General features: G+C 36.1%; 6 protein-coding genes, 1 long non-coding RNA gene and 1 other non-coding gene across 13 annotated transcripts in view; 3 read left to right on the forward strand and 5 right to left on the reverse strand.

Annotated features, from left to right (window-relative positions):
- LOC119981279 (pentatricopeptide repeat-containing protein At1g74850, chloroplastic) overlaps positions 1 to 985 on the reverse strand; it is a 5,131-nt gene extending 4,146 nt beyond the window's left edge. Inside the window, exon 1 of the mRNA XM_038824339.1 lies at positions 1 to 985. This exon is cut by the window's left edge and continues 1,045 nt beyond it. Coding sequence (XP_038680267.1) covers positions 1 to 802 — 802 coding nt within the window. The 5' untranslated portion in view covers positions 803 to 985.
- A 20,318-nt stretch (positions 986 to 21,303) lies between these two features.
- Positions 21,304 to 24,978, forward strand: LOC119980624. Its single transcript, XR_005463921.1, has 2 exons — positions 21,304 to 21,486; positions 24,640 to 24,978. It is a non-coding gene; the product is annotated as an uncharacterized LOC119980624 (long non-coding RNA).
- A 3,879-nt stretch (positions 24,979 to 28,857) lies between these two features.
- LOC119981587 lies at positions 28,858 to 28,963 on the forward strand. The gene has a single exon (XR_005464193.1). It is a non-coding gene; the product is annotated as a small nucleolar RNA R71 (small nucleolar RNA).
- A 2,767-nt stretch (positions 28,964 to 31,730) lies between these two features.
- Positions 31,731 to 36,352, reverse strand: LOC119980309 (TORTIFOLIA1-like protein 3). 2 transcript variants are annotated; one of them, XM_038822962.1, is made up of 5 exons: positions 35,388 to 36,352; positions 35,180 to 35,288; positions 34,373 to 34,935; positions 33,127 to 33,572; positions 31,731 to 32,191 (listed from the first exon to the last, which is right to left on the reverse strand). In XM_038822962.1, the coding sequence occupies exons 1-4, from the start codon at positions 36,168 to 36,170 to the stop codon at positions 33,168 to 33,170; spliced, it is 1,860 nt and encodes a 619-aa protein (XP_038678890.1). In that variant the 5' UTR covers positions 36,171 to 36,352; the 3' UTR covers positions 31,731 to 32,191; positions 33,127 to 33,167. The 2 variants fall into 2 exon arrangements, with proteins under 2 accessions (XP_038678890.1, XP_038678889.1); XM_038822961.1 differs by having other exon boundaries at positions 31,731 to 32,178; positions 35,388 to 36,348.
- Positions 36,353 to 45,703: 9,351 nt separating this feature from the next.
- On the forward strand, positions 45,704 to 46,439 carry LOC119981519 (ubiquitin-NEDD8-like protein RUB2). The gene has a single exon (XM_038824673.1). The coding sequence runs from the start codon at positions 45,743 to 45,745 to the stop codon at positions 46,244 to 46,246; it is 504 nt and encodes a 167-aa protein (XP_038680601.1). The 5' UTR covers positions 45,704 to 45,742; the 3' UTR covers positions 46,247 to 46,439.
- A 350-nt stretch (positions 46,440 to 46,789) lies between these two features.
- Positions 46,790 to 50,303, reverse strand: LOC119981289 (E2F transcription factor-like E2FE). Of its 3 annotated transcripts, none has more exons than XM_038824350.1 (11): positions 50,090 to 50,303; positions 49,887 to 49,954; positions 49,748 to 49,800; positions 49,521 to 49,598; positions 49,297 to 49,353; positions 49,093 to 49,207; positions 48,733 to 48,800; positions 48,573 to 48,645; positions 48,414 to 48,475; positions 47,844 to 48,128; positions 46,790 to 47,205 (listed from the first exon to the last, which is right to left on the reverse strand). In XM_038824350.1, the coding sequence occupies exons 1-11, from the start codon at positions 50,188 to 50,190 to the stop codon at positions 47,200 to 47,202; spliced, it is 966 nt and encodes a 321-aa protein (XP_038680278.1). In that variant the 5' UTR covers positions 50,191 to 50,303; the 3' UTR covers positions 46,790 to 47,199. The 3 variants fall into 3 exon arrangements, with proteins under 3 accessions (XP_038680278.1, XP_038680276.1, XP_038680277.1); XM_038824348.1 differs by having other exon boundaries at positions 47,020 to 47,205; positions 47,744 to 48,128; XM_038824349.1 differs by lacking the exon at positions 49,297 to 49,353 and having other exon boundaries at positions 47,020 to 47,205; positions 47,744 to 48,128.
- A 7,487-nt stretch (positions 50,304 to 57,790) lies between these two features.
- On the reverse strand, positions 57,791 to 59,541 carry LOC119981472 (pentatricopeptide repeat-containing protein At1g74900, mitochondrial). 2 transcript variants are annotated; one of them, XM_038824604.1, is made up of 2 exons: positions 58,996 to 59,541; positions 57,791 to 58,845 (listed from the first exon to the last, which is right to left on the reverse strand). In XM_038824604.1, exons 1-2 carry the CDS (start codon positions 59,400 to 59,402, stop codon positions 57,954 to 57,956), a joined length of 1,299 nt encoding a protein of 432 aa, XP_038680532.1. In that variant the 5' UTR covers positions 59,403 to 59,541; the 3' UTR covers positions 57,791 to 57,953. The 2 variants fall into 2 exon arrangements, with proteins under 2 accessions (XP_038680532.1, XP_038680531.1); XM_038824603.1 differs by having other exon boundaries at positions 57,791 to 59,541.
- A 4,623-nt stretch (positions 59,542 to 64,164) lies between these two features.
- LOC119980396 lies at positions 64,165 to 65,966 on the reverse strand. 2 transcript variants are annotated; one of them, XM_038823077.1, is made up of 3 exons: positions 65,714 to 65,966; positions 65,474 to 65,540; positions 64,165 to 65,384 (listed from the first exon to the last, which is right to left on the reverse strand). In XM_038823077.1, the coding sequence occupies exons 1-3, from the start codon at positions 65,783 to 65,785 to the stop codon at positions 64,498 to 64,500; spliced, it is 1,026 nt and encodes a 341-aa protein (XP_038679005.1). In that variant the 5' UTR covers positions 65,786 to 65,966; the 3' UTR covers positions 64,165 to 64,497. The 2 variants fall into 2 exon arrangements, with proteins under 2 accessions (XP_038679005.1, XP_038679006.1); XM_038823078.1 differs by having other exon boundaries at positions 64,165 to 65,372; positions 65,714 to 65,965.
- Between the last annotated feature and the right edge of the window lie 5,612 nt (positions 65,967 to 71,578).

A 71,578-nucleotide genomic window follows, 5' to 3' on the forward strand; every position in this document is an offset into this window, starting at 1 on the left:
CACCTAAACCCCGAGCAGCACAAGCACTAAGCAGAGTATTGTAAGTCATAATATCAGGCTGTATTCCTTCATGCCTCATATCCGCAAACAAATCCAACAATCCCTCCCAACTTAACCCACCCCTAGCACAAGCATTTATCACAGTGTTATAAGTCAAGTTATTGGGAAAGACTCTCTCTCTTTTCATTCTCTCAAGAAGCTCAAGAGAAGTTTGGTACTGACCGTTACGCCCGTATGCATTAATCAAAGCCGTATAGGAGAATACGCTGCGGGGCACACCCTGGTTAGGCATTTCATCGAAAATCTCAGCGCACTTGTCCAGCAAATTCTCGCGGCCCAACAAGCTGATCATGATTGTGTAGATTTGCTCGTTCGGCTTGCACCACATCTGCCGTTGCATATACTTGAACAGCCTGAGTGACCGCTGCCAGTCGCCGCGTTGCGCGAACTCCTTGAATACCAAAGCGAAGTCGTTGAGTGAGAGCTTGTTCTTGTAGGTGTCGAGGCACCGGGCGATGCTGCCACGAGGAGGGAGGCTGCTGAGCTTGTTGGTTAGGGTTTCAACATCGTAGCTGTACTTTCCTTTCTGGACGGTGACAGAGGGGGAGCCAAAGACAAGCTCCTTCGGCTTGGCTCTGGCCTTGCCAGCGCCAGAGTAGGACCTACGGTCGTCGGAAAGGAAGGTCTGGTTGAAAGGGAATTTGGGAAGCCTAACGGGGAAGGAGAAACTGTGAGGATTAGAGTTGAGCTTAATGCGTGAAGGAGGAGAGTTGGGGATGAAGAGAGAAGGAGAGAGGGTCATTTTGGTAATTCGAATACCATTAGCTTCGTTTCGATGGATTGGAGCGGGACGGGATGTCGTCCGGCAGTCGTATTGGACGGAAAATGGGTCTTAATCAAGAACCGGGACGCCCAATCGTCGCAGAGGCGGGGAAGAAGTTGATGCCGGAGAGGGTGAGAGTTTAAAGTTAGACTTAGAACTATCTTGAAGAAAGGACACGTGGGAGCTTCTGTGGATAAGGAGGACATTGGGCTTGGAGCCCCAGCGCCATTGTTATGGACTTTGCCCGAATTAGTAACCGGTTTATAGTCTATAGCGGGTGGTGAACCGGACCACCAATTTTTTAATTTGTTAATATATAATCATAAATTTGAAAGCAATTTAAAAAGGATAAAATCATAAGGGCACTCAAAAAATTAGATATATTCTCATATTCCTATTGGACGTCTTCTGTGCACTGGACAAGAGATATTCTGATTATAACCTTGGGGAATAAGTGTTTAGGTTTGTGATGTGCAGGGGCAGAGTCACAATGAGGCCTGGGGGCCTAGACCATTGACTTTTTAAAAAAAAAAATTATGACCCAATTTGGGGCTAGTTTGGTAGAGCATTTGCAAAGTAGCAGATATGCTAACAAAAATGGTGGTAGCAGAAATGCTGGACAATTTTAGTAGCAGAAATGCTGGCTGAATGCTGAGTAGGTGTTTGGTTGTACTTTTGTTGTTAACATTTGAGCTGTGTAGCATTTTCTGATAAATTACGTGCGGGGGTATTATGCATATTTGTTGTATACGCTGTATCCGAACAAACAATATAATTATTAAAAATAATATGATGACTTTTAAATTAATTAAAGATAATAATAACATATAAATTACATAATTATCAATTTGTTAGCATTTAATTTATTTATTATTTTAATTATTTAATGAGAATGATTTTAATATCCTGTTCGTGCATTCTATCCCAATAAATCAGGGGTAATGGTGGAATAACATTAACTTACCAGGATAAAAATGAGAACAAATTACAAATGCTCCAAAAAAGCTCCTCTAAAGTAGCATGTGAGAGTTCAACGAAAATGCTGGTTAAAAATCTCTCGTTTTTTGTGCTTTTCAATTGTTGTTTGGTTGAAACTAGCTTTTCTACTCAAAAGTAGTAGAAATGCTCCTCCAAATTGTGTACCAAACGGGGCCTTGGTAAGGGTTTTTTACAAATATTTATACTACTTGTTAGTAAAAATGCTAATAGCCATCTTAACAACAATTCTCGTGCACGTAATTCGAGAGATTTTGACGAGCATTTTATATTAGTTTTGAAATGCTACAAATTTCAAGCATTTCACTAACATTTTCCTAATAATTATCTCTTTTGTCCTCATTAATTGTTCTTATTTCTATTATACCCTGACTATTGTTAAAGGAACAACAACAATCTTTTAGGGTTGAAGCTACGCCATACTGGTATGTGAAGGTCATTGATGTGTGAAGCCCATCAAGACAATCGACAAAGCGATAACCACCGCAACCGACCAAAAGAACTCCATTTCGACAAACAAAGTTAATGTCCGACCATCTCTCCTATTCAGTTTTCCCTTCTTCTCTTTAAAAGTTCAATAAGCTTTTGTTTTCCAATTAGATTTTTTGTTATGCCATTGTTGTTTTTGGTCCCTTCCTTTGGGTTTTCCTATTGAGGAAATTTACTTTAGTGACTTACTTTGGACAGGAAATTTGCTTATTTTTTTTGTTAGTTGTATTTTTTTATTGATTTAATTTAGTTGATGTTTCTAGTTACTTATTTTGGAGATAAACCAAGAAAGTTTAATCAATCTTGGTATGCTAAACCAAACTCATATTGATTAGAGTATAGTGAATGAAAAGATGCGGTGTATTGTCTTGCTATCTTTTCAGGCCAACTTATGGGAAACAAGTTGGTGGTGATTCTTTTGTTGATGAAGGCTTTAGAAATTGGAAGAATAAAGATAGGCTAGCTGAACATATGGGGTGTGTCAATAGTGCTCATTATCAAGCTTGGAGGAAGTGTAAAGATCTAAGACAATATCAACATATCGAAACTATATTGTTTAAACAATCAACGCAAGCTCGTTCTGAATATGGAACATGCTTGACTACATCAATAGATTGCATCCGTTTTTTGCTTCGTCAAGGCCTTCCATTTTGTGGTCATGAAAATGTGATGATTAGAAAATCGAGGAAACTTTCTGGAACTCCTTCATTTTCTTGTCGATCATAATAAGAAAGTTAATGTCATGGTTCTGAAATACGCTCCTAAAAATTTCAAATTGACATCTCCTGACATTCAGAAAGACATTGTGAATGTCATAGCAGTTGAAACTTTAAATGCAATTGTTAGGAATATCGGGGATCATTGTTTCTCTATTCTTGTTGACGAATCTCGTGATGTATCAACAAAGGAATAGATGACAATTGCATTGTGGTATGTGAATGAAAAAGGCAATATGGTGGAGTCTTTTCTAAAAGTTGAGCATGTAACAAGTACCACTCCTAGCTCACTTAAAGACAAGATTGATGCTATGTTATCTACATATGGATTGAGTATTTCCCAGTGTTGTGGACAAGTTTATTATAGGGTTAGTAATATGAATGGAGAGTTTAATGGATTGAAGACATTAATCTTAAGAGAGAATGAATCGGATTATTATGTTCATTGCTTTGCTCATCAACTCCAATTGGCTCTAGTGGCTGTGGCAAGAAAACACTAAGATATTTCGTGATTTTTCAACTATATAGCTAATATATTGAATATTGCTGGAGGATCTTGCAAATGACATTATGCTCTTCTTGAGGTTCAACCTATAAATGTTTTTAAATCAATAAGTGGTGAACTTTTGACTGGGCGAGGCTTAAATCAGAAAGTATTCTAGCTTGTGCTTCTGATACACGTTAGGGTTCACATTATGTCACTTTGATGAGCTTGATCAATATGGTTGCAATAGTGATTAGTGTGCTTAAACAGGTTTGTGATGATGGCAAGGGAGATCAAAAGGGTGTAGCACGTGGTTTGTTGCTTTTGATAAAATAAATTAATTTAGTATTCAATCTACACTTAATAAGGAAGGTTCTGTCAATGGCAAGTGATTTGTCACAATGATTACAAAGAAAAGATCAAGATATTGTGAATGTTGTGATGCTCGTTCAACATTCCAAGAGACGATTACAAATGCTTAGGGAGAATGGATGGGATAGTTTTTTGGAGGAAGTTGCATCATTTTGTAACAGTAATGAAGTTGTTGTTCCAGCAATGGATGAGTTATATCTAGCCGCAGGTCGATCAAAGCATAAAAATGAATTTATCAACTTCCATCACTATTGAGTTGAGTTGTTCAACAATGTGATTGATATGCAACTTCAAGAGTTGAATGAGCGTTTTATTGAAGCAACTACCGAGTTACTAGTTTGTGTTGCAAGTTTGAGTCCAATTGATTTATTTTCTACTTTCAATAAGCAGAAGCTAAGTCATCTTGCTTCTTTCTACCCAAATGATTTTTCTTTGATAGAGTGCATTGCTCTTAGTGATGAGCTTGATGTATATATATATATATTCACAACAATAATGAATTTTCAGGGTTAAGAAGTCTCGGTGAGTTGACTCAGAATTTGGTTTGCAATAAGAGAAGTGGAGTATATCCTTGTCTTTATCGACTTCTCAAATTTGCATTACTTCTACGGGTTTTCACAACTATTGTAGAGAGAGCATTTTCAGCTCTGAAGATCGTGAAGAATCGTCTGCGCAATCAAATTGGAGTTCAACTTTTAAATGATAGTTTGATTGTGTATATTGAGAGAAAAACTAAATGATTTTAGTAATAAATCTATTATTTAACGTTTTTAGAAAATGAAAAAATATCGTGAGCAATTATAAAATAAAATGTAATGAATCATCAATCAAATTTTAGACTTTTATTAATTTTTTCGCTGTTATTATAATTTTTTGTTGTTATTATGACTTGTTTACGATCACTTTCTAGTAAATGCCCTAAAAAAAATTCAGAGGCATTGCCCCTTAATCCCCGCCAAAACTTTGGCCCCCCGGGAAAATTCCTAGCTCCGCCCCTGGTGATGTAATGATGTGTGTTTTGAGGGTGCCATGACTTGGTGTTGGTCGAAAAAATTTTATATGGGATTTGCACACAAAACTACTGGTTCGAGGGTTGTCTTCCTGAAAAGAACTTAAAATTTATCTAATGTCAAGTGAGAAAAGTATGAGATAGAAAGACTAATACCCGAGGAATGAGAGTACTTCTGTTAAACAAAATTAAAACAACACATCGCTGAAATGCATTAGGATTTTCATTGGGAATGCATCATAGAATGTATGAAAGAACGTGTTTTACAAGCTTAAACAAACATGATAGCTGCGGAGACTTCAACCACTGAGGCTTGAAAAGAAAATAACTAAGCTAAATTAATTGATTGGAGTCATGCTAAATGTAAATGATAAAAGTTTAGAGACATGAAATTTGTGTTTGACGCGAGGTACTTACAATTCTTGCTGCTTCTTCTCTTTATAGTCTTCTTGGTTTTCATGGTGGTCATCATCTCCCTTTTTCTGGACGTGAACTTGGCACATCTTAGCGTAGTAGATCATAAGAAACTATCTACTTGCATGCTACTTAGGTTATTGGAACATATTCACCTGTAACCGCCATATCTTCAAATTGTGTGGATTATGGTCTGGACCTAGGTCATGGTCCTTATTCATGGAGGTTGTTGGAGCACTAAGCACATGTATCTCGTTCCACTCCGTTGGAATGTAGGCTTCATACTTGCTGTTAATGGAAAGAGGTTGACAGTTATCATTCTTGGTTACTTTTGGCTGATGGACGTGGGAAGGTGTCTTGACTCTCAAAGTGCAAGAAGAAGTCAGGTTTGGACTCTATTCGTCGTGCAATTATTGAAGATATGTCTGATATAATTTATGACCGTGTGGGCTGCAAACTCTGAAATTTTTTGAGTCTCTTCTAAGCTTATCAAGCAAAAATCTCGGCCATTAGCTAATGAACCTCTTTTAAATAGAATAAAATAGTTTCAACAATAAATCCCTAGATTTTAACCTTTCGGACAAAGCTCCTTCAGACAATCATAATTTCTAACAATTGATTCCTGAATTTCAATTCACATAAAATCAAAAGCCCTACAAAACAATCAAACAAACAATTAGTGCAAAACTTCCTTAGTTCTCCATGTGTCAACTAACGATTGGATAAGAGTGTTCAAAGATAGACCCCATCATGCTGAAAGAATCTAGGTAACACAAGAGGGGGGGTGAATTGTTTTACCGTTAAAAATATGTCAAATTTGAGTTTAAACTTACTGATTTCAGATTACTTTAAATCTTATAGAAACTTGATATTAGTGAATATAAGCTTGAGGTCTAGGTTAGTTCAAGTAGGAATCAAGTACTAGAATTAAATACAACAAGCACACACACAAATAAACAAGTAAAGAGTAGGGTAAGAGAGTGCAAACAGATTTATAGTGGTTCGGCTACGTATAGTCCTACATCCACTCCTCAAGGCTCCTCCTTGAGAGTTTGAATCCACTATGATTTGCTTGTTGAAGAGCCAAGCCTCTCCCTTTACACCAGCTGTTGTTTAAAGTGCCAACTTCACTTTACAATGGCTGTTTTGGCTTACCAAGTGCCAGCCTCACTTTCTTGTGATTTTGTAAGCTAACCACCAGCACTTAGACTCTTAATTGTGTGTACAAAGTGACTCTATAATGATCAAGGAGTGTACAATGAAGCTTGAGTATTTTCTGAGTAAGAATGAAGGCTTGAATGCTTGTAAAACTCTCAGAGAATTGGAATCAAGTTCTGTGTGGTTCTATGGAGTATATAGAAGCATTTATATGCACTAGAATTCCTAAACATGACCGTTGCATGGAGCTAGACCTTTTTGACTTTTAAGGCTTTGTGATCTTGAAAGATTTCAGCTCCCATTTGCAGCTATATTTCACTTCTTGTCTTCTCCATTTATTTCTTCATCTCTTCAATAATTCCAACTTCTTTTACAGCCAACTTTGACTTCTTATCTCTTTCACCTACTTCATTGCTTTTCTTTTCAACAATTGCAGCCATCTTTAACTTTTTGCAGTAACTTGAACATGTGATGTTTGTAGGTGCTAGGAAAGTCTTCATAATTTAATTTTCAGCATGCTTTGCTAGCTGCCATTTCAAATCAGTTGCTAATCTTTCTTTTCTGCACTCATTCATTGAATTTCAGCAAGCTTTGACTTTATAGGATGACAGTTTGTGATATGCTAACTTGTGTAAGAGTAGCAAAGGCCAAAACAACAAGACAATTCATAGTGAAATCTGGAACCTGAAACTTAGTGACTTGTAAGCTTGATTAAAAGCTTCATGTGTTGATCTTTGTTAGCCTTGCAAATTAAAGCATTAAAGGATAGAAACAAGTTCAGAATATAATTAAGAATGCATAGCAAACATGGAACACATATTTTGATCAACATATAGAATGCACACTTCATCATTAAAACTCATATCATAACATTCTCCCCCTTTTTGATGATGCCAAAATATGTATGACTTAAATCAGATTTAAGTCTTGATGTTTGTCAATGTTTCTCCCCCTTTTTGGAATAATCAAAAAGAATAATATTGAATGCTCCCCCTGAAATGATGCATGGTAGAAACTAAGATGTTTGAGTTAATCCTAGTTCATGTCTTAAGAATTTAAATCTCTCAGAATTCAAGGGCTTTGTAAAAATGTCAGCAAGTTGGTGAGTAGTGTCAATGTATTCTATGCTAACATTACCCTTTATGACATGGTCCCTAATAAAATGGTGCCTAACATCTATGTGTTTGGCTTTGGAATGATGCACAGGGTTGTTTGATAGATTGATTGAACTTGTGTTATCACACATAATTGGGATTTTTGAATATGTGAGTCCAAAATCACTTAGTTGTTGTCTTATCCATAATAGTTGACTACAACAGCCCGCTAAAGCTACATATTCTGCCTCTGTGGTTGATAGAGCCACACTATATTGCTTTTTAGAATACCAGGAAACTAACATTCTTCCTAGAAATTGACATGTGCCAGAGGTACTTTTCCTATCAATTATGCTGCCTGCATAATCAGCATCAGAGAAACCAAACAAATCAAAGTTTGATTCTCTAGAATACCATAGTCCTAAAGTAGGGGTACCATTTAAGTATCTAAAAATTCTTTTGACAGCTTTTAGATGTGATTCCTTAGGATTTGATTGAAATCTAGCACACAAACATACACTAAACATGATATCTGGTCTACTAGCAGTTAAATATAGCAAAGATCCAATCATGGATCTATAGAGTTTTGAATTTACCTCATTGCCTTCTAAGTCTATGTCAAGTTTAGTTGTAGTTGCCATAGGAGTTGGAGAAGGTTTAGCTTTGTCCATTCCAAATTTGATCTGAAGATCCTTTATGTATTTGGTTTGATTGATGTGTGTTCCCTTAGGCGTTTGTTTCACTTGTAAGCCAAGAAAATAAGTAAGTTCACCCATCATGCTCATCTCAAACTCCCCCTGCATTCTTGCAGCAAATTCCTTGCACATACACTCATTAGTAGCTCCAAAAATCACATCATCAACATATATTTGTACTAGTAGTATATCTTGATCTTTAATCTTAATAAACAAAGTGTTATCAATTTTCCCACGGCTAAAACCACATTGAATTAAGAAGCTGGACAGCTTCTCATACCAGGCTCTAGGAGCTTGTTTTAATCCATAAAGAGCTTTATTTAATTTGAAAACATAATATGGATGTTTCAAGTCTTCAAACCCTGGTGGTTGTTTAACATACACTTCTTCATTAATTTTTCCATTCAAGAAAGCACTTTTAACATCCATTTGAAATAATTTTATTCCTTTATAACATGCAAATGCAATTAATAGTCTTATGGCTTCCATTCTAGCTACGGGTGCATAAGTTTCACCAAAATCAATGCCTTCTTGTTGATTATAACCTTGTGCAACTAACCTGGCTTTATTCCTTGTAACTACACCACTTTCATCCATTTTATTTCTATAAATCCATCTAGTACCTATGATTGATTTATTTTCTGGTTTTGGAACTAGTTCCCATACATTACATTTTTGAAATTGATCTAATTCTTCCTGCATGGCAATAACCCAATCATTGTCATCCATAGCTTCACTTATATTCCTAGGTTCAATCTTAGAAATGAGTGCAACAAAATTGAAAACATTAAGAGATGATAATCTGGAATTTCTGGTCTGAATTCCTTCATGTACATCACCAATTATTTCTTTTGGTGAATGATATGTTGTGTACCTTGGTTTCTTTGGATCCACTACTACGGTTGGTATTGAAGTTGTGCTTTCGTGAGTTTCATACTCATTTTTCTCTTCTTGTTTCTTTGTTCCAAAAATGTCAACTTCCTCTTCAGAGTCATCTTCCTTCTCTGGAGAAATTGTACCAGCTTTTTCCTTGTTTGTTAATTCTGCAATTTCTGTTACTATATCCACATTTTTCTCACAAGAAGGTGTTAGAGTAGATAATTCATCAAATTTAACATGTATTGCTTCTTCAACACATTTAGTTCTTTTATTAAACACCCTATAGGCTTTACTAACCAGTGAGTAGCCTAGAAAGATACCTAAATCAGATTTGGAATCAAATTTGTCTAGATTATCCTTGGTATTTAGAATAAAACATTTACATCCAAAAACTTTAAAATAATCAACTCTAGGAGGTCTTCCATTCCACAACTCATAAGGGGTTTTCTTAAGAATAGGTCTTATTGTTAACCTATTTGAGACATAACAAGCTGTATTTATTGCTTCAGCCCAAAAATACTTAGGTGAATTGTTTTCAAGCATCATAGTTCTTCCAATTTCTTGTAAAGTTCTATTTTTCCTTTCCACCACACCATTTTGCTGTGGTGTTCTAGAAACTGAAAAATTATGTGAAATACCTTGTTCATCACAATATTTTACAAATTCATTGTTCTCAAACTCACCTCCATGGTCACTTCTTATTCTAGATATGCAACAACTCTTTTCATTTTGCAATTTCTTTACTAGTTTTGAAAATTCAGTTAAGGCCTCATTTTTATGTGCTAAAAATAGAACCCATGTAAATCTTGTATAGTCATCAACTAGAACAAAAGCATAAGATTTTCCACCAAGACTTTTTACTCTACTAGGACCAAAAAGGTCCAAATGCAATAGTTGTAATGGCCTTGAAGTAGAAACTACATCTTTAGGTTTAAAAGAGCTTTTCACTTGCTTGCCTCTTGTGCAAGTATCACAGACACCATTATTGACAAAATTCAGATTTGGAACTCCTTTAACTAGCCCTCTTTTAGTCAATTTAGCTAAGGTGCTCATACCTATATGTCCAAGTCTTCTATGCCAATTTTCAATTACTAATTCAGATGCAACTAAGCATTTTACAGAACTTGCATGTAACATTTCCAAGTCAATTTTATAAACGTTACCTTTTCTGAAACCAGTTAAAGCTATGACATTTTCAGCACTTGTTATAAGACATTTTTTCTTAGAAAAACACACATTAAGATCTCTATCTGTTAATTGACTAATACTTAATAGATTGTAAGATAAACCATCTACCAAGAGCACATTTTCAATGCAAAAAGAAGAGAGATTACCTATAGACCCTATACCTAGGATCTTACCCTTTGCATTGTCTCCAAAAGTTACATATCCTCCATCTTCTTTCTTTGTGAAGGACGAAAACAATTTTGGATTTCCAGTCATATGTCTAGAACACCCGCTGTCCAGAAACCATTCACAAGCTTTAAGGCTTGATTTTAGACAAATCTGCAGAAAATTTGTGTTTATTTAGGTACCCACACTTTGTGGGGTCCTTGGTGGTTAGTATCAACAACATATGTTCCTTTAGGAACCCAAATTTGGACAATTTTTTTATTTGTAGTTCTTGACCTGAATCTGGAATTTTTAATTACTGAGCTGGTAGAGGCATTAAAATCAAATTTGCTTCTTTCTAATAATGTTTCCTTCAATTTAGTAGGATTGTATCCTATCCCTGTTTTATCTAGATATGGTTTTTGCATAGATAGGATGTTATCAAGCTTGTCTGAACTAGCATAAAATTTTTTAAAAGACTCTTCTAAGCATTTGTTCTTTTCTTTTAGACATCTAAGTTCTTCTAGCAAATCTGAATTATCAGGCATAGTAATGTCCTTAAAATTTTTCAGCTCCTCTAGTTCTATGTTTAAGTTGTTAAGCTTGCTTTGTAATTTACTTATTTCTTCTAGACATGCTTTCTCTTTATCTTTCAAGCTAGTATTTTCCTTTTTCAAGTTCTTGTTTTCAAAGATAAGTTTTTCATTTTGATTGCACATTTCCTGGAAAGATTTAAATAATTCATCAATAGAAATATCTTCATAATCAGAGTCCAAATCAGATTCACTAACCTCTGCAGAAGAATGAGCTTCTTCCTTAGCAACTAGGCAAAAGTTTGCCCTGATATCTTCATTATCAGATTGGTCCGACTCTGAAGAATCTAGATCCCAAGTAGATTTAAGTGCTTTCTTATCTTCTTTCTTCTTATCTATGTAGTGTGCTCTTTTCCTCCTTGGACATTCATTTTTAACATGTCCTGTTTTGCCACAATTAAAGCAAACAACTTCATCAATTGTTTTACCTTTTTCATTTCTTTTGCTTCTGTTAGGAAACTTCTTCCTGTACTTCATAAATTTTTTGAAATTTTTAACCAGCAAAGCTGTATCAACATCACTATCATCTTCACTATCTTCATGGGAACTATGTACAGCAAGTGCAGTAGTTCTTTTCTTGCTGTCCTCTTCTTCCTCTACTTCTCTATCCTTCAATTTTAGCTCATGAGTCATTAGAGAACCAATGAGTTCCTCAAGAGGTAATGTCTTCAAGTTCTTTGATTCTTGAATTGCTGTCACCTTGGCATCCCACTTTTTAGGTAGAGATCTTAGGATCTTTTGAACTTGATCTGCATCTGAAAACACTTTACCAAGAGCAGTTAAATCATTTACTAAACCAGTAAGCCTTCCATACATATCAGATATTGACTCATGAGGTTCCATTTTGAATAACTCATACTTATGAACAAGAATATTTATTTTAGAGTCTTTAACTTGACTTGTCCCTTCATGCTTAACTTCTAATTTCTTCCATATATCTCTAGCTGTTACACATGTAGAAATATGATTATATTCTTGTCTACTTAGTCCACAGTGTAATATGTTTTTAGCTTTTGCATTATAGGACACTAACTTCTTGTCATTTTCACTCCATTCACTTCTAGGTTTATCAATCTTTGATTCTTCTTCACCTTTCTTGATCTGTTTTGTTGGTTTATATGGTCCATTTGCTACAATTTCCCATAACTCAATGTCATTTGATTGTAGAAAAATCTCCATTCTATTTTTCCAAAAAGCATAGTCTTTTCCTTTAAAGAACGGTGGTTTATTAATTGACATTCCAAACTCTTCAGCCATCTAATTCTCTAGAATGTTAGTTCTTATGAGAATTTAAAACCTTGCTTCGATACCAATTGAAAGAATCTAGGTAACACAAGAGGGGGGGTGAATTGTTTTACCGTTAAAAATATGTCAAATTTGAGTTTAAACTTACTGATTTCAGATTACTTTAAATCTTATAGAAACTTGATATTAGTGAATATAAGCTTGAGGTCTAGGTTAGTTCAAGTAGGAATCAAGTACTAGAATTAAATACAACAAGCACACACACAAATAAACAAGTAAAGAGTAGGGTAAGAGAGTGCAAACAGATTTATAGTGGTTCGGCTACGTATAGTCCTACATCCACTCCTCAAGGCTCCTCCTTGAGAGTTTGAATCCACTATGATTTGCTTGTTGAAGAGCCAAGCCTCTCCCTTTACACCAGCTGTTGTTTAAAGTGCCAACTTCACTTTACAATGGCTGTTTTGGCTTACCAAGTGCCAGCCTCACTTTCTTGTGATTTTGTAAGCTAACCACCAGCACTTAGACTCTTAATTGTGTGTACAAAGTGACTCTATAATGATCAAGGAGTGTACAATGAAGCTTGAGTATTTTCTGAGTAAGAATGAAGGCTTGAATGCTTGTAAAACTCTCAGAGAATTGGAATCAAGTTCTGTGTGGTTCTATGGAGTATATAGAAGCATTTATATGCACTAGAATTCCTAAACATGACCGTTGCATGGAGCTAGACCTTTTTGACTTTTAAGGCTTTGTGATCTTGAAAGATTTCAGCTCCCATTTGCAGCTATATTTCACTTCTTGTCTTCTCCATTTATTTCTTCATCTCTTCAATAATTCCAACTTCTTTTACAGCCAACTTTGACTTCTTATCTCTTTCACCTACTTCATTGCTTTTCTTTTCAACAATTGCAGCCATCTTTAACTTTTTGCAGTAACTTGAACATGTGATGTTTGTAGGTGCTAGGAAAGTCTTCATAATTTAATTTTCAGCATGCTTTGCTAGCTGCCATTTCAAATCAGTTGCTAATCTTTCTTTTCTGCACTCATTCATTGAATTTCAGCAAGCTTTGACTTTATAGGATGACAGTTTGTGATATGCTAACTTGTGTAAGAGTAGCAAAGGCCAAAACAACAAGACAATTCATAGTGAAATCTGGAACCTGAAACTTAGTGACTTGTAAGCTTGATTAAAAGCTTCATGTGTTGATCTTTGTTAGCCTTGCAAATTAAAGCATTAAAGGATAGAAACAAGTTCAGAATATAATTAAGAATGCATAGCAAACATGGAACACATATTTTGATCAACATATAGAATGCACACTTCATCATTAAAACTCATATCATAACACATGCCACGTGCCAATTAGTGATTAGAGGTCACTTTTGGTACAAACAATTACAAAAAAAATTATATATATAATTTAATAATTTAATGACACGATTAGGTTTAGACTTTAGATTTGAGAACAATTAATAAACCATAATATTCTTACATGTTTATGAACACTTTCTAAACCCTAAAATCTAAAACCACTACCTTATAAAATTCTAAATCCTAAATTTCTAAGACTCTAAACCCTAAACCTAAACAATGTGTTATAAAATCCTAAACTCTAATTTTTAAATCATAAACTATAAATCCTAAATTCTAAAATTCTAGATATTATACTCTAAAAATTCTTAACACCGTGTTCTAATTTCTTTTGATTGACACTATACAAACTTGTCATTTGAACATTCGATATAGACTTAAACTCGGGCTGTCAAACTCGCGTGCACATAAGTTTCCTACTTGACAACACTATACAAACTTGTCTTTTAGACATCTGATATAAACTTAAACTCGGGTCGTCAAACTCGTGCACACATACCTGACGACAGTATACAAACTTATCCTTTGGACATCTGATATAGAGTTAAACTCGGGCCGTCAGACTCATGCACACATAAGTTTTTCACCCGATAAGATGATATGTTTGGGCCAAAACCCACGCGTGGCCACAAAAATATTGCTCATAGTCGGAATCGAACTTAGGACCTTTTGAATTTATATGGTTTATCCTAGAGAGATTCACAACTAAGCTATCGCCCAAGTGATTACTAAATTCTAAACTCCTAAACTTTTTCAACCAGTAACAACACGATACAAACTTGCCCTTTGGATCTAAACCCTAAAGTCTAGATTTTAAATTTTAAATCTCAAATCATATATTATAAATCATGGATAAATTGTTATTTATAAAAAAGACAAAAAAAAATATACTCAGCAAACAATATGGGATAGGAGAGCTCCAATTTTTGCTACAATTATAGTTACAATTTTCCCTCAAAACTATCTTAAATCATGAATTAAAATGTGTTTTTGAGTATTTTTGGTGTTCATAATATTGGAATATAATCAATATCTTAAATTATAAACCCTAAATTCTAAATTTTGAACACTAATTCATAACTTCTAAAACTCTAATATGTTATTTTCAAACAAACATAACCATGAATTAACATGATTTAAGAATGATGTGTTTTTCGGTGTTCAGTTTTTGGTTTGGTCCCAAAAAAATTAATTCGATTTCAAACCGAAAAACCAAAAATGATTATTTGTATTATTTTATTACTTAGATATAGTAGTATCTATTTGTTAGTGTTGTAACTAAAGTTATACTAGTATAGTGATTTAGCGAGTGTTATAGGCTATCATATCTGTTTGTCTTTTATTCTTTTAGTTTTTAGGTTTTACATAACATTTATCCTTAGTTTATTATAGGCTGTTGGTATGCATCTCACTGCCGTTGAGCCGCAAGCCCCAAGAGACAGCTCACTGCCGCACCTTCTAGTGTTATCCTTCTTCTTTTCGTAATCGTCATGCTTGCTTTACGTCCCTGCGCCGCCAAACGATTTAGCTCTTCAATTGATTTGTATGAATTAATTTCTTTTGGGATTGAATTTTTCCTTTGGGATTTGGGACTGGTGGTTGAGTACAACTATAGGTAAGAACACAAAACTGGGAAACCTATTATTTTTGTCAAAATTATTTCAACCCCTAGTGCTAGATTAAGTTGTTCCTCCAATCCTCTCTACCTCTTGCCTTCTGTTGGAATATACATAGTTGAATCTGCCATTTTTGTTTTACTAATGGCTTATTTTGATGGCTCAATTTGGTTTAAACCAAAAAAACCAAACCGAAACCGAACATTTAGATTTGGTTTATTTCGATTTTCACTTGTAAAACGGTATAGTCCGGTTTACTTAAATATGAAACCGAAAATATTCGGTTTGGCTAAATGACAGCAACAGTTGAGAAGTAAATATTTTTAAATTGTTAATTTATTATTGTTTTAGGAAACAATATTGTTTTGATCATGTAGAGAATTACAAATATATTATTTTCTTAAAATTTACAATTCAACCATTGAAGGACTTTTCTTAAAACACTATCCCTACAATTTTTGTCCATAAGTATGCATAATAGTCACATGTTAATGCCATCTAGGAATGTGGTAATAAAATATTGAAAAATGTTAAACATCCATATAATTTTTCTTCATAAATATCCATAGTCCAGGTTTAAGGAAATGTCACTGACTTTATTTTGAAATGACACAAATACTCATATCTTCACCCATCCTCTCATTCTCTCTCCACATCTCCCCTCATCATTTCTCTCTCCACCCACCCTTTCCACATCTCTCCCTCCTCGATGGGGTTGTCTCCGACGCCGTCGCAGCTACTGCTTGTGCAGTTGCTAACGCTATTGGTCAAAGTATGGCATTTGCATGTCAAAGCCTGAATATCGTGTGCTTTTCATTCTCTCTCATCTTGCTTCTCAGGTGCTTTTGGAAAACTCCTCCTAAGCTTCACTCCTTCTCAGATCTCTCTCTCACACTTTTCTTCCCTGAATCATAACAATAACGGCTTCCATGTTCTCGTCTTCGTATGTCAACGATTCCTTAGCTCATAATGGGTTGATCGGATCAATTGTGCTTTCTTCTATTAGTTGTGACACGTTTTATCCAAGCTTGGGTTCAAATCAACAGAAAAGAGATCATGACATGGATCATGCTAAGTGGCTAAGTTTTGGGATGCTAAGTTGCAATTTTGGGTTCAAACCACGATAAAAGAGATCATGACATGGATCATGCTCCATTTGTATTAGATTTATTGACATGGGTCTGTGTTGGGCTTTCATGTTTTATTTGTGTTTATCTTTGGTGGGCAAAATAATGTAACAAGAGACTTAAATAATGTAATAGACATTTATGTGTGATAAAACACAATGTAGTAAGAGGCTTAAAAAGTGTAATAAAAACTTAAACAATGTAACAAGAAGTTGAGACAATATAATAATAGGATGAAACAATGTAATAAAAGTATGTTAAAATTGTGTATTTATGACTCCAAACAATGTAATTCTTGGCATTAGTGTACTGGTTGCTTTACAAGAAAATGGAATAACATCTTTAGTGTCTGCTATATTGTCTTTGAGTGGAAAATTTGGATTTATTAGCTATGGTAGGTACTCGACATGATTTGAGAACATCATAAGTTTCAGTTATTGTTGTTTGATTACTGTAGTGGACTGGATAACTACGTGAAAGCATGTATAAGTGACAAAAATATTGGGCGATTGTTCAATTTCTATTCACACTATATTTGACATATTTTTTTACAATTGTTGGTTGTGAAAATATGAACTTCGTTGATGATTTTCTCCAGTGTAATGTGTAGTTTTAAGATAATATAATGTGTAGTTATAAATTTCTTCAATGTAATTGGACTTCAAACAATGTAATTACATATATATTGCCAAGAGCATCAAAACATAAACGAAAATGTTTGTTTTGTAATTAAAAGTTATCAGTATAATTACGCATTGAAATAATGTAATTAAAAGTTATCCAGTGTAATCGGACTTACAAACAATATAATTACATATATATTGCCAAGTGCATCAAAAGAGTAAACAAATTGGATTCGCATTGATATTTGTATGTTTTGAACTCAATCTTTTTGATGATTCCATAAATTTTATGTAATTTTGAGAAAATAATTTTTAATTGCGATGTTAGAGCAATATATTGTGAACTGTGTAAGTATGATCACAATAATATAATTGAAAATATCAATGTGTAATTACACATTGAAATATGTCATTATTAACTTATTTTGTAATTAAAAGTTATTAGTGTAATTAAGCATTGAAATAATGTAATTATTTACTTCGAATAGAGATTTGAACATCGAGAGAAAGAGGAGAGCACCCCAACCAGCTCTGAGGCAAAAACAACATAAGCATCAAAGACAAAAAAAAAAATCACAACATCAAAGACTCCAAACACCAAAGCCACAATATGAAAGACCTCAAACAAACAAACCTACAACATGGAAGATCCGAAACAAACAAACCCACAACTAGCCAAGAAAGAACAACAATGACCCATCAACCCAAACAAACCAAACAGTGAAGATATGGCTGTCTCCTTTTACACAGGCCTTAATTACATTATTTTGGTTGATAATTACACAGTATATGGCATTGATTACATTGTTTAGGATGATAATTACACAATATCTGACCTCCAATCTACTAACCGATTTTCAAATTTTCAAAATCAAATCAGAACAAAACAAAATATGAAAATAATTAATAAAATTAGAAAAACCTCAAACATCAAAATCACAACATGGAAGACCCCAAACAAACAAACCCACAACATGGAAGACCCCAAAATCGAGCAAATCTCAAACCTCACATCAAATACCTCTTTTACTTATAAAATCATTACATAAAACAAAGATCCATGGATTCCATATCATCTATGGTCGGAAACCAGTCGAATCACCGCTGGAAATGGAATATTAGTTGGCTGTCGCCGCTGAAAATGAGTATCAACTTCTCTCATTTTCTCTAAGCTTCTCGAATCTTCAACTTGTTTGAGATAGTCTCTCTTCATTTTCTCTAAGAGGAAGAGAGGGTGAGGGAGAAAGTGAGAGTATTGGAAAGTGGAGAGGGTTGCACATCTTTTTTAGTCTAGGTTTTAATTTTTTGAAATTCAAAAAATTGCCATGTCACTAGGCTTATGTGTCATGTCATATGTCTTTACGTAAATTTAGGGATGTTTGGCTATGTACATTTATCACTACCTTAAAATATTTATATATAGAGCAACATAAACCAACATGTTCCCGCCTCTCTCTCATGTAATTTATCCTTATCCAATGAATAAAGTTTTTTCTTTCTCATGCTTTGTCAGACGCAATTGAAGGCATTGAATTGTAGATTGAAGCTATTTCTCTCTCCACTATCTTCCTTATACTAGTTGTTTTACTTTTTCTCTCTCTCTCTTGCTTATCTTCATATTAGATTTACTTTTTTCTCTCTCCTCCACGAGAGCTATGACAACGCCTAAATCAATGTGTAAATATGAGTATAATAATGTAATTAGAAATTATCAATGTGTAATTCCGAATTGAAATAATGTAATTATCCACTATTGTTTTGTAATCATCCAGATGATTTATGAGATATAATTAAGATAATATAATGTGTAATTATAAATTTCTCTAGTGTAATTGGACTTGCAAACAATGTAATTACATATATATTGCCAAGGGCATCAAAACAGAGAACAAATTGGATTCACATTGATATTTGTATGTTTTGAACTCAGTCTTTTTAATGATTCCATAGATTGTTATATAATTTTGAGAATACAATTTTAATTATGATGTTAGAGCAATATATTGTGAACTATGTAAGTATGACCACAATAATGTAATTACGCATTGGAATAATATAATTATTCACTGTTGTTTTGTAATTAAAAATTATCAATATAATTGCGTTTTGGAATAATATAATTAAAAAATATCAATGTAATTACGCTTTGGAATAATATAATTAAAAAATATCAATGTGTAATTATGCATTGAAATAATGTAATTATTCACTTCGAATAAAGCTTTGAATATCCAAAGAAACAAGAGGGCACTCCAATCAGCTCTAAGGCAAAAACAACACAAGCACCAAAGATAAACAAACCCACAATATGAAAGACCCCAAACACCAAAGCCACAACATGGAAGACCCCAAGCATTGGGTGTAGTGGGTGAAGTCTCCCTCACAACCTCTAGCAGTAGTTGAAGCCACTCTCTTCCCTTGCTTTAAAAGGTCTCACCTTTATAAATCTTTAAGACCACCACCAACCTCCACTAGTGTTTCTCCATGGCTTCCTCATCACCATCTAACATAAGTGTCATTAGAGCAATATATTGTGAACTATGTAAGTATGACCACAATAATGTGATTAGAAATTATTCAATGTTTATGACCACAATAATGTGATTAGAAATTATTCAATGTTCTTTTGTAATCTTCCAGACTGGATGAAGTGTAACTACGAATTGAAATAATGTAATAGACATATTATTAGAAGTATAATAAGGAGTGTAATTAGCGCCAACATCAATAATGTAATTATAACTAGTAGCTGTGTAATTGCAAACATTTACAGTTTTATTTTACCATCATACACTATCAGCACAAAACACATCAAACAATCTAATATACTACTTGTTAATCATCTGCACAACTTCTTCGGCTATAGCTTCTTTGTCTTCCTAGTTTTTGCCAAATAAAAAAACAAAGATAGTGTAATTATAGTAGATCAATGCTAAAATAAATGGATTTGTAAACTAACTACACAACCTTCAATAACATAAAGAATTATGTTGACAGAAACCTAATTACACATTAGTATCTCAAAAAGTGTAACAATTTCAAACTAATTACACATTAGTTTATCAGAAAGTGTAACAATATGAAATTAAACACTAAATTCGAACAATCTCAAACCTCACATCAAATACTATTTTTACTTACAAAATCGTTACATAAACACAGATCCATGGATTTCATATCTTCTATGGTCGAAAACCAATCGAATCGCAGTCGAAAATAGAATATTGGTTGACAGTCGCCTCCCTTACAACCTTCCATCCAATGAAATGGGTATCAACTTCTCTCTTCTTCTTTGAGCTTCTCGAATCTTTGACTTGTTTGAGATAGTCTCTTTTTGTTTTCTCTTAGAGGAAGAGAGAGTGAGAGAAAGTTAGAGGAAGAGAGTTACACACCTTTTTTATTTTAGGTTTTAATTTTTGAAATTCAAAAAATTGTTATGTTACTAGACTTAGGGGCGTCCATTCGGTTTTCGGTTCGGTTTTTAACCATAACCGAAATGTCCGAAGTGATTTGGTTATGATATTTTAGAATCCATAACCGAACAATTATGTTCGGATAACCATAACCGAAATAACCATATTTTTCGGTTCGGATCGGATCGGTTTTCGGTTTTTGAATAAATGAAAAAGTATGAATAAATCTCAAATAGAGTGAGAAAATAGCCATGAAAATGTCTCCCCACTTTCACTTTAGCAATAATCAATCTTAATTTATATGAATTTTAAAATGATAAGGCCACCATGAGTTTCAACTAATCAATCTTAGTTTATAATTTGTGTAATGATTAGGTTAATTGGTATCTAAATTTATAATTTGTTATGAAGATATAATCAGAGTTTTATAAATACTACTTTACCTCTCATAGTCTCATCTCATATTCCAATATGTAACTTATATATATATATATATATATTCTAATTTAATATATATTTATATAATATATATTAATATTATTCCGTTTTTTCGGTTATAACCATAACCATAACCGTAAAAATATTCAAACATTTACTAAAATCATAACCATATCCGGAACTATAACCGAAAAACCATATCCGAAAATCGAATAACCACGGTTACGGATCGGTTCCTCGGTTGCGGATCGATTGTGGACACCCCTAACTAGACTTATATGTTTTATCACATGTGCTTATGTACATTTATGGATGTTTGGTTATGTACCACTAGTGCTACCGCTTTGTAAAATTATTTCAACACGGCTCCGGTTAATATAAGAAGTTCGTTCCGTAGTGTTAAAACTTTTTATTATTCCCGTAAAGTAGGTTTGTGTGCTTTGAAGCGAAAACAAACCAAAGAGAGATGGGAATAGTCAGCAAAGCAGGGGATTTGGCATTCAAGGCTTTCTCGGCGGGGCTTGGCGTCGCCACCGTTTATCTGACTGCCACCTTCTCTGTCAATATCTATAGAGGTGTTGCTTGGCACAACGCGCAGTCGGTACTCTCTCTTCCTCTCCCCTCTTAATCGCTACACAGAACATTTGTTTGTGCGCGTATATTGAATGGAACCCTAGCTATTTCAAATGATTTCTCACTTTCTCTGGTGAAGTTCCTTGCTTTTGAGCTAAAGTAAATATGTTTGGCAATAGGAGATGTATTGAAAATTCATTGATTAGTTACATGACTAAAGCATAACGGTGAATGGCATCATCTGTGTTATAATTTCAAGAAACTGAGAGGGATGAGCAGATGGAGATGAGAAGTAGAAGAAGGAGATGAGAGAAATTTTGCCCAATCCACTTGCGGTATTGTCCATGTTCTGAGCCTAAGGCCCGCATCAATTTGTTCTTCAAAAAGCTCCTCAAGTGTTTGAGGTTGGGCTTATACTTATAAAACATATTGTTAGCTTACAGCAAACCGATGTGGTACTTTTTTACAAGTCTTAACAACCTGAAGCTAACCTATTTCTACCCTTGTTTGTGTGTGTATGCAAGGGGGTTTTAGGAATTTTAGCTTTTGATGTCTAGTCAAGTGCTCAGAACATTGATCTAGTGGTGGTAAAAACTCTTATGCTATAACCATTTATTTGTTTGTTAGACTGTTATTTGCCAGATTCTCTTTTCTTGTGACGGAAAATTTTTTAAATGGTAGACCATAACTCTCAGTATAGAGGTTGTCCATTTGAAAATTGTGTTTTGTGAATTAGTTGGAAGGAAATGAAGCTCAGAAAGTACAAGAAAATCTTTGATTTAACTAACTGGACTTCCCGGGAAATCATGTCCTATCTTATGCAAAAAGCTCTCGACCCCTTAAAATTTGAGGGTCTGTTCGTTCCAAATGATCCACATAGGGCATGGTAATGCAGTCTCCAAGCTCCATGAATCTATAAGAATTCCTCCCAAAAAGAATGAATCTGTTAGAAATATCGATATATCGATTGGAATCCACAATGCTGATCCTTAGTGTTCGACCCAAGCCCGTAACTGGATCCTTTTAAAGTTTGTTGGAATATCTGTTTCATCAGAGAGGCCTTTGGTGGAGGAGTTTGACAGTTTTTTTACAACACACACACAACACAACACACACACACACACACTCTCAAGCCTTATATAAACATGGATTGTGAGCACTTAGCACTAAATGGAGAAATGGATGTGTCGAACTACAACACAACACACACACACACACGCTCTCAAGCCTTATATAAACATGGATTGTGAGCACTTAGCACTAAATGGAGAAATGGATGTGTCGAACTTAAAAGTTCCTACTCTAATCTCTTTCAAGCTGAGAGGAGTTAGAAACAACTTCCTTGGAAAAGAAAATGAATAGTAAAAGTACAGGTGTTTTTCTTGACTTGGCAATCGGGAGATGGCATAATATATGAATTTTTTTTGATAATATTAAAAAGTGGTTTCAATATGGCCAACAGGTGCTTCCTTTGCAAATTGAATGAAGCAATGGCAAGTCATCTTACTCTCCGGTGCCTGTGAATTGATGAACTAGGGACAATTGGTTGGAAACTAATGGGGATTAGTTAGTGAGAAGCAAGTCTTGGGAGGGAGAGCTTCTGGCCTGAGCCACTGTAGAGGTACAAATGTAAGCAAGATAGTAAGTCCTTAAATGAATCTGGAATTTATCTGGGTTGCTTGGAGGGGAAGAGTTTCGAGGGCCTTGACCTTGAGGCATTCAACCTCTTTCGATCTTTTTGAGTATATCAGATGCCATCTACCATATGTACTTGGTTTAGCGGTGGTTGTACTATGGACAACAATTTACCCTTTGATGTAGAAAACCTTTTAGGCCTGTTTTTGGACAGCAAGCCATTAGTGTCCTTAGTTATAAACTCTTTTTGGTGCTAAGATAAGTGTTGTGGAAATACACTGATGATGATTTGGTTGCTCTATAAATGAAAATTCTTGTGACTTGTGACCGTGTGATAGGACCAGTGTGTTCTTATCAGCATGTGGACCTGCTCCTTTAAATTTTTAGTTTCAAGCTTTTTTGATCTATCCAGAAATAAAAATCTGTGTTTGAAGAGAATATAAGCTTTTGATCATAAATTAACTGAAAGTTTAGTCGGAATGATGTACGAAATGGGACTGTTTACCTTTTCAGAAGAGCATCTCAATTGGAGGATTTATAGAAGTCTGTTATTTGAAGTTGAACCATTTTTACAGAAACTACAAAACATGAAGGATTTTGAAAGCTTTCCAAGGAATGTGATATCAAAAACTGATGCATTTACAGCGGCAGCTCATTTTATTTGGAAAGGTCGAGAAGATATTAACCTTGGAAAAGCTTTGAAAATCAGGAAAAACAGATGTCTTGTTTGCAAAAAGGAGGCCTAATCCATGAATACCTTCTCTTGCATTATATGTAGACCATTGTTGTAGGAAACAACTTTCAAGATTATTGTGTGTCTTGAGTTGTTCCACTGGCAATGCTTTTAGATTATATGGAAGGAAAGAAATAGCAAAATGGAAAAAAAAATCACATATATGACATGTAAAAAATTGGTATGTAGTAGTTTAATTACCTGAAAATTATTTAAGCTCGGTACGGCAGTACCCCATAATTATCAATATAGTTATTAGTCCATTTATAAATTCATATTAGACGACATAGTTCATGGGATTGCCTCAACTAGAAATAAAAGAAATAGCCCAATTATGATAAGTAAGATGATCCTTTGAAGTATATTGAACCAAATGGCGCTGGAAGCTTCGGAATGATCATCTGAGGTATGTAGCCCGGATTGTGTATTCAGTCTTCTCATGACAACATTGTTCCCTGATTTTGGGATAAATGATCATCTGAGGTATGTGGCCCGGATTGTGTATTCAGTCTTCTCATGACAACATTGTTCCCTGATTTTGGGAGAACATTTTAAAATGTAATGCTCCGAGGTCAGGTTGATTTATTGTAATTCTGGGTTGTTCTTTATGGTCTTGAGCTTTATGGTACTGAGCATTGAGTTAAATCTAGTCTGTTAATGTTGTATGCCCTCTTGTGCAAGTTTACTCGTATCATACTCCAGATCCATTTATGGTTTTGCAGCTAGTACTTGTTTAACTTCCCATCAACCACAACCCCCCCACTACCCTGTTTTCATTTTACTCTCCGACTGATGGAGACTTTTTCTGTGCAGAAAATTGACAAGCAAGACTCCAGTCAGGAGGCCGCATGACCTGGTGTGCAACGATAATGGCCTTGAGGTTACAACATTGGTTTTTTTTCTTACAGATGGAGATTTGGTTATTTGGTGTGGCACTTTGAATGCTTTGATTATTGAAAGCTGAACACACCATGACTTGGGTTCATTTCAAAAAATAGTCTTTTCTTTTTTTGGATTTCAAAAAATATAATCGTTCCATATTAATGTAACGTTGGATGAAAATACTTTGAATAAGATCTATGGATATCAACTTTTGTACTTGATGAGAATTACCTTCTCATTAGGAATGATATCCTTTATTATTTTGCTTCACTGGCCTTCTTTGAGAACTGCTCATAAATTATGTACCTTTTTCCTCTGATCCTACTGCAGTTATGACATCATGTGAAGGTATTAGTAGTCTATAGTCAACCAACGAGAGTTGGTTTGGTTGACAATCGGTTAGGTTAAACATATGTGTATCTAAAGTTCGATTCTAATTACATGCGTAATTTCACACACAAGTCTTATGACATTGTTTGGTGTGCCGATCATATAATTGTGCATTATCAACATTGCTACACATCTGAGTAATATTTATTTTGCACTCTTTTCCTTTATTTATTGCCTTCGACACGTACAATATGCAAATATAGTTTTATTAAGTAATATTAACTCTTAATCAACTCAAAATGTGATGAACTTATATGTAAAAGATGCTCAAATGTATGTATATATATATTTGGCACATCAAACACCCTCACACTTAACCTTTGCTCATCCTCGAGCAAATTGAAAATGAATAACAGTGGGAAAAAGTAATTTCCTTGAAGCTCAAATGAAAAATAAGAAAACTATGACTAACTCTAAATAAGAAACTAATATATGCCACTTTCGTAGGGTTTACAATGACACTTGCATGTGCCACAAACCTTTAAATCCCTAGGTGTCCTTAGTAGGATGAGTTATGTCTCCTGAAGGTTTACTAGAATGATGCCTACAAACATTAAGCTACCTTATTGTCAAAATTCATGTCATCAACAAGAGTATAAAATGAATGTCTAATTGCAACCTATCCACATTAACAAATCAAGCATTAGGGCATTCAAACCAACAAAAGCCTTCCTTCAAGAATCTTATCTCTTTCACCTTGCTTATAATATCAAGAACTGATGCACATAATGGATTTCACTTGATATTTGGCTTCAAAGTGACATAAACAAAGGTCATGTAGTCTTCCAAGAACGATAAGAATAAAAAAGTAAATACAATGAGCATTTATTCAAACTTCATTTTTATTCACATTCTTTTTCCTTCTCTTTTTCTTTTTTTTCTTTTCTTTTCAAAGGTGACTTGTGCAATGCTCAACCCCTTTAAGCTTTCTAAATGACCCATGTAACGAGCTTTCGATCAATGACTCCCAATCCAGTTGGCTTAGGGCATTAGGTGTTGAGACACTCCAAAGGATCTAATTACTCAAGTCAAAAAGGCTATAAGGTTAAACTAGCCACCAAGGTAATCTAACACTAATTTCCTGTCTTTTTACGCGAAACTCACTGCTTATTAGGCAAGAGGCCCGGTTACTCAGCAGAAAACTCATGAAAGAAATCATTTATTCATAAACTCAACTTTTCCTTTCCTTTTCTTTTTTAAAAAAATATTTCATTTTGTTTTCTTATTTTCATTTTTCTTTGCTCAAGTAGTGCTACTTAGACTCAAATTGATCTTAAACACCCATAATTGGCCAAGGTCAAGTCATATTTCATACCCCACAAACAAGTGCTCCATATTCACAAAAGCACAATGGACAAAACAATTTTCAAGATAGGAAAACTCAATTAGGAAGAATGTCCATAGCAAGATCTATCAATGCATCAAAGATCACAAAAATCATCCAAATATGCACTCAAGAATGACATGGCATAAGACATTTGAAGTCAAAATATTTTTTTAAGGCAAAAACTTGAAACCTAGATTCTCACCCCCCACACTTAAAATATGCAATGTCCTCAATGCATGGAATAGGTGACAATAGAAATAAAAATAAAGCGATAGATAGAACAATAAAACTTGGGTTGCCTCCCACAAGCGCTTGGTTTTAGAGTCATCAATCCGACTTCCCTAAATGAATTCAACCGGGATCCTTGATAGTTGTGGTGTAGACCCCCTTTGATGGCTTCTTGGGATTGACATTTGTTGGCCTAGATGCTATTTAATGAACACAAGCCTTCACAACCACATCCTTCTTGGAAATAACATTCTTCTTATTTTGCTTTCGCTTCTTCTTTTTCTTCCTCTTCCTCTTCTTTGGCTCTCCAACTTGAGATTTTGATACATCTATTTTAGCTTGGGGAGTAGCCTTAGGAACTTCATGCTCAACTTTTGAATTTTGGCCTAGGAAAATTTCCACTGGAATATACGGAGCTTCCTTTACAAGATTTTCTGGAATGACCATGTCAATGTGGTCCACTTGGAAACATGATTGAGAATTCTCCGCTTGCCTCCAAGTTCCAAATACTTTAAAAGTGATTCGGTCACCTCCCGCTCCTCTCAAAGTAAGCTTCCCTTTCTCTACATCAATCAATTCTCTCCCTCAAGAAAGACATTCCCAAGATTATAAGAGTAGTAGGGTTGGCCTCCATATCCAATATGAGAAAGTCAACCAGGAACATGAGCTCACCCACCTTCACTAAAACATCCTCCACTATGCCAATAGGGTACTTGATTGACCTGTCCGTCATTTGCAAAGACACCGTGGTTGGACTAATCTCCTTCATCCCAATTTGCTCGGAAACCGACAATGGCATCAAATTTATGCTAGCTCCAAGATCACACAAAGATCTTTCAATCAAGGTGCACAGGATTGTGAAACTTACAAGATCTGCTTGCTTGATTGGGAGCTTTCTTTGCACAATGGCAGTACATTCTTCGGTCAATTGTATCTTTTCATGTTCCTTAAGCTTTCGCTTCTTGGATAGGATGTCTTTCAAAAATTTAGCATAATAAGGAATTTGCTCCAAGGCCTTGGCAAATGGAAGGTTCACTTGAAGCTTTTTGAATACCTCCAAGCACTTGGAGAATTTATCATCCTTTTTCTTGGTGCTCATCAACCTTTGAGGGAATGGAATCGGCGGCACATATGGCTTCACTGGAGGTGCTGGAAGTGAACTATCAGTCAATCGGGCTCAACTGCATATCGTGGCTGCACGTTATTATCATTTTTAGAGCTATTTGAACTTTTTTTAGATGTCCGATCGATCAGGTTGGGGGTCCGATCGATCGGACAACTCTCTGTCTCCTTTTCTGCTTCAGTTCCAGCTTCTTGCAACTTTATTTCTTGCAATTTTTTCACTTTTTCTGCATCTAAATCATCAACAGTTTTAATCAAATTATCATTTCGGAGTGTAATTGCCAAGCATTGCTCATTCTTCTTCCCTTTTGGATTCACCTCCAATTGGCTTGGCAAGGTACCCCTTTCTATATTTGACAAAGTATTAGCTATTTGCCCCACTTGAACCTCAAGATTCCGAATGGAAGCTCCATGGTTTTGCATCAAATTTACTTGAGCTTGTAAGGTGGCATCGATTTTGTTCATGTAGTGCTCCGTCTTGGTCATGAATTGGGAAGTTTTGGTTGCAATTGCATCTAAGCCTCCAACTAGCTTTGAGAACATCTCATCAATGTCTCTTGTCTTCTCTTGGGGCTACAAAAGTTGTGGATTTTGAATATTTTGGTTGTTGCTCCAAGAGAAATTGGGATGGTTGTTGAACCCCAAATTGTAAAAATTACAATAGGGATCATTTCGCGGTCTATTGAAGTTGGCTCCTCTGATAGCACTAGCTTGCTCCATAGGGGTTGAAGAAGATGCAATTAGACATGTCCCATTTTGATGCGCTCCACTACAATAGTCACACTTGATGCTTGAAAATCCTTGAAGCACATTAACTCCTTGAGCGGAGTTCATTGTCAAAGCATTGAGTTGCTTAGCCATAGTGGCTATGGTGGCCATCATCTCTTTCTCCCTTGAGTTGCCTTGCCTTTGGGAAAGTCTCTCCATAGGTCAAGAGTTGTTTGTTTTGACAACATTTTCAAGTAAAACCGGGTCTTCTCTTGAGATTTAGTCATAATGAGCCATCCGTTGCCGCATCCAAGATTTGCCTAGTAGGAGCACCCAATCCATTATAAAAAGCTTGATAAACAATCCACTCCGAGGGGTCATGATTGGGACAACTCCTTATAATAGCTTTGAACCGCTCCCAAGCCTCATAGATAGATTCGAGATTGAATTGAACAAATGTCATAATCTCATTCCGAATTTGAACCGCTTTAGTCGGAGGAAAGAACTTAGTCAAAGATTGGTCTGTAAGTTCTTCCCAAGTGGTGATGGAGTTGGGTGGCAAGGAGTGCAACCATGTTCGTGCCTTGTCTTTCAATGAAAACGGAAATAAGCGCAGCAAAATATCATCCCTCGAAGCTCCATTAATATCAAAAGTAGAGCAAATGTGCAAGAAGGATGATAAGTGTACATTTGACTCTTCGTTGGGAAGACCAAAGAAGCTCGCTGAATTGGAGATCATTGTGATTATCGTCTGCTTGATTTCAAAGTGTGTAGCATAGATGGGTGGATACCGGATACTAGAGGGAGTAGTATCCCAAGTAGGCTTAGCACACCTCCAAAGAACGTTGATCAATTTGCCTAGGAGGTCCATCTACTTGATTCCCTCCATCTCCACCATTAGCATTTCTATTCCCATTCAAGCCTCTGCCCCCAATGGTCTCTACACCATTCCTCAAGTTGTTTCCCATTTCTTCAATGAGATTATTACTATGCTCCCGTCTAAGATTGTGAAGGGTTCTCTCAATCTCCGGATCTAGGTGAGCCAAATCCAAGCTAAAACCATGCCTTCCCAAGCTCGTACAAGAGAAAGATTTATGTAGAAAATTAAAATCCAAGTTAGCACAATTAATAACCAAAATCAATACAAAATACAAATGCCTCAATGTCCGGCAACAACGTCAAAAACTTGATGTGAAATATTTGCAAGCGCACAAATCGCACAAGTAATAAAGTGTATGAGTAGAGTATTGTCCCACAATAGATATATTGACAATTCTATTCAATACCGATTAAAGCACAACTACACTAAAATGGAGAAGCGAAGTGATTTGGATTTGTTTTGTTCTAAACTAAAGCAAGTGATTAAAAGTGATTAACTAAAGCAATTAAAACAAGCACAGCCCAAACACAAGTTTAGATCAAGTATGAAAAGCACTAGGGTACTTAATTTCACTTTCCCTTATCCGATTCAGCTCCCTTGCTTCCTTAATCCCTTAATTACTACCTCTTAATTGACAATAGGTCTCCCTATTCTTTCAAATGCTCCATTCCTGATTACACCGAAAGTGCCTCTATCTCTAACCCCTGTTATTCCTAACATTCAGGTTCAAGAAACAAAGACCCATTAAGATTTGTGGATTAACCGTGTAACAATTGCATAGGTCATGCCCCTATATTCCTATGGTTCGTGCAACCTATGATGTCTATGGTTATAGGCAAATTCTATATATCTCATTCCGGTCTCAATCTAGGCAACAAATCAATTAGATGATGGCCAAACACCCAAAAACATTAAGCATACCCATAGACAATCAATAAGAGATAGAAATCAAGAAATAAGGAAATCATGTTTATTGAATCATCAAAGTTAGGTTACATTAAGACCCTAGCAAGAGAATCTAGCCACTCATGGAGTCAAGATACATCATCAAGCAATGAAAATCAACCATAAAAGCAAAGATAAAAGATGAGAGAAGAAACCTCCTTGTGACCTCTCTTCTTTTCTAGGCCTTAATGGTAGCCTCCAAGGTCGAGAATGAATCCCAGCTCAAGAATATCTCAAAACCCTATTTTATGCCCTTTTATGTTTCCCCAAACTCTTATGTCATTTCCCTAACAAGTTGGGGTTGTTTTGGCTAAAAAACAAGTGAATTCGAAACTTTTTCGCGAAACTACGCGTGTGGGTGAATAGTAATCCGATGGATCAGGATTAATTCCGATGGATCGGACATGACTTCTGTCTCCACGATATTTTAGCAGGTCCGATCGATCTAAAATCGCTTTTGGAATCCAAATCTTCATTTTACACTATTTTCCTCTATTTCATGCCTTGACACCTATAATATGCAAATATAGCTTCCTTAGACAATATCAACTCTTATGTGATGAACTTATGTGTAAAAGATGCACAAATGTATGTATATATTTGGCACAACACTACACATCTGAGCAATATTCATTACAAAAACATCACAGTAATGTGTTACTCATACGCCCAATAAATAAGTAATACACAATATTGAGATACTCTTGGGATGGATGTTGTTGAAATATTTCTCATTTTCCGTACATTATGCACATGTCCCTGATCCCACTTTTTCAGTCGCCAAATAACAAATGCCCTTCGATAGGGGTTTGAGAAGTAACTTTTTCATGATATGATGATCTAAAAAGCTGAAGAACCTACCCCATTATTAATATCTTTAACAATACAACATTATTGCCCCACCAATGCACCAACCACATAATCAACGTCGCAGCATAAGATGATGAGACTCAGCACGAACATGCCTACCAACCTCGAGGGAATCATGAGATTTTAATGTAAATTTTCAGAAAGCATGTTCATGCTCATCATAAACCACATCTTCATTCATACTAGATGGTACCGTCGGTCCGACCACAAAAACCTTAACCGACAACTACATAGATATTTTTAAAAAAATATCGCACGTACAATCAAACCGGTCAAGCTGAGATTCAATCTTTAAATTGCGGTCATATTGATGTTTCATCCTCAAACTACAACCAAACCTCAATCAACTCTTACACTTTCATGTTCCTCAATCAACCCTTACACTTTCACGTTTGTTAATTGATAATTTGGTATTTATGATTTTTTTTAGTTTCGATTTCAAATGTTAAACCCTCTTTTGTTTAGTTTGTTATTAAATTTAAGTGTGCAATATTGACTACCAATTATAAAGATTTATTCTTGCAACTATTCCATTATTTTGATACATTCGTACCGGTTGAAACTCGAAAACCTTAAAATCTTCAATTTTGATGGTTCGATACACAGTATGGTATTGAAAACTATGTCTTCATCCCTATGTAAACAAAGTCAGCAGAAAGAAAATTAATCTCGTACCGGTATATACATTCCACACCATATGAATCATGATCCTCCAGTATTTAGCAGTGAACACTCACTCCGAGCCGTCACGAGTGTTTGTAAATCTAATGAAAATAATGGTAAACTGAAAATGATGAATTTGTTTCATCTGGTCTCTTCTGAAAGTGTGATTATTTTCAAGAGTGGAAGAGAAATACTGCAACCACCTTCTATTTGCTATAAGGCATTTCATGCTAATCGAGATGAAATTCCAGAAAGGGACTATACCATTTACCACGTCCTCATATATCCATTTGCTTCACAATCCAGCAAATCTTTGTGTCTCCATAGCACCCGCAATCTGCAGAGATAAGCTAGAAAATCAGAGAAATGCCATGTCAAGCAGGCTAACCAAGAAGAAGAAAGAGCGGTGTCCGTTTTACATATCAAATTTCTCCAGAGAAAATGCAAACTGTAAAAGCAGCTACAATGCAACGGCTCAAAATAACGAATTGTGGCCAACAACACAGTGATAATGCCAGACCTACTCACTGAAAAGAGCTTCCAGTTTTAACTAGTGGGTTCGAAAGAAACTTCATGAAGATGGCATAAACCAAAAAGGGAGTGCAACCTAAAGAAGTAGGAAGAAGAAACAATACAGGACAGAGGAAAATAAGCCAGGAAAAAAAAATCCCAACAAAAACTCACTAGGACCTAGGATTAGGTCACAACTAAACTGATGTCATGAAAAAAAAAATCCCAATATCCAGACAACCACAGCTTTACAGTAGAAAACAAAGTGATTCTGTTAAGCTTCTTTGTCAGAAGATAATCTGGTGTACCGTGTACCTTTCCAGACATAAAACAACATGCGACCATATGTAAGCCTAACAGAAACCTTCCGTTAGTTATTTTCATACCAAACCAGCGCCAAGTTGAAAACTCTGACTGGTACAAGTATGCTAGCAAAGCCAAAAACCAAAGAAGAAATACTTGATTTTCAATTCTTCTTGAGAACCGTCCAACTTCATGTGAAGTAAGAGCTGTTCTGTGGCGAGTGTATGCAGAATATAGAGGCATAGTAATCTTAGTGCCCCACATGATAATGCTAAGACGGCACCTTTTTTTTTGTGAATCGACTTCTGTCATTTTAAATCCATATGAGAATGAATCAGTCTGATGAGCCTGATTTCATACAAGCATGTCTAAGTGCCCATGCACAAATGGAAAAACTAACAAGACAGAGAAAGGAAGCGAAGGAAGAATGAACTACGATAAAATTTAGGACATTGAATGATAAAATTGAAACCTGTAGCAAAGTTTCAACATCGATTGTCGCTGCTTCTGTTGCTAGTGATTCAAAATCTCCGAGTTGCCCCTTGAATCAATGTGAATCTCAGCCAACGGATTCACTATGAATCCACCACCTCCCTGAAGCTGCAACCTGTTCTGGTCGAGCATAAATGTTCCAGCACTGCCATTTTTATCACCTCTACGACGCATGGCGGCCAATGGGATACCATTGGAAGTAGAAAACTTAGAGGTCATATGATGAGGTTCTGTTCTCCTCCAGAACTTGGGGCTTAAAAACTCAGCACCAGGGAGAGGACAACAGGTGGTTCCATGAGAGCCCGTATTAGCCATTTTTCCATTTGTTACGGCTAAGTCATATGAGATCTCATCGAGAGCCAGCTCCAGGCCATGCATACGTGTCTCCAGAGTTTGAATACCAGTTTGTGAGCTGCCAATGAATCTCTGAATGCATGAAGAAAAGGGGAATGATGAGATATAACCTTCTGCAAAATTTGCCACTACTATTTTTAGACATTGACAGCCATCAACTACCATTTTATTCCAACTAATCAGGCTACGAAATCGTGTATTTTGCTAGTAAACTAAGTCCCTGATGAAGGCAATTTCTTTAGATAGTAAGTTTCTCTTCTAAGCAATCACTGTGGATGTTGCCATGAACTTATATAGCTCATTTACAACCCAATTAATGTAACCAACTTTTCAGTCCACAGACCATGACCTTCCTGAGAGATCAGTAAGCACTAATAGCGCAGGAAACTGTTAGCCAAGAACTATATATCCATTAACTGCAGAAGCTACGTGCCAAGTTTTTTTAGTCAAAAAGACCATAAGATTGTTTTTTGTCAAACTAAAGAAAAACGACTATATTAAGCATAAAATTATTTAGGGACTCACAAGTGTGATGCAGAAAATGAGAAAGTTATCGATGGTTGTTTTAGAAGATAATCGTTTGTCATCTTACTTCATTAATAATTTACACTAGTCAACCACAGACAAAAAATTAATCTATTGGGTAATTTATGGATCTGATAACCAAGGACTCAAAAAGGCAAGTTTAAAAATGAAGTAACCTATCCATATTGTCATGATGAGATGAATTCAACTACCAGATGAATAAATTACGATACATTGAATAGCGCAAAGGAAAATTTTGGGCAAATTAAAATATAGCTGAACAAATCCAATTGAAGTTAATAGATTATATTCCTAAAAAGCAAAATTTTTTAGCATTAGCAACAAACCTGGATATGATCTAACAGACTAGATTGCTGCTTTTCAATCTGAACAAGTTGCTTGCGTATCAGAGATAAATCCTCGGACTCTTTGTGATTGTTATTGTGATTTTCTGTACCACTATTTATAAGAACATTAGATTCTGGAGTCTTCTCATGGCATGGAGCCACACGAGATGCACCAAATTTGTGTATGTTTCCATCAGAACTCCTGTTAAAAAGGGCTCGATTTGTCTCCTGCTTTCCGAACCTAGTTTTGTCATTTCCCTGCTCTTCTTTAATCCTATGAGCATCAACGCAATCTCCAATAGAAGAGGTAGCAGTTGGAACACTGATTTCAACATTCCAGTCTGAAGCCTTCTTACCATCTAGCTTCTGGAACATGGCCGAACTTGTTTTCTTTCCACTACCATTTGGAGGAGGATTTTTCTTTCCTGCAACTGTCGCTAATGAACTAGCAGGTGGAGTTGACCTGCTAGCAGGAATTGACTTCTTCCTCATTCGAGAAGCTTCAGATCGAGCAGCAATAGAATGCTTAGATCCAGATGGGTAGCGCCCATCAATAGCATCCTCTGATTCCATAGTGGACCGAAATTCAGAAGGAAATAAATATACATGGAATGATAATAGCAACGCAAGTAAAACCATCTAAAACATAACCCAATTAACTAAAATGCCTGATATAGCTTTGAAGTCAAGTAAATTCTAAATGCATAAATCAAGCATTGTCCCAATAAATCACATCAAATACCCAATAATTAATCAAAAGAGAAAAGGTCTTTACAAACTAAAATAAAATTAAAAAAAATCATGTACCCCTGGAAGAAGTCTGCGATCGAGGAGGTGGTGATGTCTCCTCTGAAACATCTGGGACTTGCTTCCACTCCTCGATCATCTGATTCATGACCTCTCTAACAGCTTTCACCTGAAATTGAATCCAAATCAAAACCATAGGGGAAAAAAAAATAGAATTCAAAGATCAATAAATGCTAAGATGAACTTCTATGCTGCAAGATTTACTAGCCTTATCGAATCTCCGATTCTCAAACGCTTTCAAGCACCCGGCCTTAAACTCAGGCAAGGCGTCCCTCTCTACAATTGCCAACCTTCCTAGTCCCTCTGCTGCAGCTTTTCTCGCAGCCCAATCCTCGCTGCTCAAAAACTCCAGCAGACACTGCACCAAACTTCTTAGCCCCTCAACACCCCTGCCCGACACCCCACCCGCCCCGATCACACTCCCGACCACAACAAGCACCGCACTCTTTGCCCTAAACCCCTCCTTCAGCAATCTCTCCAGCTTCGGCATCAACGCTCGCCCTAGCCTGCCTGGATCAGGATCAGGAGCCGCATCGATAGCGGCAGCGAGACACAGAGCTGATCCGACCTGCGAGTTGCGATCCTGCTCCGTGAAGAGCGCATCACTCAAGGGCCTCAAGAAGGCCGAAGAAAATGGAACTCTGGTCACATTGGCGGTTAATGCAGAAACGGTGGAAATGCATTGTGAACGGACAGAGGAGTCCGAGTCACGGAGGCGCTGAATGAGATGTGATAGGATTTTGGGAAGGAAGCGAGAGAGAGATTGCGTGTGAGAGATGGAAAGATCGGCAAGGAGAAGAAGACAGTGCTTGCGGACGGCAGGCTTGTCATTAGTGTCGGTGGAGAGGATGCAAGAGACGAAGGTGGAAAGAGTTGAAGAGTCCAAAGAAGCAACAATGGAGTCCAGCTCGGAGGCAGCAATGGAATATGTATCGCGGTCGCCTAGCTTTGTTAGGCATGTGAAGACCTTGAGTTTGAGGTTTTGGGCCATGGTGGAATGGCAGAGTTAGTTCGTTAGGTCATGGTGGTTAGGAGGTAGCGCCGGCGGGAGTTCTGGCAGCATTGGCGGTGTTTCTTTGTTTATGGCGTGTGCAGCTTTTCAAAAGCACACGAGGAAAGACGTGATTAAATTTTGAAGGTGTTGATATGAAGCGGTGGCGTTTTGATGACGAGGACTATTTTCTCATGATTGCGGTCGTTGGAGTTCACTTCACTCAAAGGTTACTTTTAGTTCTGGGCTGGTAGAGAGTAATGGTTCGAAGGGCCCATCTCGCCTACATTGGTTCCACTTGAATCAATGCATAATTATTTAAAAAATACATAAAAATAATAAATGTAATATTTTAATATTTAGATAATCATCATGTATTTTTTAGAAAAAAATCTTAAAATTATCAAATAGGTGTTTGATCCAACGGTATAAAATGTTTTATATTTGTATCCATCTTTTTTGACAATGAATTTAGTGTTTCCCTTAAAAAATACATTATTATAATCTATACTCCAAATACTTTGTATTTTTCATTTATTTTTAGCCCCTAAACCCTAGAAAGAACGAATGATGCTGAGCTGGGAATTATTATTTGTTGTTTTTATCTGTTTAATATTTAATAATAAAAAATTTAATGAAAAGCAGTATAATAACATGTGAATTGAAACTAATTAGTAATTACCATATTTGTGTGGCCACACAATATCGAACTAACTAGTGTAGTGTGATGGAAAATGGTTTGTTCATTTAGTTGGAAAATGGATTTACACATTTTTGGGCCTATAATTAATGTTGTTATCATGTTATTCCCGTCGGTTGGATTTGAATTCTCAACACAAACAAACCAACAACATTGTTATCTTTGAATTTATCAATTCATTGTGGATAGATCAGTCCTGTAAGGTTTTGTTCTTCATGAACCATCGTCAATGATACTTAGGTCCAAAAAACATGTTGCTAATTTCAGAGGGATTAGATTTTGATTATATGCTATTCGAGTGTATTATGTCAGACTAATGAGAAATTATAGTTTGACAATTTTTGTATTTTTCTATAAATTTATTGCACAATAATTTTTTCATGAATAAGTAGGGAAGGAACTGTAACGAGATTTGAACTTCCAGTGAATCACGGTTGCCAATCAAACTAGTGGTTAAATCTATTTCACAACTTACTTGAGAGAAATTTTTGAAAACTATTTTTTTAGGTTAGTGGGAAAGTAATGAAAACTTAAACTTAATTGCCAAGCTTATTTTATTATAATTCGGAATAAAAAATAATCATCAAACTTAATTAGTCAAAAATGGGTTTTTCATCCTAAATTTGCCAAGCAAATGATGTTAAATGATAGTTTATAAATTGCGTACCTATGTGTTCTTTTGTTACATCTCAATTTATAAACTATTTCAAACTGCTCACTTGTACTCACACATCTAATTGTTGGATCATAAGTCCTACATTGTTGATTTTGATGATGTACACATTATATGCTCTCTTTTTTTTTAGATTTGATGATGTACACATTATATGCTTTTTTTTTTTGAGAAAAATGCAGACTTGTATTAAAACAACGCAACACAATACATAGAGGAACAGACTCCTCGATTACAAGATAAAGATAAAAACATTCATACGTCAAGAGTAAAGAATTGACCCAGAACAATAGTAAATGCACAAACATGCTAGAATAGAGTTTCAACTTGTTTGAAGAGGCAGGCAGGGGTTTGGAAGCAGCAAAAGCACGGTTAAGGACTGCCTTGAAACCTCACCAAAGAATGGAGCATATACTGCAGTCTTGAGATATATCCTTCACAGCCTGGTTCAGAGTTGCCAAAAGACGGACGTCGTTGTCGTTTTATAACCTATGCTACCTGATCGTATTTTGACTAAGTCTTTGGCACGTGCAAGTGTACCAAGAATGGACCGTGGTCCAAGAGACTTACTTGAGCAAGTTTATCAGTACAAGATGAAGTTTATATGTGCCAAAGGTTAAATTTATCTGTGTCAATTCAGTCCATGCAATTCTTGCATTTCTAGCGATTATTTTGTAGCATAATTGACCTTATTTGTTACAACGTAAATCTGGAAAGCACAAAATTGGTTATCTCGGTTAAGATGTTGGATCTTCACCATTGAAGCAAGGAAGGTTGAGAAAGACATTTGCATCTATTGATGCTTGTCTAAGAAGCACTAGTAGGTTAGCACCTCAAGCCACCCGCACTAGGTGTGTTTCGGATGCGGGTGTACCATGAGTTTGATTTTCACTGGGAGCAATATCATTGTGGCCACGCGCTGAGCTTTGACCCCCCACTTACTCTGTCGTTTGTGGGCCTGATTGCTGCCCGAGTTTAGACATATATCCGATGAGACCCAAGCCTACAAGAACTACACGGCCTTTCCATGGAGTCTAGAAGACTCTTTTAAGAGGTTTTTATCTCTTTCCTTTAGGCTTTAGTGCCCTTGTGTGCATTGATTATTGTTGGGTTGGGGTCTATTTGGGCCTCTTCTTTGGTCTTGAGCTTGGAACTTATTTCATTTCATTTGGTCCATCACAAGTTAATTTGCTGTTGATTATTGTTGGGTGGGTTTTATTTGGGCCTCTTCTTTTGTGCATCTCAAGTTAATTTGCTAAGTTCAAGTCCAACTTTGATTCAAACATTTATTTAATATGCATTTGGTGTTGTAATTTGTATATTTGGGTAATTTATAGGTATACAAATACTCACAATCAGACTTAAGTTTTATATAAAATAATATTTATATAAGCCATATCACTCTACACCCGTATCTTAATTTTTGGAAGAAATGACGAATCTCTGTATCACGTATCCCCGCACCCGTATCAGTGCTTCTTAGTTTGTACATTTCGATAATGAGAGAGGTGGCAACTCCTCCACCTAGCTTTTAGGCTCCATGTATTCTCCTTTTAATTCACACAAATAGTCGAATACTCACTATCAGACTTAAGTTTTACATAAATATATATAGAATAATATTTATATAAGCCATATCACTCCGCACCCACATCTTAATTTTTCGAAGAAATGAAGAATCTCTGTATCATGTATCCTCGCACCCGTATCAATCCTCCACCTAGCTTTTAGGCTCCATGTATTCTCCTTTTAATTTGAATGAACTTGAGACCCCCTCCAATTATTTAGACAAGCTTCAAGAGTATTTTCAAGCATATTTCCAGCTTTGCTTCATGCTTATACAAGGTCCACAATCATGCTAGGCGTATAGCTCTTCCTTGTTGATCAAATTTATATCACTCGGTCCAATTTTACATCACAATGCACAGATCAATTATTGACTTGCATAAGCAACTTTCAATGCAGTTTTGTTCATAATAAATAGCCTAAGGCTGGTTTCAATAACAAATTAAAACAAAATCCCGAGTGGAAAGCTTGATAAACTTAGGGTTTTCATGGCTCACCCTAGGACAAAGTCCATTCGTGGGTAGCTGGAATAAATTCCCCCTCAAAACTAAATTCTTGACATATTTAAACCTTCACAAGATTGTACCTACAAAGAATTTAGTGTATAGACATCTCATTTGGCTTGTAAGCTTGTGAAAGCTAACAAACCAACAACCATGATCAACTCTTATCCATCTAAAGTTGGTTCAAATGAATATACACGGTTGTATATGATAAACATGTATATACCTTTAGTTATCTGTAGAGTTGGTAGGTGTGATTATTGTTATGAAGATATATCTGTAAAGTATATCTACACACACAAGTATATATACGTTGAAAGCTAATGAGAACTTAACACTTCAGTTGTTCAATCTTGTCATGGTATCGGACGACTAGTGAGCATAGTCTCTCCCATTCTTGGCCTTCTTACTTCTCTTATTCTACTTCTTACTCTCACTACCCAGCCGTCCCAATGTCTATTGACACCACTATCAATGCTGCTGCCACCACCACCATTCATAACACCAATGATGCCCACAAAACCCTTATCAGTATCAATATCGCTGCCCAAACCCCTATCAAACTAACCTCCTCCAACCATATTTCCTAGAAACTTCAATTCCACACTCTCCTTATTGGCTATGATTTACTCGGTTACATTGACGGATCCAAGCCTTGTCCCCCAGCCACAATCACTAAAAATACCACCACCACCCCAAATCATGCCTACTCTCTATGGAACCGTCAGGATCAACTCATTCTCAATGCCATCATCGGCTCCCTCTAGCCGACCATCATTCCATTCATTGCTTTCCCCAAAATATCTCATGTGACAAGGACCACCCTAGCCAATACCTATGTGAAGCCCTCTCGTGGTCGTATCAAGCAAATCAAAAGCCAACTCAAACACCTCACCAAAGTTCAAAATGTGACAGAGTTTATGCAACTCGTCAAAGCTTGGGCAGATGAGCTAGCTCTTCTTGGAGCTCCTGTTGATGATGATGATCTCACAGAAAAAAATACTTGATAGCCTTGATGATTATTACAAGGAGTTGGTTCGGGCTATCTAGGCCAGGGACACCCCGATCACATTTGATGAACTCCATGAGAAGTTACTCACATTTGAAGCTCACTGTCGACAGCCAAACCAATGCCAATATATTTTCCTGCTAGTGCCAATCCCACAACTCGCACTACCACAAACTTGCACCAATGTTGGCTGCCGTACTAACAATGGTGGTAATTATAATGCTAGGGGAGATCATCCATCAAAACCATATCTTGGACACTGTCGAATCTGTCAAATCCAAGGGCACACTGCAAAAAGGTGTACCTCTTTTCGTTTGATTTCTATTCAATCATCCAATAACTCGTCTGCTTCTCCTACTCCGTGGTAGCCACGAGGCCACTTTGCTGCTACCAATCCAAACTCCTCCTGGCTTCTGGATAGTGGTGCCTCTCATCACGTCACAACTTACCTCAGTAATCTCTCTTTACATGCCTCATACAATGGCTCTGACGACATTATGCTTGGCGATGACACGGGTCTCAACATCTCTCACACTGGTTCCACTAAACTCCAAACTTCTTGCAATACTTCTCATTTAAACAATGTCCTTTGTGTTCCTAACATGAAAAAAAAAATTTAATTTCCATTTCTCAATTTTGTGCCACCAATAATGTTTCCATAGAATTCTTACCATCTTATTTTCTTGTGAAGAAACTTCGCACGGGGACAACGCTGCTGCGGGGACCAACTAAAGATGGCGTATATGAGTGACCGGTTTCTACACCATTATTTGCCTTTTCTAGCTTCAAGACCTCCTCCTCTGCATAGCATCATAGACTAGGACATCCAGCATTTCCCATTCTTAAGCATATTGTTTCCAACAATCATTTAGGTTTATCTTCATCATTGTCTTCCGATTTCTCGTGTGATGCTTGTTTTTGCAATAAAAGCCACAAATTGTCGTTTTCCACATCTACACTTGTCTCCACTCGACCACTTGAATTAATTTTCTCTGATGTTTGGACTTCACCAATAATTTCACACGATGGTTTCAAGTACTACATCATCTTTATCGATCACTTCACTAAATAAATTTGGTTCTATCCACTTAAAAGAAAATTCTAAAGTGAAAGACATTTTTATCAGATTCAAAGCCATTGTGAAAAAATATTTTGATACCACAATCAAAACTCTCTACTCGAACAATGGTGGAGAATACCTTGCTCTTGCTCATTTTCTTGCTACTCATGGTATATCTCACTTAACTACTCGACCACACACCCCAGAACATAATGGTTTCTCTGAAAGACGACATCTTCATATTGTTGAAATAGGACTAGCTTTCCTCCCTCATGCTTCCCTTGCTCTCGTTTATTGGTCCCATGCGTTGGCCACTGCGATCTATCCAATAAATCATATGCCAAACCATACTCTAGGTCTCCGTTCACCATTTGAAGTCATTTTCAGAAAACCCCCAAACTACTCCAAGTTACACGTTTTTGGTTGTTTTTGTTATCCATGGTTGCGTCCATATTCTCACCACAAACTTGATTCTCACTCAAAACCTTGTGTCTTTCTTGGCTACTCCTTCACTCAGAGTGCCTACTACTGTCTTGATCCCTCTACATCAAAAATATATGTGTCTAGATATGTCAAATTTGTTGAAACATTGTTTCCCTTTAAATCTCTTTCAAGTCAGTCCCCCCGACCTATACCCAACACAATCACCACCTAGATTCCTCCCATCATCTCTATTCCTAACAGCCCGACACCACCAACACACATGCCATCCGCAGGAAGTGTCCCTAGCAGCACCTCAGTGAAGCTTCATCACAACCAAAACCTGTAGCCCCGCAACACGCATCCACATTTACTAGCCACTACAAACCTTCATTCCCTGCGCGAAACTACATATTCACCTCAACCATCTCTACCCGAACATACACAACAAGACCCACCCTTAACAGCCACTAAAACCCATCTACCACTACCCGAAAATGCACATTCCCCTCAACCATTCCTACCCAAAATTACTCCACCAGCCCCACCCATAACAGCCACTCAATCCTATCCACCAACGCCATAACTTGTCTCAAATTCACTCCTACCAACCACCCACACTAATATAACCACCGCACCATCAGAACCTCACCCTCCCACTCACTCCATGATCACCAGATCCAAGAACAATATCCATAAACCCATCAAAAAAATGAACCTACATGCCAAACTATCCAATGATTAGGAGCCAACCACAGCGACCCAAGCCATCAAAGATTGTAAATGGCGTCAAAACATTCTGAGGAATATGATGTCTTCGTCAGAAATGGAACCTGGGAATTAGTTCCCCCCACCTCCCATCAGAACATCATTGGGTGTAAGTGGATTTTCATAATTAAACGTAAATCTGATGGTTCAATTGACAGGTACAAAGCCCGCTTGGTGGCCAAAGGATTTCATCAACGTCCTGGGATGGACTATCAAGACACATTCAGTCCAGTGATAAAGCTGACTACAGTTCGGATTGTCATCAGTTAAGCAATAACCCGTGGTTAGCCTCTTAGACAACTTGATGTCAACAATGCGTTTCTTCAAGGCCACCTCTCCGATGATGTATACATGAGCCAACCACCAGGTTTTATTGATCATGACAATCCAAACTATGTGTGCAAGTTACGGAAAGCCATCTATGGTCTCAAACAGGCGCCTCGCGCCTAGTATCATGAGCTGCGTGCATTTCTTATGTAATCAGGTTTCATGAACTCTTATGCAGACACCTCTCTATTTGTTCTACATCTTGATGGACACACTATATATTTAATTGTATATGTTGACGACCTGATCATCACCGGTGACAATTCTGATATGATCATAAGGTTTATTGATATACTTGTGCAGCGCTTTTCACTCAAGGATCTCGGTGTCAACTATCATATTTTTTAGGTGTGGAGGTAATTCCAAACAAGCAAGGTGTCCTGCTTTCTCAACGTCATTATATCATGGATCTTCTAGAACGTACTCAAATGAGTGATACAAAACCGGTGCTCACACCTATGCCAACAAGTCCTCCACTACTACTTAACTATGGCACATCATTACAAGACTCGACAGAATACCCCGCCATTGTAGGTAGTTTACATTACCTACTTATCACGAGACCTGATATTGCCTTCACTGTGAATCGACTATCTCAATTTATGCATCGACCAACCACTAAACTAGACATCAATCAAACGCCTGCTAAGGTATCTGTGTGGTACAATCAACGATGGCCTCTAAATTCACCTAAATTCACCCCTCAAACTGCATGTTTTCTCTTATGCGGATTGGGCAGGTGGCAAAGATGACTTCACCTCAACTGGAGCCTATATTGTATATCTCAATCACAATCCAGTTTCTTGGAGTTCTAAAAAGCAAAGATCAATAGCACACTCATCTACCGAGGTCGAGTATCGTGCAGCTACAAACACTGTTGTTGAGCTAAACTGGTTGTGCTATCTCTTATCTGATCTTGGGATCACAATTACCTCATGTCCGATAATTTTCTGTGATAATGTTGGCACCACTCAACTATGTTCGAATCCAGTATTTCACTCGCGAATGAAACATGTCATCATCGACTTCCACTTTATCCGAGACCAAGTTCAGAGTGGTGCTCTTCGTGTAGCTCATGTTTCCTCTACAAACCAATTGGCTGATGCTCTTACAAAGCCACTCCCACGTGCCCGGTTTCAAAATCTCAAGTTCAAGATTGGAATTCTTACTAGAAATTCATCTTGAGGGGGTATAACAGACCAACAACCATGATCAACTCTTATCCATCTAAAGTTGGTTCAAATGAATATACACGGTTGTATATGATAAACATATATATACCTTTAGTTATCTATAGAGCTGGTAGTTGTGATTATTGTTATGAAGTTATATCTGTAAAGTATATCTGCACACACATGTATATATACGTTGAAATCTAATGAGAACTTAACACTTCAGTTGTTCAATCTTGTCAAAAGCTTCATGCCATGCACTTAGGTCAATCATATAGAAATATGATTCAATAAATTCAAATTTATGTATGATAAATTATAATGAGCTCATTAGAATGCCCTTATCAAATTTCAGAGCAATATTCATACATATAGTCATTCAATTTCCCAATGATGAATCAACTATCACAGTTTCAGGTCTACACAGATGTAGCAATTTCATACATAAAATTGAATAGTAAGAAGGTGAAATTTGATCATTCACTCTGAATATGATATATTCATTTATGTCTTAATGACATTTCAGTTCAAGAAACACATCAATCTGAATTTATATGATTAAGTTATACCATTGGGAACTAAGTGTGCGCAGACTGGCTTATGGAAAGATTTAAGTACCCAAAATAGAATAGGTTCCAAAGCACTTATGTCACTCAAAGTCTGATGAATCATGATTAGAAATGTATGCTATGATGTTCAAATATAATTTCATGATCATCTTAGTCCATGAGTATATTCTCATGAGTTACTCATGGTTACCAATACGTATCAAATTCACTCACTTAACATATTGACAAATTTATCACATAATCAAATAGCATAAGATGGTGAATCATCAAAATCATACATGTAAGACCTATGGTCCAACACTTTGGATCTGATTAATAATTGGATCCCTGCATGTAAACTTTAAGATCGTGGATCAGTTAGTCAAATTAACTTATTGGGCTTCAGTCGTACCTGGTTGACTGAGTCAACACGATTTTTGGCCCATACAATTATATAATTTGTAAGTGGACTAGAAATCTTCGATTTTCCTTAAAAAAATGGTCTTGCAAAATCAAACAAGTGAGAAGAAATATATATTTTTGGTTAATATGAGACACAAGATATTAATGAGATTTACTATTTTATGAGGCAAGAATTTTTTATTTTGATGGAAACTTGGAAAGTAAGTTTGTTTGATAATAGAAAAATTCCATTGGTCAAGTGTTGTCAATTTCACCCTTAAAAAGGACACCAAAAAAAGAAAACCATAAGAAGATTACAATCTCCACAGATTATAATAAATAAGCCCCGTCCATTGTGGAAAATCAATCTTTAAATCTCCAGAGTCCTACGCGAGAAGAAGAAATCAGAAAAGGAAAAACAAAAATGCATCTCTTTCTGAAAACCCTAGCAGGGAAAACAATCACTCTAGAGGTTGGGAGCAGCAGCAGAACCACCATTGACAATGTAAAGGCCAAGATTCAAGACAAGGAAGGCATCCCCATTGATCACCAGAGACTGATTTTTGAGGGAAAACAATTACTGGGTGATGGACCAAGAACCAGTCTTGCAGACTACAACATCCACAGTGACTACTCAACACTTGACATGGTGTTGTGGCTTAGGGGAGGAGATGGTATGGATGGTATTGTGATCAGAGTTATGACTCTTACAGGGAAAGAAATGAATATTGAGATTGAGAAAACTGATATTGTGAAGAGGATCAAGGAGAAGATTGAAGAGAAAGAAGGGATTCCACCGGAACAGCAGAAGCTGATCTCTGTCTCTGTTGGTAAGCAACTTGCAGATGACAAGACGGCTCTCGAATACAACTTGGAGGATGGCTCTGTGCTTCATCTGGTGCTTGCTCTAAGAGGTGGTGGAAGTTAAACCTAGATTTTTTTTTTGTTTCTTTTCTTTTTTTAATGTCTAATTAATTTTGAATACTATTATATTATTGATGGGTTTTGCTTGTTATGCTGCATTGTTCTTCTGTAACAAGGTATGATTTATGTCACATGTTTCTCCATTATTGATCTGTCTTGTCATCTTGGTTGAAGGCTTAAACCTAAACAATGTTAGGGTAGGCAACATGATTTCAAATGAAATCTCTCATTGGATTTGAGCTCATAAAGTTTTGGCAAAACTTTGATTAGGTCACAGGACAGAATTTGGTTAAGTTAGTAACCAAAACAGAGGGGGGGAGAATGGTTGTTGAAGCAGAATTACTTAGAGATGGCAGTGCAATAATTATTGTGGCTGCTTGTATGTGCTTGTGGGAGCTGGAGGAGCATGGTATTAGAGAAATAATGAACCTTAGAAAATTAATCATTTTCTAAATGAGCATTATGCACCGCATCGTATCAAGGGCTGGGAAATCATTACGAAACACTCATGAATCACTAATCGAGAAAAGAAACACCCAATAATCTGAACATTTCAAGGACTAGAAATTGAGAAATCCCTACTTCAGTAGAACCTAATCTTTCATTTTTTTTATCTTCCATGAATCAACAGTCAACTCAAGACTGATACAAACCTTGCAACAAACAAAGTCTGCACTTTGTTGCACTGTATGACCGTGAACAGTACAATACAAGTGAAGTATCAGGATGAGTGGATGACCATTTCAGATTTGATGCATAGAGGAAATGCAGCCAATGAGGTCATCATTGCATTGTTTCAAATGAAAAAAAAATGAAAAAATCAGAGTTCCAGTTCTGTACTACATTGAATTTGAAAAGGCATTGTGCCGCTCTACAAAACTTTTTGCAGTGGCTTTTTCTCGGCGATTTCTGTATACCACGACTTCCATGCTTCCATGTAATGAGCAAAAAGGTCTCTCATAGCTGCAAATACAATCAACAAAAACAGGTATTAGCATACTCATCTTTGTAACTTTGCAAGAATTGAATTAATAAACCCAGGCAGATGCCATTTGTGACAGCATTGCCTCACAAGAAGCAGCAACATCAATGATAAGTCAAAATACATCTCAGAGAATTCCGATGGAAAAAAAAAAGAACAATTATTGATCAACTAGTAATATAGACAATATTGACACCGTCCAGCTAATTCTGATCAGTACAGGATGGCCTTAAAGAATGTTGGAACAGCTAAAAATGCTTTGTTAATTTGTTGGAGGCTATAGGGTGTTAAAAAGACAGTTATTGGTGTGTAGGTATTAAATTTACTCAAACTACCACACCCATCATTCAATTTGAAAGTATGTCTATCAGATCGAAAGCCAACAAATTGATTTCTACTGGAGGAACATCTAAGTTTTATTTTGCCTTACCCTGTTGATTTAACTTCAATTCAAGTATTAAGGTCAAACTAGATTGGCCAGAGTCAAACTCATTGGCGCAACAAAGCACTATATAATACCTTGATTGAGATATTGAGGGCGGTAAGTAGAGGGAAGACTCTTCCAGTCATGACCCTTTATCACACTATTCTCAGGGGCACCAACTTTAGGCACACTCACCGGAGAAAAGGGACCAAACTGGTAGCTCTTTGATCCCTGTTTTGACTGCTCCTGGTACACTGGACCTTCAACTTTCAATTGCTTTTGTATCTTCATTTCCTGGTTTATATCCTCAATAATAGAAGAGTCCACTCTATTTCTCTTCAACCTATCGTTTGTAACATCAGTTCCAAATGTCCTTTTCTTGCTTTCGTCAACAGCTGAAGCATCACCAGTTCTACTCTTCATATTTCCCCTCAACCCCAACCACCTGAATGCAGGCTTCCTGGTATCGACAGTGTGTGTCTGCATATCATAATGAAATTCAGATCATGAAAGATCATTTTAATTATGTTGTTACTGCTAAAGTGAGTCATATCATAAATAAGACATCAAAGTGTATAGATTCCTGGTATCAATAGTGCACATCTGTAGATCATTCTATTGAATTTCAGATACTGAAAGAACAGTTTAATTGTGTCATAACTTCTAAAGTGAGTTGAGTCATAAATGATTCAAATCAAAGTGTATCGACTTAAAGCCTGATTCTAGGTGGGTTGACGCTAGTCCATGTGTTATGCTGGTTTGTACCTTCTCGATAAGATTCACAGAAGACAACACATTTGCAATGTCATATAGCCGCCTTACTTTTGCTGTAGAGAAAAATGCCAAAAGACAAGAGTTAAGGGTTTTCAATTTCATCTTCTCAAAAGAAAGTCCAGAAGAATGAAGGAAAGCCAAAGTAATTACTTCTCATTAGCGACGAAGCATGTCCATCCCCAAGCAATGATTTTGCAGCATCATTAAGAGAAATCAAATCCACCTGTGTCAAAGGAATTATGTACTTAAGCCAATGTATATGCATATAAATTTCACAACGCATAAAAACAGGAAATCTGTTTCCACTCACTTTAGTGCACACAAAGAGCTTGACAAAATTCTTTGCTAGAAGTCCCAGAGATTTTTCTCTTCGGTTATCTGAGAAAAAGAACATACTTTAAGCTCAGTTTCAAAATGCCATAAAAGAATTATTGCAATTCCTATTATTATAAGTTAAAGGTAGTATAATATTTGTTCGTTCAATTACCCATTCCCAGCTATTAACTTGCTGACAGATCACTGAAGAAGTTCATTAACTGATTAGAAATATGGAAATGTTTTTTTCCCCTTTTTTTCATATGCAAATAAACTCTGACTTGGTAACACCGATCAAATTACAGGGAATCAACATGCAATACCCTGTCAAAGTGTCTAAAAAAATAAAAATTACCTGTTTTTGATGATGCGGTGGAATTGGGAATTCCACTAGGAATCGAACTCTCGTTCTGGCTTCCAGTGTTCGAATTCGAAAGGCTGTCCTCATCCTCGTCAACATAATCTGAGACCTTAAATACAGCAAAATGTTCATTTAACCATAGACTACGTAGGAACCAACCCCCTTTCAAAAGAATAGAATTACTACTAATTCACCTACTTTGGTATAATTGCTGTTCCCATCCGAGGCATAGAAATTCTCCCTAAAGCCCTCTTCCTATCACAGCATCATGAACACAAAATTAGTTGCTAATTTAAAATGTTAAGCTTGAAACCACTATTTTCTTCTCAATATTGAGTGCTAACCAACAGCCACCAAACCCTACCCCGCCCCACACAGGCTAATAATAAAAAAAATTTGAAAAAAGAGGACATATTTGCTACCTTGAGTTTCTGCAGTTCCTCTGCAATTGCCCCAAACCCTTTCCATAAATACTGGTTCTTTGCCTTTCTTGCGAGAACCTAAATCAAGCAAATAACCAAACCAAACGAACTAACGTTATATTCGAAATCTTCGGTCTCTTCCTTTTGCAGTTATATCAATCAAACACAAGGCAAAAAAAATAATATAAAGCAGGAAGGAAGAAGTTTCTTGAGAGAAAAAAAATCACCCCAACACTTTCCAAGACATTGACAATATCATAGATCCTGCGTCTTTCCACACCTGCGTACCAAACCAACAGCGTTTAGAAAAGTGAAAATTGAGGAGAAAATTTGAAACATAAAGGAGAATTGAAACGAGTCATGAACCTAATTTCATAGCAGCGTCATCGAGAGTGATAGACTCAATTCCCTGTCGATTGTACAAGACCAAGAAACTGCAGAAAAAAAAAAAAAAAAAAAAAAAAAGAGAGAGAGAGAGAGAAGATAAAATTGGAGTGTGAATAGAAATCGAAACAATTAAAAGAGAAAAAAAAAATTAAGAAGAGATATAGCGAGAGAGGGATGAGTACTTGGAGCACAAGAGGCCGAGAGACTTCTGTTTCCTGCAGTAGCCGATATTCCTGGAAGATGAAGGTTCGAGTAGACCAGATGATGAGGAAGATAACGGCATTTTCTCTTCTCCGAGGGAAAAAAAAAAAAGGAGAACCGTAAGAGAACAGGAGGGGACCGTTAAGCTTATGAAGAAGAGGAGGAGAGAGAGAGCGGGGGAAGGTTGAGTTTGGGCGGGGTCGGAATATGAAAAGAGTGGGATGGAGATTGTAGTCTGTCGATGCGCTTTTTGAAATAAGCGGCAATTTGAATTCCATTTTATCAAATCTTAATTGGACGCGCCACTGCGCTCTGTCTCTCAGTCGTACTTTCCTAAACAAATATTTTATACGACGCTCGTATTTACATCCCAATTTTTACTTATTTCACTCCCTTTGTTAGATTTAAATGTCAAAAAGGTACCTTGATTTTTGTTCTGTATGACAGGTTTTGAGACATAAAAGAGTGACGTCAAACTTAACACTAAAGTTCTTGTTTTTTAAAAAATTTGAATGACACAAAATAATGAATTATATTATAATGATAGTCATATCACGTGGTAACAAAGGGACTTTCTAAAAACACTCACCCTATTTATTATATAAACCCATTATATTCCTTATTCTTTTCTATATCATGACAATTGATTTGTTATGAAATTTATTATATAACCCAATATTGATATTGATTCGATAAACGCTGACAAATATCATATTGTTTGTAGATTATGTACTTTCCATAATTCTTTTATGTCATGTCATAAAAAAAGAAGAAAAAAATTCTATTATAAACAATGTTTGGTGTTGTCTCTCTCTTATATAATTGACAAAAACCAACTTTTTTATTACTATTAATAATTTCACTCAAACAAATAATTGAGTTAGGTTCACTCTTATAATTTTTAATTGTTAGATTCATTGCAATAACATGCATTATATATGCAAAGAGAGATAGCGTTTGTCCACATGGCTTGCATGCAGAGATTGTAAGAAGAATTTTCTAAACACTGGATTATAACTACTAAATACTAACAACACAAAAGTATTGGATATCATCCTGAGAACAATAGACATTCACTTGAGCATCTGCAATTAATGGAAAAAATTTCCTAAAACATTTAAAAAGTTGCATATTTACCTGATCATTTGAACCACTTGATAATCGCAGATCATTGGCGCAAATCCTCAATTGATCCAAATTCATATCTTCTGATGGTATGTATATTGCCAATAAGAACCATATCTATGTATATATAGATTAATGGTGTTAACGTTGAAATTGTTGATGCAACTAAAGAGTTACACCCTTTTACAGAGAATATATTCTCTACAACTAAAGAGTTACACACTTTAACAGAGAATATATTATCTTTAGACAGATAACAAAGGACAAGACAAGACATGAGCATGTTTATCACTATGCTAAGTAAAAACCAAAGATTTTTATAAACTTCAATAATAAATTCGAAACAAAGGCCAAAGGCTTAAATATATTGTAAGTCAAGAGTCAATGGTGTATATATAAGATGATTTATAGTCAAATGTACAAATTAGTACGGATTCAACTATTTCTAACTGACCATTGAATGACAATAAAAACAAAAATACATAGATTCATAGGTATAGACATATAGAGTGAGTATAAATAGCAACACTCGGTAACAAATAGACAAAAAATGGTGAATGACACTTCCACTATTGATGGCCACATCTGGCGTTCAAATTGGTTAGATAATTTTTTTTCTTTATCTAACATAATTTGATTATATTAATTTGCGAGCTTAAAGTATGTGAGGAGACAATGATTTATTCATTAAACGCACATTTACGCATGTTACATCTTTATTTTTCCACTACTCATACAAATTACGTAAATTATAACATAATGGTTTCAGAAGAAAATATAAAACTACTACACTGATTGTATGCTACAAGTTGTTCGGTATATAGTGTAACTCATGCAATTGCACAATCGTACCTGTATCTAGACCATTGAATCATAATGGGAGGCATCGGATAACCCTCTGTCAAGGCAACCTAGATGAAGCGATTATTATTAATGAACTCGATAGTAATAGTAACATGTTCATGTGGCGGTGGAGGCATTGATCGCAGTGGTAGAAATGTCAAGCATTGTTCAGAACTAATAAGATGTAATACGATATTGTACCTTGAAACAATCAAGTGACCCATGTTTGGCATTGTCATCAAGTTCTGAAGTGGTGTTGGTCTATCTGATTCTCAAAAGTTCAGTGAAGTGTAAATGGAACATGCCCGATCATAACCACCAAATAGATCGACGTACTCTGCCCAAAATGTCCTTAATTCATCAATCAAGTTTTGTCAGACACTGATCCATGCATCCTCGCCAAGACCAAGCAACCCAGTAACAGCCCGAAATCCACAATTTCCATAAGCTCTTACGTCTTTTACGAACATAATGTAAGGATGCAATTTAGGTGGGAACTGACTAAGATATACATGCCTATGGTCAACCAAACTTGATCTTAAACTGCTTTGTGGAGGGAGTGGTGGAGTATTGTAGAGAGATAAACAACTGTGTCTACCTGGTTCCTAAGAATGTTCTATGAACATCTGTACCAGGCCTTGACTGATGCTTAAATTATTCTATGAACATCTGTAGCTCAACACGACAATCAAGATCATCCACTTCAGGAGAAACACATGGTAATAAGTCAAGTTTCTTGTTTTATTTCATTTACCCAAATATCATCCTACCAACAATATAAATTCACTTTAATCTATGCAATTAATGAAAATAATTTTCAAAAAATTAAAAAATCATATATTTACCTTATCACTAGAACCATTTGACAATCTTAAATCTTCAGCCCAGAATTTTAGATGATACATTTTTTCTCAACCTCATATGAGAGAAGGTGAATATAAACAAAGAAAAAATAGACGGAACATGTATAAAAAGTTTACATATGTTGTTATTATAATATATTGTATATGTATTATTGACACACAAATAATACAGGTACACATTTCAATAAACATTGAGCGCGCATAATATTCACCTTTTTTCAGAATCGTAAAAGAAATTTTACCGAACAAAGAAAAAATACAATTATCACGTGAACACAGATAGACAAACAAATAGTTGTGTTAGTAACACATGCGGAATTAATCACGTGAACATAGATATTTGTCTTGTCCCCATTCATTTTCCGAGGAAAACCGAACTTGTGTCATCATTTGTAAGTAACATTTTTTTTTGTTTTTAAAAAAAGAGAGCAATTAATCACTTTGTTTTTAGTGCCGACATCATTATCAAATAACATTTTTTATTTTTTTTAAAAAGAGAATCATCATTACACTTTTATGAATTTGACTAGATAAGGGGTGTCGAAAGTAAAAAGGGGGTGCAAATAGCAACACCTTATTTTATAGGGATTAGAGGTCATAAAACATCGGACCGGGCTTGTAATAGAAATTTAGGATAAAACATGAAATGAGTTGGGCCGGGCTGAAATTAGATAGGGTTGTTTTTTAGCCTCAAACTCTGCCAACATGACTACTTGCATGAAATCGAAAAAAATAAATAAAGTAAATTCAGGTAGATGCTAGGCATGGACAGGGTTACTTGCTCTAGCAAAAAAAACCATAAGTGCGTTTGGTAGCGCGGTTGAATTAATTTTCATTGTTAGGAGAAAAGTTGTGGGAAAAAAGTTAAGCTTAAAGTTGTGAAATATGCTGTGAAGTGTTTGGTGAACTAAAGTAGATGCTAGTGGATAAACTGTTGAATAAAAATAGTATCTTAAACTTAATAATATTATATTTACGATTTTATAATAAATTAATTTATTAAATTAAATTTATTATTAGATTAATTTCAAGCATAAATTATAAATATTAAATTTAAAATTATATTAAATTTTTTATCATTACATCTTATATTATATCAACTTTTATTACATTTAATGTGTTTTTTTTTTTAATTTTTTATAAATATTAAATTTAATTTATAATATCAATGAGAAAAATTTATATAAGTTAAATTAAAAGTATACTTTTGTCGATTATTAAAACTTTGGAGCCCACATTAGTTTTTTTAAAAAATAAAAGACCTAATGATTTACATTGGGTCCATGTGAATTTATTTTTTAAAAAAAAAAAAAAAAAAACCTTTCCCAGCTCTCAAAAGAAGCTCCCAATGGGAGCTTCAATTTTTTAAGCGAATCCGCTGACATATAGCTAGGGGATCCATTTGCGATTCCACCTTACCAAATAGGTGGAATCTCTACTCTTGTTAACACCATCTTTTTGCTAGCACATCAACAACTTCCTTCTTCTCTCACAATATTATGATGTATCATGTGTGATATAATGTGGGTGGCTGGCTGATTGGTGGCATCTTGCGCTTAATTATACATGATTGGACGAGCTGTTTAGCCAATTGATCACCTCTATTTGGACTCCGTTTGGTGTTGTTGTGTGACATTGATATTTTAAGGCAACTCCAACAAGGGTATAAAAATGGGTATGCATAATTGTACTATTCATATTTGAATAATGTTTTTTTTTGAAACGGGGAGGGGATATTTGAATAGTGTTATGCAAAATCATCTGCGTATTTTGATTGTAGCCCACTTCAACAATGGATATGCAAAATGAGTTTCTACTTTATTTACCCCTATATTTTAAATCATGTGTCATTTAATCTATAAATATGTTGACCCTCTCATTCATCATTATATACCAAATTATTTAAACACAGAAACCTTATTCACAAATTTCTCCATAGATCATCCAAGTCCTAGTTCTGAGATTTTGAGGGAATTCATTGCTTTTGACTCTAACACTGAAGATGAGTTGTAGCAGCTTTTTACTGCATAAGAGATAGACTATCAACAAGCAAGTGGAAGGAGACAAAGGCCATAGAATAATTCATTGCAATCATGTTGACGGTTACACCAGATTGTGGAATGACTATTGCAAGCCAAATCCGATTTACCACGAAGGTCTATTCAGAAGAAAATTTCAAATGAGTCGAAATCTTTTTCTCCACATTGCAAATGTTATAGTAGCGCATGATGCATATTTTGCCTAGATACGAAATGCAACTACAGTTCTAGGGCTTTATGCTCTTCAAAATTAAGATTACCGCGGCGATTAGGATCCTTGTATACGAGAGTCCAACATGTTCTTTGGATGAGTACATACAAATCAACGAGAGCATTGCAATTGCTAGTCTAAGATCATTTGTAAAAGGAGTTGTCGCAATCTTTGGGGAAAGGTACCTGAGGGCGCCCGATCAAGACGGTACATCATTTATGAGCACATAACGAGGAACATGGTTTTCCTAATATGCTTGAAAGTATTGATTGTATACACTAACAATTGAGAAATTGCCCAACTGTCTGGCAAGGGACATACACCCGTCATTATCATATGTTGACCATTATTTTGGAAGCTGTGACATCTCGTGATCTTTGGATTTGGTATGATGGATTTGGAATGCCAGGGTCTCTAAATATCATCAACGTGCTACAAAACTCACCTATATTTGGTGCACTAGTTAATGGAAGTGCTCATGAAGCAAATTACATGATTACTACAATATGGGATATTATCTCACATATGGAAAATTACATGATTAATGGTAATCAATACAATATGGAATATTATCTCGCACATAGAATATATCTCCGTTGGTCTACATTTGTGAGAACAATTCCATGCCCACAATGGCCAAAAAGAAAACACTTCACTAAAATGCAAGAATCTACTCGGAAGGACGTAGAGTGTGTTTTTGGGGTCCTACAAGTGCGTTTTGCCATCACTCATGGACCGGCAAGATTCAGGGACGTCGATACGCTTGGTGATATTATGAAGCTTGCAGTGGGACTAAGAAAACCAGTTGCGTGTTTTACAGTCAAAAGAATAGGCAAACAAACAACAAGAAGTATCAGTTGAACAACATTTTTTACATGTTCTGTAATCTTTACATCTTAAAAAAAAAAAAAACTCGCCTTAGCCGAATAGCTTCTAAATGCCCTTTTCTTTCCCTATTCTCCATTTTGCTTAGCAAATAACAGGGAAAAAACAGAATGTGTCAAACTGTCAATGCAGTTAGCTCATGAAAGTAGAAACAGTTCTGGAGTTTCTTAGATCATTCTTCCTTGAGAACTCTATTCACAAGAACAGGCTCCTCACAGAAAACAGGCCTAGTTACAGCTACTGCCATAAGAAAATGGTAAAAATAGCACCATTTCATGAAAATCCATAATCAATTGAGCATTGTCATCGATGATTTAGACAGAAGTGTATGACCTCTTTCAGCAACTCCATTCACAGAAAAACAATGTAGCATTTGGAATACCTTATGCATACCTATCCCCATCACTTCTGGGATCAAAACTTGAGGCTTTGACACATCAAGTCAAATATACTATGAGTAATCAAAACATAGTTTCTGAAAATTTGCATCTTCTACCAAGAAACGTAATTGCAAACAACAACTTAATCCTATGTAAAAGGTAATTACTTGAAAATGTAGGAAACCTTACCCAACAGCTACCTGTTTATTGATATCCCATCTTGCCCTGCAATCACGGTTCTCGATTTCACACCCCATCATTGGAACCCTACATAAAAAATTCTGAACATATCAAAATAGATAATCTTAAACAAATATCACTCAAATAGTAAAACAAAAGAATAACATATTGTGTTTTTCAATAACAGACATCACGCAGAAAACTAAAAATCTGAATGACGTTCAGAATCAGAAATCTAGTCTACGATGTTCGACAAGAATAGCCAAATATAATATGATCATAATTGCCATGGAGTAATAGTACCTTCTCTTTCTCAGTTCCTTCCATACTACAATTATCCTCTTTTTTTCCCAGCCTCTTTTACTGAATGTTCTCTTTTTTCAAATTTTTGTTGCCTTGGTCAAGCAAGAACAAGCTCTCCACAAAAGTGTCTAGATAATGAAAGCCTTCATAACTGCGAATTCCAACATTTTTCATTTGATGGCTCTCAGGATGAAACAAAAGCAGCAAGTCCCCGGACGTTTCAAATACCAATTTGCCGTTTACCCAAAAGCCCAAGCACTCCCGCAGAAGAATTCTACCACGAAATGGACACGCCTTACGACAGAAATTGATACAAGGAGAAGATCGTCCTGGCATATGGGAACATAAACATTATATACCAACTGTTTAAGATTGGTTAATTTTGAAAACCATAAATCTCTGCAATTCCCCGAAAGTTGGACTATATTAAAGGATCATGATTGGGTACCATCAAATACAAATAACATACAAAATTATCGCAAATCCCATCAGTTCTAAGCAATGTATGCACCAACAAGAAGGCAAGCTTGTTTTCACTCCGAAATAATTAAAGCCAACGGGATCCATGCAGCAGGACTAGTTGGCCATCTCAGAAAGTTATCTTCCAGCACTTCAAGTTGATGTGGCAAAGATCTATTATTTACCACCTGTCTAAAGCCATCACCAAAATTCCTAGAAAAGTCATATTAGACAAATCCAGGTATTTTCAAAGAAGCAATTGTACTCAAATAGAGAAAGTGAAGGACTTAAAGCCACAAAATTTGCATGGGAGTTCAGGAACAATAATGCTTCAGATAAAGACCCTCAATTCGACCAGCAGTTTTATGGGAAAAGCTTAGCTCTAGAAATTCCATAAGAGCTAAAATACTTGCACAGTAACTGTTTGAGAAAATCTTCAAAGCAAGATTACACATCCTAGCTTCAGGGTGAGGTATACTGTTGAAGCAGTTACAGGTTCCACATATATGAACTGAAATGAGGGTAATTTTATACAAAGTCTGAATGCCAATAACACTTCACAATTTGAACTGACGAGGAAGATGACCCCATCTGCTCTGCAATCTCAGGATCTCTTTTGCAAAACCTTGATTCCCTGTTAGCAACAGCCCATTTAAAACCTGATTGAAAGTAAACTTTCGCGGTAGAAATCCTCTATCAACCATCTTAATCAACAACTTCCCTGCCATCAATAAATCATCTGACTTCTTCCTTACAAACATTGCACCTATCAAAATATTAAATGTATCCAAATTGGGCAAGCAATTTCCACTATCCATTTTTTCAAAAACATCCAAACCCCTCTCTATATCTCCAGCATCACAAGAGTATCGGATTACAAGATTGTATGTCTGAACATTTGGCTCACACTCATCTTCCTTCATTCTTCCCATAAACTCCATCGCTCTCTGCATCTCACCTGTGTGACACAACCCTCTGATCAACAGATTGTAAGTAATTGTATTGGGAACATATCCTTTCTTGACCATATCCTCAAAGACCAGTAGAGCATTTTCCACACTATCTTTCTTGCACAGCACCTGAATCAAAGCATTAAAGGTTGCAACAGAAGGAAGAACCCCTTCCATCGTCATTTCATCAAAAATCTTTCTAGCTTTCTTGATCTCACCCACAACACCAAAGCCGTGAACCATAGTAGTATAAGTAACAACATCAATCTCACACTTTCTCCTCTTCATCTCCAAAAGGAAATCCCAAGCTTCCTTTGTCTGACCAGCTCTAAGATATCCTTTAAGCATTATATTATAAGTGGTCAAGTTTGGGCTCAATCCCCTCTGCACCATCTCCTTTAACACCTCCAACGCCTTTGGCGTTCGCTTGATCAAACACCACCCATTTGCAATGATATTATAACTAACACAGTCAGCCTTAAACCTTCCCCTCAAAGTCCTGAAAAAATTATGCGCCATCTCAACCCGTTTGGACTTACACAACACATCAAGGATCGTATTGAATGAATTTAAATCCTGTAAGCAGCCGTAATTGTGCATAGACAAGAACAGCTTAACTGCCCTATCGGGTTTCCCAGCAGAAACATACCTTTCGGCGAGGACTGCAAAGGTCCTTGGAGATGGTCCGAGACGGCGCGATCGCATCCGGACGAGGAGAGCCCAGGCAGACCGGAAGTCGCGGAGGCGGGCAGAGATGTCGATGGCGTGATCGTAGGAGGAGGGATGGTGGCAGTAGGAAGGGTGGTGGTCGAGAACTTTGAAGAATTGAAGGGCCTTGGGTCCGTGGTTCCATAGGCGCTTGAGGATGCTGTTGACAAGAGCTTGTGTCCATTGAATGGAAGGGGAATGGAGAGCCTGTGCAAGGGTTCGGTGGTTGGTGGAGGTAAGAATGAGGTTGGCCAAGGCGGTGTCTTGTGGTGGTGGCGGAGCGGTGGTGAGGTGGTGGCGTGTGAGTAGGTATGGCCGCGGAATCGTTCTAGGCAGCGAATTGAACATATTGGGTTCACATTTTACTCACCCATCAGCCGCTCTCGGTGACTGATAAGAGAGTGACGTGAATCTCCAATGCTGGTATGTCCAGTGAGTGTTGCCTGGAACATGTTCGATGAAATGCGATCTTCATATAATTATTGGGATAAATAGTAACACACACAAAGGGCCGCTCTAATAAAAATGAGTTAGTGGTTAGGTTAACAACTGATTGGATTAGACATATATGTGTTCAAAGTTCGATTTAATGAAAAACATATTTTGCTTTTTTGGGCCCGTTTGATAGATAATTTTAATTGTAGCATATATTGTATATGCTGGTAGAAAATGGTACCAATATATGGTTGTTGAAATGCTGGAAAATATTTTTTTTTTTGGTCCGTTTGGTAGATAATTTTAATAATAGCATATATTATAACATATATTGGATCCGTTTGACAGACAATTTTGTCAGTAGCATATATAGTAGTAGATATAGCGGTAGCAGATATGCTGGATAATATTGGTAGCAGATATGCTGCTTAAATGGTCTGTGCTGTTTGGTTCAACTTTTGCTGGTAACATATATGCTGGGTAATATTTTGAGGTAAATGATATGCAGAGGTATTAGACATTTTAGTGATAACATATGCATATAATTGACAGAAAATATAACAATTAATTTATAAAACAAAGATAAGGCCAGCCCTATGTATGATTAGTTGGATAACAAAGCATGTGATGGCCTTGTGACCTTGTCCCTCACCGAGCCCTATCTAGTGGCCTCTCGGTCATTAGTCAGAGATCAGATATCACATGTTCTTGTAACATTTAATCTTAGAAGACGAGAAATCGCACGAACTGAGAAGAAGAGACAGAGAAATCGCACGAACTGATTTCTATCAATAAAAAGCAGGGTTATTTTAAGTAAATCAATGAAATAATGGGGACAAAATGGGTACGAAATATGCAATTGTCTCAAAATTGTATCAAAACCGACAATTTTAAAACTACAATAATATGGTACCAAATTGCATTGGTGTTCGTGTCATGAAATGACTTTTGGTGACAAAAGATAATATATTGTATTTGGTAGCATATATTGTCTTGAAAACAGCTTGCCAAACGGACCCATTGTATTAGAAAATGGTATATATGATTGTTGAAATGCTGATAGGTATTCGGTTGTGCTTTTGTTGATAGTATATTGGTGTTAAAATTGTTGTACAAACTACGTACATGGGTATCATATAACATATATAAAAAAAAAGTAGTAAAATAAATTACAAATATATTTGAAAAAAAACATAGCTAATTTAAATAATTAAATTGTTAGCTTATTTAAAATTTAAAATTTAATGAATAATTAAATGATGTGCATTATCTGCACCCCTCATTTAACTAAGTATACCACATTGACCCTTCAAAAATCCTAATCTTTTCACACCCCATTGACCTTACCATTCTCAAACCCAAATCTTCCTCTCCTTCTATCAAACCCGAACTAGAAAATCCTTCTCACCTTCCTCTCTTTAATGGAACTGTCAAGGTACCTCAGCCAGAGAAAATTCGACTACAGGAGGGTCATCACCGTCAGCATCATTTGGGATTTGATGGTCTTCTGCTGGACGGGCAGAGAACCACCGGAACCATTACATGTCATTGCCTAATCCTCTTCTTGATAAGCCCTGCAAGAAGTGGCACTAAGCATCCGGATGGCACATAGGAACGTTTTATCCATGAAAACTTGATAAGTCTGTGCCTCTTTCTGTTCCTTCATTTCATGGCTTGGAATGCTAAGAGCAATAACAATGGTGTGGTTTTGTTGGGGTTAACAAAATGTATTGGTACAATACTATAAATTGGTTGTTTGATTTTTGGTGTAATTGAGGTGAGACATTATATAAAATTTTGTGTAATTGTGAGTGTGATAGTTGAGGGAGACCCCAAATGAAGTCAATGGGCTATTTTGATAGAGCATTTGTAAAGTAGCAGATATGCCAACCGAAATGGTGATAGTAGAAATGCTGAACAATTTTAGTAGCAGATATGCTGTTTGAATGTTGGGTAGGTGTTTGGTTGAACTTTTACTGTTAACATTTGTATTGTGTAGCATATTGGATAAATTACGTGCAGGGTAACATACATTTTAGTTGTATAGCTGTATCCAAACATACAAATTTTATAAAATAAATAAATATATTTAAATTAATTGAAGATAATAATAAATTATAAAATAATTAATAAATTACAAAGATAATTAAATTTAATTAACACATTATTTATTAATTCAGGTGTAGCTACCAGTTGCAGTATGAGCAAGACGGTTAGCGAAGGTGAGAGTGGATTTCGTACATTTAGGTCATACAAGGGTATATGTGGTAAAACATTAAAATACATGGGGCAAGATTGGAAAAAACTGGGTAAAAAATGTGAAATTGTTCTCACATGGAGCATTTCAAAAAGTAATAGAAATGTTGGAATAAAATGTCTCGAATTATGTGTCGTAAAATTGTTGTTTGGCAAGTCTGGAGCATTTATACTAGATACTAGTATAAATGCTAGTGAAAATGTCCATCCAAACGGGCCCAATATGTGGGCAAGCATGACTCCATGCCATGCTGCTTAGCCCATCAAAAATAGGACAATAAAATTATATTGTTGTACCCAATTTATTATCCATGGACCATCAAATTTAGAAAATTTAGCATTCATGGGCTGGCCATCAAAAGTTGCCCATTGCAAGTGCTCTAATGGTGCAGTTCTGGGAGTGTTGACGATTGTGTGAAATTTCTCTACAACCCACAACACCACCTACTATGGCTCCACAATTTCCATTGCTTTGGTGGATCCTTCTCCGGGTACCACATTCCTACACCTCCGTGGACAGGGATTGCTAGTTAAAATTGTTTTAAGGTTCTATCATATCACTGTAGTGGAAGGGGAAAGTGGAGTATAAACTATTTCTTAGAAGAAAAAAAAACACAAAAAGGAGTGTATTCAGTAAATTTTATGTTTTTAACTGTGGTTTATTTAGATTGAGGTGTACCAAGTAAAAAATGGGATACAAATAGTGTTCATCACATCATAATTTTTTTAATACAAAAGTTTCGTAGATTTTTTAATTTGTTTTGGATTCATCACACCCTTTGTCTGGGTCTTCTGGCGCCTTTCCTTTCTTGATCTTCAAAGTTTGATGCCAATGGATTTGGAGTCTCAAATATCTTTGGGTCTCACAAGAACACCGACGTTGTGTACATGACTTGTGAAGGTCTTCTTCAAGTGACGAAAGTTAATCCGTTCACTCAAAATATATGTTTTTTTTTTATGATCGTGGAGAGACTCTGCTTGACAGAACTTATTTGCCGTCAAAATAAACTAACTTATAAACTATGAAAAATAAATTGTGTTTGACGAAATTTATATTTTATTTAGATTAAAATTTTTTTTATAATATTATATATATTATTATCTTAATAAAAAAAACAAAAAAAAAAAAACAAACATAAGCTTTAAAATAGGCTTCAATTTGAAGATAATAACTTATTAGAGCTTATACTTACAAGCTAGCTTATGTGGGATGTTTGACATAACTTAGTTTAGAGCTTATAAGCTAGCTTATGCGAAAAAACCAACGATACCTGAAAGACCGGTTGGCTAAATTAAAATTTATGTTAAAAAAAAAGATCGTTTACAACCCCAACCAACTTAAAGGATTCATAGCTCACCAACTCGGGCAACATATTGCCTGCATATTGCATTGCATCAATTCATAATGAAATTTACTTTCACCAGAACATAATTTATAGTACATCCCACAAAAGTGAGCTTGAATAGCACAACTCCAATGACAAGAATAGGCAATAATACAATGATGCTCCATCATATGATCCTACAATACATAACAAGATAAATATCAGTCGGGAAAAAAAAATCGTAACAAAATATATCACTGTCTGCTTTTGGTATATGCTCACCACCATCAGCTCAAAGACAAACATCAGATAAATCTGTGTATAGGGTTTGAACAACCAGCAAACAGGCACATAAACTATTCTCCTAGTAAATTCCTACACATTCACATCCCACAACAGAGGCTTCCAGACTTCGATAGTCGATATGTACAAATCCAGAACGCAATCAACTGAAAAAAAATCCAATGGTAAATAAATTATACCCCTGCAATCTAGAATGCCATGACTTGAAATAAACTGTCACCATAACTTTATTTGTATCGCATGAGAAACTAAGCAGCAGTACCTTAGCAAATTGCAGCAAGTAGTTTTCCTATCTTCTGATTTCGTGTACATCTACGAAATTAGCATGAATCTCACCTCTAGTCATTAAAAGGTAAAGTTCACATGTCATCAGTACTGATTCTTTTATATGAAAAAATGTAACAAGAAAATATCAGCAACATCAAGATGTTACTGATTACTTTTTATATAGCCTTGGCTACAAAAACCAGTGTGTCTAACACTAACTTAACACACAAGAAAAGAAAAGAAAAGAGTGACCAGATGAACCACCTAAACAGAGAGAGTTCCTACGACCTTAACTATCAATCTATCATGCCAGAGGAATGAGCCAGTCTGAATGGCAGGCCTCAACAAAGAATTAAGCTCATAGGACTTCCCCGCAGCCTTGGACCACATCCCCCTCAAGAATCCACTTATGGCATAATAGACAAAGTCCATTGAGCACACAATGGCCTTTGCTAACAGCAAACTTAATCATCAATGAGAAAGAAATTCAAGAAAGCTGAAGATCATCTACAAACTTGAGAAAATAAGAAACAGAAGTCCAATATGCACCACTACAGAAGATCAAATAATTCACAAAAGCACGGAAACAGAAGGGTATATAATATGCTATAACCACTTGTTGTGTATTGAATACTATACCCACCTTATCTATTAACATACCAAAATGGGTCCTCTACATCAACATATGCACCATATATATAAGAATCAAACTCATAAGAAAAGCAGCTCAATTCCCGGGTGCCAAAAGTAATAAGATCAATCTGCTACTATGAAAACCAGATAGTCTAAAGCCATCCAATCACGTGAGACACAAAGAAAAGAAAGACCCGGCACAACCACCTAAATAGAGACAGCTCCTAGGATCTTTCTACCATGCTAGACGAACAAGCAAGTCGTAATGTCAAGCTATGTCCATGCACACTCAGTTCAGCCTCCATAGCATTATGCTCATAGGGCTTCCTGCAGCCAGGGCAGCGCCCATCCCCCTCAAGAATCTTCTTGTGGCAGAATAGACAAAGCATGAACCCGCACACACAGGGGAAAAAACTTGAGTCCGTGAGATCCAAAGCTTCACAGCAAATTGGACATGAGGAAGGCACGCTTACCGCACTGCTACAAGTCCATGGAAGCTGTCCCCGACGAAAATGCCGATCAGTATTTGGAAAACTTTGTTGCTTCAACAAATTTGGCAGACTTTGAGGCCTAAAGGCATCATCAGGCCTCCACGCCCGGTTATCCATGGGGTTCTTAGGAACCATTCTAGGACCCTCTTGCTTCAAATTCTCAACACCCAAACACACCCCAGTTGAAGATTTTGAATTCAACTGCTCAACAGGCTCGTCCTCCAGGGGCTGTTCCTGACAAGAATTCCTGGATTCTTGATTATCGCTGGCTACCAAAGCATCCGCAACTGCCTCCCAATCATCCAAGCAGCCGTCATCATCATTTTCTTCCTCTTCGGTGATGTTGCCAGAGCAACAGCCACCACTGCTGCTACTGCTACTCCCAGTGAAATTAGTTCCAGAATTAGTACCACCAAGAAGAATGCTTTTGGGACTGTTGGAAGGCGACTCAGAATCGCTCTCGAGATGGATGGATCCATGATTATCCTCAATCCCGTGCCCTCTTCGCCTCATTTCCAGAGCATCCAAGGGCGGGTTTCTTTCCCTACCCACAAGGGGCATGCATGCTCTATTGGTTCCATCCTTAAACCCCTTGTCCTTCACAGAACCTGACATAACTCCTATGAATACGTTTAAGAAAAAAATTTGTATTTTGAAAAGAAGCAGAACAAGAAATTACAAAAAACAATATTGCGCCACACAAACACACCTTGAGAAAGCCATTGCTCGCGACGAGCATCAAGCTTGCACTGCTTCAATTTGGCAGTTCGGTTGGTCTAAATCCCCAAAAAACAAACACGACAATCAATACAGAAACAAAAGTAAAACAAACACGCATCCATATACATACAGATACTGAAGATACGGAATACAAAACACATAAAATTAATGCTGCATATAAACATGAACACATAGAAAGAAGATATTTAAAGACCGAGAGAAAACATACCCGCTTTTTCTTGCCGAAATCTCTCGCGCTCGGGGCAGAAGAAAGTGAAACGTTAACGGAATCGGAAACCATTGTTGAAGAATTGGATTGGTGTTGGAAGATCAGATATTTGCAAAAACCCTAATTTCTGGATGAACAGAGAGATATTTATGGAGAGAAGATTGAAAGATATGGGGTATTTAAAGAGCGAGAATTTCTAAGAGACAAGACAGTGGATAACGGAAACTACTCTGCTCCGCACGCCCTCTTCCACAGACTCTCAGAACAAGAATCCCAGACTAATATCTGTAGCTCCATGTTTACAGAAATATCCCTATTTTTTACTTTATTTACTGAGTTTTTCGATGAGAAACTACCGCAAATTTCAACACAAGTTGTGGGTATTTTGGTCATGATGAGGTTATATTTGTAGGACTCAGAAGGAGAAACGATGTCGTCATGTGATGGACAATCTGGCGTCGTTTCATCTTAATTGTTTTTGGCTTATTCAGTCTGGTGGTAGTTCGGGTCTTCTAAAAGAAAAGGTTTGGTAGTTCGGGTGTCATTTAGTTTGCAGAATTCAGCAGCTTTCCATGAAAAAGAATTCTCTCTTTTGTCACTAATTTTTATATGTTTGGTTGATAAAATCCTTAAAATAAACTCTCAAAGATAATTCTCATTTTCTTCCAAAAATAGAGAAATCATCCTTTAAGGATTGAGAATTCTCACTTATTTTAATTAAACACATATAAGGAAAAAGAAAAACATAGTTTCGACAATATCGTACCATTATATATGTTAAATATGTCATTTTTAGACCATATCATTTCTCATGGAGTAAATCTGATCACATCAAAAATAAAGTACAAACATATTTTTTATTTTGTTATTTTTACAGTTTTTACTCTATATATTCAAATTAAAGTGTTATTTTCGATTTAAATCCGTCGTAGAATATGAAATAAGTAGAATATTTATTCTAACCAAACATGACTCAAGAAACCAATAATGTCACGAAAATAGTATAATAGTGTGATCCAAACATTAGCAAGTAATGAGAAGGGATAAGTACGGAATTGACCTCTTTACTTTGCTCTTTGGCTCAAAAATGCCCCTAAACTTTGTTTTGGATCAAAAAAGCCCTTACACTTTGAAGAGTGATACAAGTTAGCCCTTCTGTCAATCTTCCGTTAAAAAACGTTGATGTGACAGTTAAGTCCATTTTTTTTTTAATTTCCATTTTCTACGTGGCGTACATGTGGACGTAACCTATAAGATAGTGACACGTGGCATTTTTCTTTAAAAATTTGTGAGAGTTGTTGTTGTTAAACACCAATTGTATTTTAATTACGTAAATGATTCAAAGAAGCCCCTCTACTTTTGATAAAGGGACATTTAAGCCCTTCAACTTCCCTAGAATGATTCAAATTAGTCCTTTAACAATTCTAAAACATAAACAGATGCACTCATAGCTGATGCACATACAATCCAATATCCAAACTGATTCCAAATAAAGCATAAATAGTTCAGAGTAAAATAGTTTCAACATAAAGACAAATAAGTCTAATTCAACACAAACACTTATCTAATAAACATATAGAATCTTTAAGCTACTAAATCTATCCCAAATTGCAACATGCAGAATCCATAGCTAAATGGCTCCCCCAGATCCCTCATCCCTTGATGTCTTCTTCTTTTTGTTGTTCTGGCTACCACGGTCAATCACCCTTGAGATGCTTGTTCCAGGCTACAATATCAGGGTTGATGTATAGCCCAAGTCCAGTTAGCATTGTCCTCTTCCTCGGATTTGTCTTAGGTCTACAATCTTTGTGAAAAGGGCTAACACATGTGGATGTGCCAATTTCCATAGGATTGCTTGATTGTCCTTGAACTGATCCCTGAAATGTCACATTGGTTATTTGGGATGCTTGAGCATTGATTGTCCTAGCGCTTGCTCTCGCTGAGTTGCTGCCACTCCTTATACCACTAACAGTAACCTCACTAGTGCCTTGGCTACTGAATGCAGTCTTACCTGGACATTGTTTGTTCTTATCATTGTGACCCTTCATTTTACACACCTTGCAAGTCATACTCCGTCATTCTCTTGTCAACTTGGTTTTATTCATAATTTCTCGTGTACCTTTCTCCTTTTCTTTTTTGGTCTCCCAGGCATCTTTCTTAATTTTGGAGGAAGCAATTGGTCTTGTAGAGACTTAGGCCACATGTTTTCATCTCGGATTGGCTAAATTGGAAATTGATAGGCTCTCATATATGTACGAGTTTTATACCAAATATTAACATAATCTTTAGATTTCTCACCACTATCATGTATGGCACATATGGCATGCGCACATGGGATACCAGAGAGTTCCCATGCCCCACATGTACACACACCATCTCTCAGTTTTACAACAAACTGCTTCCTGCCACATTTCACCTCATAACTTCCACCTCCATTCCACTCAGCCACCCAAATATGACTCTCCTTCACATTTTCCTGCAATTTCTTATTAATCAATGGACTAAAATCATGCTTCCATGAAGACACCACTAATCTTTTGTCTCTAATTATTCTCATAACTACCCTTCTAATGTCTTCAAGCATAGATATGATAGATTTACTCCTAGCTTCCACGATTGTGTCATTAAATGCCTCACACAGTTTGTTGCCACAGGAGTCACATCTAGGCCTAGGACTGAAGAATGCCTTGCACCAGTATTTTGGATCTACCAGCTTCAAATCTTTTGCAGCAGCTGGATTAATTTTCTCAATCTTTTTGTACCTCTCCTCAAAATCAGTCTTATTTGTAGACTTGGCAAGTCTCCAGTACAATTTCTTCATGTCTTTCAGGGTGTGTCTTGACCAATTGGCATACAAATGTCTACAACAAAATCTATGTTCTGCCTCAACAACTGCAAATACCAAACCCAGCATAAATTAAGGACAAATTAATGATAATTTTATTGTGCAACAAATTAATAAGTTCCAATGATTGCAACTACATACCTTTTGTCTGTCACTAATTATGGTCCAAACTTCCCCATCAGTAGCGCCCAAGTCAAGCCTCAACAAATTTAAAAACCATGTCCAAGTCTCTGCGTTCTCAACAAGGACCACAACCAATGCCAAAAGAAACATCTGGTTGTTCCCATCACGGCCAATTACAGTTAACAACTCTCCTTTCACTAACCCCTTCAAGAAACAACCATCCACCCCTAACACTAGTCTACAACCACTCAGAATACCCTGTTTGCAACTCTTAAAACAATAATAAAAACCTTTGAATAAAGCAGGATCATCCTCATTCTGCCTATCAGTCAATATATCAATAGTAGTCCCAGGGTTAGACACTATTAGCTCTTCAGCATAATCTCTAAGTTTTGCAAACTCTTTCACACAATCTCCTTCCAATTCAACTAACACACTCCTTTTCAACCTTTTACATTGTTGCATTTTCACATCTAGTGATAAACTTTCTTCTATTAAAGGCTTTAGATACCTTAACTTAATGTCAGGATGTGCAGCAATGAATCCATACTTTTTGTATAAAAACTTTGAAGTTAACCTCTTCAAACCCCTCTTTTGTTCACAACTATGCTCACTAATGTATCTTTTCACTTGGAAACTATCAATGTCTCTATTGTACGAGACAAATATTAACCCTGCATTTAGCTCTACACCTATTAGGTTCATTCTTGGTGAACCTTATATCTTGCCTAGTCATTATGGCATAACTACTCACGGCATCTTTGAAATCAACATTACTATCGAACAACATACTAAGCTCAAATATAGGTGTACCTTTTGCTCTATGAATGAAGGAAATATGCTTTTTCTCCTAGCAACATCCTCCCTCAAGTCAGGGTCCTCATCCGTGTCATCAATGTAGCTGTCAGGATCAGAAGATGAAATGTAGGAACTCTGTGCCCTATCAGACTCAATATCAAGATCTACATCACTTTGAACATCAGTATCTTCACTATCATCTCCCTTTTTTCTACCTAAATCAACTGCATGATTGACACCAACATCTTCCTCTCTGTCACTTTCATTCAGCAAAGCAATGCCCCTCCAGCGCCTCCTATAGCTCTTAATTTTTTCTCTTGTAGCAATAAGTTCTTCATCATCTTCAGATGATGTGTCTTCTGGCAAGAATTCTTCCTCCTCTTCTTCTATGTCTTCACTTCCATGCCCACTATCAGAACTAGAATAATCCTGCAAAAACAATGATATATTCAGAACAACAACCAAGTAATGATGAACAAAACCAAATTCAAAAACTACAAAAATACCCACTTTAATTTGGTTTGGAGTAACCCGAGTAGCTCTCTCCTTCCTCATCACCATTTTTGGTGTAATTAAACAGGATCTGTACATTTAAGTTCAATTTAAAATCAATTTCAGTTAGATATGAAGAAAACCCTAAACAACAATCCACCCCCAAATTGGAAACCCTCCACAATCGGCACAACGAAATCGAAGCCCATAACAAAATCGAAACCCTAAACAAAATTGGTACCCAAAATCAAAACCCATAACAAAATCGAAACCCTAAGTTAAATTGGCACACAAAATCGAAACCCTTAACAAACCCAGAAACCCTTAACCCAAGATCGAAATCTACCTATCAGAAGGGGAAATCGAACGAAAATAGTGCCAAAATCGAACGAAAATAGTGCCTAAATCAACCAAAAACCAAAAGACACACCGTTGTAATTGTTGAGCACACAGAGAAAGCACCAACAATAGGTGAACTTCAAATCTCGCCTCTTTTCATATGTTTTAGGTTTTGATAGATGTTTGTATAGTTGGCTTCCCCATCATTTACATGTGAATTGTTTGTTTTTTTCCAATGCCATGTCAGATAACTTTTGCCACATCAACATTTTTTAACGGAAGATTGACAGAAGGGCTAACTTGTACCACTCTTCAAAGTGCAAGGGTTTTTTTAATTCAAAACAAAGTTTAGGGGTTTTTTTGAACCAAAGAGCAAAGTAGAGAGACTAATTCCGTACTTACCCCTAATGAGAATGCAAAAAAAAAATAGCTTTCCTAGAATACTATTTCCATTTTCATCCTAGTATACTATTTTTATTTTCATCTCCAAATCTACAAACCAAACGAGTCATCAATTAGCGTGGTTTCAAACCTTATGAAAATGTTAATTTGGGTTAAGGCATTAATAAAAATAAGCAAAAATAATTTTTTTAATAGAAAGTTCCACCTTGTGATGATCCATATAAACTCTAACGACCTGTTCCAATAGTGGAATACGAAAGAGTAAAATAACACCTACTACTATAATTATATCAAAATCATCAAGCGTGCATTTATTATTAAAATAAATACTATAAGGTCCCGTTTGATTCAATGTATTGTGATAGTAATTGTAATTCATTTACAAGTAATCCAATTGTGGTAATGCACTCACATGACAATCATTTATCAATTGATAACTATTTGGAAAGAGTACACCAACTTTATATAAAGGTCGACATATATTTGTCTTTTTTCTGAAGAATTGTCAAGTCTGTCTCGACTGTTTATATTTAGATTTAAAAAATTTTTAAAAATAGTTGTGTCAGTGCCATGTAGGCTTGGAGTGGTAGATTGAGAAATATTGTGAGCCGGATGCTAAATTGGAATATAATAACTGTACGGAAGGTAGATAAGAAAAAAAATCCAAGTTTGATTACTTCTTGTGGTGGATCATTATAGAAATAAAAAAAGTACTTGTTCTAGTATGAAAGAGTTGGCTTAATTTTAGAACCTTTTGTGATTGCTAAAAGAGCTAAAATGGCAGCTTTCAAGTTTGAAATGGTGGATTTTGTAGTAAAAGAAAATTATATAAAACTGTATTTTATAGTAAGTTGACCAATTTATGA

Source organism: Tripterygium wilfordii, chromosome 16 (assembly GCF_013401445.1).
Source record: "Tripterygium wilfordii isolate XIE 37 chromosome 16, ASM1340144v1, whole genome shotgun sequence".
Lineage (NCBI taxonomy): Eukaryota > Viridiplantae > Streptophyta > Magnoliopsida > Celastrales > Celastraceae > Tripterygium > Tripterygium wilfordii.

Bases quoted from the DNA above. Each gene is read 5' to 3' on its own strand.
- LOC119980309 (XM_038822962.1), bottom strand. From the start codon at position 36,170: ATGGCCCAAAACCTCAAACTCAAGGTCTTCACATGCCTAACAAAGCTA. The intron at 35,289-35,387 runs GCTAGTAAATCT...ATTCAATTTCAG, and splicing joins AGAATCGGAGATTCGATAAG to GTGAAAGCTGTTAGAGAGGT. The intron at 33,573-34,372 runs GTTTGTTGCTAA...TCATGCATTCAG, and splicing joins GTCTGTTAGATCATATCCAG to AGATTCATTGGCAGCTCACA.
- LOC119981519 (XM_038824673.1), top strand. From the start codon at position 45,743: ATGCATCTCTTTCTGAAAACCCTAGCAGGGAAAACAATCACTCTAGAG.
- LOC119981289 (XM_038824348.1), bottom strand. From the start codon at position 50,190: ATGCCGTTATCTTCCTCATCATCTGGTCTACTCGAACCTTCATCTTCC. The intron at 49,354-49,520 runs GTAGCAAATATG...ATGCTGTGATAG, and splicing joins AGGAACTGCAGAAACTCAAG to GAAGAGGGCTTTAGGGAGAA. The intron at 49,208-49,296 runs GTAGGTGAATTA...GCTGTATTTAAG, and splicing joins GGAACAGCAATTATACCAAA to GTCTCAGATTATGTTGACGA.
- LOC119981472 (XM_038824603.1), bottom strand. From the start codon at position 59,402: ATGTTCAATTCGCTGCCTAGAACGATTCCGCGGCCATACCTACTCACA.
- LOC119980396 (XM_038823077.1), bottom strand. From the start codon at position 65,785: ATGGTTTCCGATTCCGTTAACGTTTCACTTTCTTCTGCCCCGAGCGCG. The intron at 65,541-65,713 runs GTATGTTTTCTC...TTGGGGATTTAG, and splicing joins ATTTCGGCAAGAAAAAGCGG to ACCAACCGAACTGCCAAATT. The intron at 65,385-65,473 runs GTGTGTTTGTGT...ACGTATTCATAG, and splicing joins CGAGCAATGGCTTTCTCAAG to GAGTTATGTCAGGTTCTGTG.